This window comes from Lotus japonicus, chromosome 6 (assembly GCF_012489685.1).
Source record: "Lotus japonicus ecotype B-129 chromosome 6, LjGifu_v1.2".
Taxonomy (NCBI): Eukaryota; Viridiplantae; Streptophyta; class Magnoliopsida; order Fabales; family Fabaceae; genus Lotus; species Lotus japonicus.
The window spans coordinates 40581190-40653278 of NC_080046.1; the positions used below are offsets into that span (position 1 = coordinate 40581190).

A 72089-nucleotide genomic window follows, 5' to 3' on the forward strand; every position below is an offset into this window, starting at 1 on the left:
GAAGATTTACTCTTTACCTTCTCTATTTTTGCTTTTGTTATTTGCAATTTTTTTTTCTGAATTTCTGGGTATGTATCCGAATAAACCCAACTGACTAAACCATAATACGTTCAACCCGCAACCCCTCAAAACGGTTGTGGGCCTGAGTTTGAGACATTTTTTCACCCAACGAAACCGACGTTGACGACCCAAAATCGCACGAAATCATCTGATGGGCAACCTGATCTCTTTTCATATGTTTTAAATATGTGGGATTGGGACTCTCTAAATATTTCTTAAGAGAGAGATAGACACAATATCCTACTTGACATTGTCATATCACATGAGAGGATCCAAATCATTCATTTTTTCTCTATATATCTTTTCATATCATATCACATCACATATCATATCTACTATTTTTTTTTCTCTTTCTTTCTCCCTCTACTAATTATGGGTGTCTATATCCAAATGATTGTCTACTTATCATTTTTCAAAGGTCCAACTTATATTATGTTATTTATAGTATATGTGTCTTTGTTTTTCTGGTAAATCACTGGGTCCCATCGTGATGTTTTTTTTTATTGGGCTTGATTGTAATGGATTTGGAACTTTCACATTGCCAAGAATGGTAAAAGAATAGGGAAACCAAAGCTATTAATTGACACAAGTAATTTATTTTAAGATACACACGCGTCACTAACACTTTAAGTTTGTATCGATTTTTTTTTCTTTTCTGAAAATGAAATAGATATATAGATAAGTACTCATGTTGAGAGGGAATATTTAAGGATTGTTTGAGAGGTTTTCTCCATAGGGATTGTGTTTTTTGTCATCGTTTGATTACTCTACCCATGTTTAGAGGGGATATTTCTCAATTTAATTATCTATAAATGTTTGTAAGACCAAGATTTGGCGAGGTGGTACAACTCTATATTTTGATGGTAACAAGTTTATATTTGTGTATGAACAATTAGGGTACTCTAACGTTTGTCTTTTAAGTGTTTGACAAACAGGTTCTGATTCTGATTCAAAGGCTTATCCATCAGAAGTTAAAGACCAAAGAGTAACCAATGTAACGCTTCTTCAATCACTACGTTCTTCTGAACGGTAGTAAATGCTTCAAATGTTGTGAAGATTAAAGATCTGATGTGGGCTCTGAAGATTCAGGTGTTGAAGTTCTGAAGACCAGATGTTCTGAGCGAATGGTCCAAAAGCTAAGACTTGAAGATTCTGAAGTCAAAGAGTATGCTGGCTCTCAAGACTAGAGTGACTCTGATTGTGAAGACCAGATGTTCTGAGTGAACGGTCCAGAAGCAGAAGTTCTGAAGGTCAGAGGATCCAAGCTTCCTTCTGACTCTGATCAATTGCTTCACAAGTTCCGACATGAAGCGTCACCAAGATCAGAAGTCAACTAGGCTAAGGCAATGTCACTGTCAATAGTACAAAAGCAGTGTACTATTCTGACTTCCTTACCTACGAAGTTCAGCCACAACAGGTTCTGAAATTTCCAAAATTTCCGTCCGACTGATAGATTCTTTCAACGAATACATCACCTCACCTTGGAGTATAAAAAGGCTGAAGAGAGAAGAAATTGGCTAAGAAACTATTGTGCAATACAAGTGAAAACCTTCAAGCAAAATACCTTAGCAATATTTCTTCATTGTTCTTATTGTGTTTACTCCTGCTTGTTTAGAAGCAACCCATTGTAAACCTAAACCTTCTACAATCTGTTTGTAGCTCCTTGAGAGACCAGTGATGTCAGATTTCTTGAGAAGACTAAGACTTGTGTGTCTTAGTGTTGCTAGTTCTTAGATTTTTTAGTCACTGAGCAAGGTGTGCTAGTGCAGTTGTAACAATCTTTGAATAGTGGATAACCTTCATTCTACGAAGGAAGAAATCACCTTAACGGGTGGACTGGACTAGCTTGAGGGATTTATCAAGTGAACCAAGATAAAACACTTGTGTGTTTTTCTCATCTCTTTATCTTTTACACTTTGTATTCTTGAAACCGAGAAGATTTGTTTAAATCTTAGAGGGAAAGATTTGTCCTTCACCTGGGTTTGAAGATGCTAAACATCCTAACCATGTCTTCAAAATGAAGAAGTCTCTCTATGAGTTTATAAGCGGTAAAGTAGATACAACTCTCTTTTGCAAATCTTACAAAGATGATATTCTAATTGTGCAAATTTATGTTGATGATATTATATTTGACTCTGCTAATCCCTCTCTTTGCAAGGAATTTTCTAAGTTAATGCAGGCTGAATTTGAAATGAGTATGATGGGAGAACTCAAGTATTTTATGGGTATTCAAGTTGATCAGCAACTAGAAGCAACGTACATTCATCAAAGTAAATATACTAAAGAACTTATGAAGAAGTTCAACATGTCAGAATGTACTCCAGCTAAGACACCAATGCACCCTACATGCATTCTGGAGAAAGAAGATACAAGCTCAAAGGTTTGCCAGAAGCTCTATCGTGGTATGATAGGCTCTCTTCTCTATCTGACTGCATCCAGGCCAGATATTCTGTTTAGTGTGCATTTATGTGCTCGTTTCCAATCAGATCCTAGAGAAACTCACTAAACTGCCGTTAAGAGAATTCTCAAATATCTGAAAGCTTCTACTAACCTAGGCTTGATGTATAAAAAGACATCAGAGTATAAACTTTCAGGTTATTGTGATGCTGATTATGCTGGAGATAGAACTGAAAGGAAAAGTACTTCTGGAAATTGTCAATTTCTTGGAAGTAACTTAGTCTCATGGGCAAGAAAGAGGCAATCTACAATTGCATTATCCACTGAAGAGGCATAATATATCTCAGCTTCTATTTGTAGCACTCAGATGATATGGATAAAACATCAGCTAGAAAATTATCAAATCTTTGAGAGCAATATCCCAATCTATTGTGACAACACTGTTGCTATTTCTCTAAGTAAGAATCATATCTTACATTCAAGGGCCAAGCACATTGAGGTAAAGTATCACTTTATTAGAGATTATGTTCAGAAGGGCGTACTTCTTCTGAAGTTTGTGGATACTGACCATCAATTGGAAGATATCTTCACAAAGCCCTTAGCATAAGATAGATTTAAGTTTATCCCGAAAAATCTGAATATGAATTTTTGTCCAGCATGAAGATTTGTTCAGAACCTCTGACTATGATACTTCTGCTCTTCATCAGAAGTTGTCTAGTTCAGAAGGAAACTTAATCAGAAGATGTGTACCCATTGGTATTCCTTCTGAGATAAGACAACAAACGTGTGTCAGTTTTATTCTAATGCCTCGTTCCTTGTGCTTCTTGGGAATTTCTGTTGTAATGATCGCATCTACTTAAATCTCCACCGCATGTTATTAGTATTAATTGCTTATTATTATCACATTAATTTCTGGTCGTTGATTTTTACATTTTGGCTTTTGGTTTTTCAGCTACTCAACAGTTACCTTTCAATCACTATTTACCCACGTTCACACACACGTTCCCATCACTTCATTCATTATTTTGAATTTCAAAAACCCTAAGTGTTTGCATATTCTCTCCGTTCTCTCTTTGGTTCATCATCCCTCTTCACCCAAAGTCCCATATTTCCTCATCATGTATCAAGACCCCAAAGAACAAGCTGCACTTGAGCATATGGCAGAGTTCATCGCTCAAGAAAGGGCAAAGAAGGCTGCTTCTGAAAGAACCTCCAAGTTTTCTACCATGGTTGTGGGTCTTGCTACCGGGCATTCTGCTCCTAGAGTTCAAGATCAACCAAGAACTCAAGAGCAAAAACAAGAAGAAAAAGACATGCAAGACCAAGAAAAGTGATTCCTATCACTAAAAGGGCAGCAACAGTTCACTGCAACTTCAAGGTTGAAGAACTCACCGTTCTCAAGGAGTTGAGAGTGGATTTCGACAACTTAGCTGGAAATGGGGTAGATATCCAACCTGAGATGATGGCTCAAGGCTGGAAGAGCTACTTTGATAGGCTATCTAGACCGGTTTATGAGAAACTGATTAAGGAATTCTAGAAGCATGCTAAGTGCGATGACTATCATGTCGTCTCACACATTCTAGGTAGGAAAGTCGTCATATTTGAGAAGTCCATCACACTACTTCTGGGAATGAAATTGAAAAAATGGAAGCGTTTTAGAACGTTGATAATCGGATGACTAGAATGAGGACAATAGTCAACAAGGAACTGTTCGTCAACTGGGATAGGAAGAAGACCGAGTACAAGTCGAGTGATCTTCATCCAAATCTAAGGGTATGACACAAGATCATTCTCTCCTGCATCAACCCAAGGACTCTGACAAGCTCCTCAGACTATATCAACGTCACTCAGAAGGTGATGATCTATTTCATCAAGAAGAAGACCCAGCTGTGTCTTCCATTCTTCATCTTCTCCTATCTGAAGGATTGCCTAAGGAAGTCCAGAACTACAGCTTTTGAGAAAAAGGCTGTGATTTATTACATCCTTTTTGGAAAGCTTCTTTCTGACATCTTCGTTGAAAGTGGCTTGGTGCAAAATCTGATTGACGCTGGATGCACAAATCTGACTGCTACTTCCGTAGATGCTCACAATGTGAAGAATCTGAGGAAGATGAAGATTGTGCAGTCCATCAAGGCACCTGCTTCTGATGAGTCTCCAGATGATATCATTCAATGAAGGACTCCTGTTGATGATTATCCCTTGTGGATCAAGCAGGACGATCCTGTTGCTATTCTTCATTATCTGAATATGATGATAGAAGAAGGCTATGAAGTGCATGTGGAGGAATTATTCAGAACACTTCCAGAAGGAATCCCTGATGAAGATGTTCCTTCCCGAAAGCAGAAACGGGATGATTCAGATTCTGAATCTGACAAGAAGCCGAAGAAGAAGACAAAGAAGACCAAGACAGAAACCAAAGTAGTTGGTGCTCAATCAACTCAAAACCGGGCTCCAAGGATCACCAGAGCTTCTGCCAAGGAGTCAAATAAGCTTGTTGTTGTTCCTACTACTTCTGCCTCTTCTATTGTTATTAACGTTGATGCAATTCCAACTTCTACACCCACACAAACACTTCCTCCTTACACTGCACCTCTCGTTCCCATTTACACTCCTTTAACTTCTTCTACCATTTTAACCACTGCTACAACCGTCACAACCACCATAGAACCACCTCGACCTTCATCTCCCACAAACACTCCAGCTTCTGAAGAAGCCTTTCTCAATTTCTTAAGAGAGAGAACTTATGGACCTTCCTCAACCACCTTTCTTCCATATACACAAGCCTCAACTCAAACTACTCCTTTTAACCCAACTCCTCTAAACGTTGTTTTTCCTCCTTTCTCATCTCCTAAAACTTCAAATGTTTCTCTGTCTGGATATTCTCCAGTGAATTCCATAGACTTTGCCTTTTCAAACCCTGATGTCCAAACCTCTGAACCGATTCCTGGTCAGACCACTTCTGATCAGATAATTCTGGATGTTGCCGCAACTTCTAAAGCAGAATCTTCTGCTCAAGCTGTTTCTGAAGCAACAAGTTCCAATCTTGTTGCAGCTACTCAACCCTCACCTCAACCCAACCTTCCACTCATTCCCTATACCTATCCTGAACCAAATAATCTTCAAGAATGCATCAATATTTTTAATGATAGGGCAACAATAAGGTTGAGGAATCTGTATGCCATTACTGATTCTAGTGAGAAGCCCAATCTGGTTGTTGCTCAATGGGATGAATTCTGTGGTTGGATGAGATCCAACATTGAAGACATGTTGGAGTTTTCTGGCCAAGACAGAGGTGAAAGGGTCAGCGCTGCAAAGAAGAAGCAAGAGGATCAGAACAAAAGAAGACAAGCAATTGTTGAACTACAACTTCGTGAAAATCTGAGACAAGCTGCCTTGGAAGCCAGAAACAAGAAAGAAGAAGCTAAGAAAGCAAAAGTTGAAGTTGCAAGGGTTGAAGCTGAGAGGTTAGAAGCTAAAAAACTTGCTAGAGCTGCAGCTGCCAGAATTGAGGCTGCAAGGACTGAACCTGCTAAGTTAGAGGTTGCTCGCTTAGAAGCTTTGGAAAAGGCTGCTAAGTTGGAAGTTGAAGTTGTCGCCTTAAAGGCACAAGCCCTTGCCTCTGCTTCTGATATGGTTACAAGTTCTGCTCCGGGTTCTTCTTATATTCTAGTTGCACCTTCTGCTCCGGTTCAACCTGATCTCTCTAAAATAGCTGCCAAACTCGACATCTTCCAAAGGCACATTGAAGAACAAGCCAAAGTCAATCAAAGTTTTGTCCAGATGATGGACGCGATCATGAAGAGGCTCCCAGATCCAAAACCTTTGTTTCTTTTAGGAAGTCTATCTTTGTTTTTCTTTATTTTCTGAAATTTTAACTTTTACTTCTTTTATCTTATTAATGTTATAAATTTTGCATCTGATCTCTTCTATTTTCTTCTTTTTGCTTTTTTGTTTTTGTTTTGTGAACTTAGTCCTGTTATCTTAATCAGGGGGAGTACCTAGTACTTTAAAGCTAAGTTTTTTACACTCCTTGTTCTTTTTTCTTATGACAAAAAGGGGGGTACAACCTATGTTTTTGATAAGTTTATTTTTTATTTCTTTTGGAGATTATAAGTGATCAATCGTTATAACTATAGATCTTTCATGAGGCAACAACAAGGAATATATTTCACTTCTTCTGAAGTGATTATATGGTATGATAAATTAATAGTTCTGATGCAATTACAATGTTTATCTCATATGTCAAACTATTTTTTATATATTGCTCTGATTGATATCACTCTGATCACTATCTCAATTTAGCTCAGAATCTAGACTATTCTAACGATTTCATTAAGTCTTAGATTCAGGGGGAGCTTAGCTCAGAATCAAGCTCATGACTTGGATTCAGAAGGAGCTAAATAAACTATACATATCAGGATAAGTTTAACTCTGATACTTTAAACTCTAAGTGTATTCAGTTTATTGTTTAAGAATTGTTCATCAAAATACATGGTTTTGTCATCATCAAAAAGGGGGAGATTGTAAGACCAAGATTTGGTCAGGTGGTACAACTCTATGTTTTGATGATAACAAGTTTATATTTGTGTATGAACAATTAGGGTACTCTAACGTTTGTCTTTTAAGTGTTTGACAAACAGGTTCTGATTCTGATTCAAAGGCTTATCCATCAGAAGTTAAAGACCAAAGAGTAACCAATGTAACGCTTCTGCAATCACTACGTTCTTCTGAACGGTAGTAAATGCTTCAGATGTTGTGAAGATTAAAGGTCTGATGTGGGCTCTGAAGATTCAAGTGCTTCTGAAGACCAGATGTTCTGAGCGCCCAGAAGCTGAGACTTGAAGATTCTGAAGTCAAAGAGTAAGCTGGCTCTCAAGACTAGAGTGACTCTGATTCTGAAGACCAGATGTTCTGAGTGAACGGTCCAAAAGCAGAAGTTTTGAAGATCAGAGGATCCAAGCTTCCTTATGACTCTGATCAATTAGTTCACAAGTTCCAACATGAAGCGTCGCTAAGATCAGAAGTCAACTAGGCTAAGGCAATGTCACTGTCAATAGTACAAAAGCAGTGTACTATTCTGACTGCCTTACCTACAAAGTTCAGCCACAACAGGTTTTGGAATTTCTAGAATTGCCCTCCAACGGATAGATTCTTTCAACGAATACATCACCTCACCTTGGAGTGTAAAAAGGCTGAAGAGAGAAAAAATTGGCTAAGAAACTATTGTGCAATACAAGTGAAAACCTTCAAGCAAAATACCTTAGCAATATTTCTTCATTGTTCTTATTGTGTTTACTCCTGCTTGTTTAGAAGCAACCCATTGTAAACCTAAACCTTCTACAATCTGTTTGTAGCTCCTTGAGAGACCAATGAGGTCAGATATCTTGAGAAGACTAAGACTTGTGTGTCTTAGTGTTGCTAGTTCTTAGATTTTTTAGTCACTGAGCAAGGTGTGCTAGTACAATTGTAACAATCTTTGAATAGTGGACCACCTGCATTCTACAAAGGAAGAAATCACCTTAACGGGTGGACTGGACTAGCTTGAAGGATTTATCAAGTAAACCAGGATAAAACACTTGTGTGCTTTTCTCATCTCTTTATCTTTTACACTTTGTGTTCTTGAAACCGAGAAAATTTGTTTAAATCTTAGAGGGAAAGTTTTTAAACGTAAAACCCTATTCAACCCCCCCCCCCTCTTTCTAGTGTTTTTCATACCTTCAATGTTCTCTTTCTTTTAGACTATTTACTATTGTTTAAAATTATTGTGAGATATACCTCAATAATTTGGTTTTACACTAATGTTGTCTTTCTTGTACAATATTGTGTATTGATGTATTGTGATAGAGGTTTATGTGTTGTAAAAAAAAAATCACATAGTAGAATTGACAATGTTCGTGGTTTATCTTTCATTTTATAGAGTTTTCACGTTATATTTTTGTATTGTGTTGTAGTTCCTATTTAATTTGTCTATGGTGTTTTTCTCAACAGTGGTATCAAGAGTCTTAGGTCCAATGAGATATTAATCTTATTGTTCTATTTGGTTGCAATTTATTTGATCTTTCACATCGCAAAAGAAGTGTGATACTGCAAAAGTATTGTTCCAAATAGTTTATGACTATGAACTACTTGATATTTAAGCGTGTCCATTATAAGCTACATCTACCCACTGCACGGTTTACAGTCTGCATACAATTGCAATGTCAAGTTATTCAAGTTCTGTGAAGTTTGACATAGAGAAATTTGAACAAAGAATTAATTTTGGCTTGTAGAAAATAGAACACCACAAGAAAAACATGAATTAATGTTGACTTATGCGTCGACCATAAACTGATGCTTACAAGGAAAATGATGGCGCTATAACTGATTTAGCGCTTGCTTAGTGTTAGCATCGAGGCTGACAATGAACAGCTCAACGCTAACACTTGACGTCGATCTCGACGGCCGATGCCTAGACAACCTCCCTGAGGTTATGTTATGCTTGAGAAAGCTGTCATGGTTGTGGTTATCTCTTCTCCTCCTGGGTTTTAGTTCTTCATCACATTTCTCTTGCATATGTTTCTTTTCTATTTTTGTATTCATATTCTATAGCATGATTCATTGATTGTAGTAAATAGAAATCTTTCATGTATAGTGCTTCTTTCTATGCTTCATAGTTCTAACCAATTAATAACTGATAATCAAAGTGTTAAGTTAAAACACCAGTTATATCGTCTATCAAGTTTTGAATGATAACATTTTTCAAGACTATAAGTGATGTGATTAAATAAAACATGTGAATTGTATTTTGGGAAATCACACTTATTCCCCTCATATCGTGTCGCTCAAGTAAAGAAGAGAAAGGATAGAAGCATCAAAGGAAGATGAGACAAGCGAAAGAAGTCAAGTGTGCTTATCGTCTAAGCAGGAAGAGAAAGAAGAGAATGGTCAAAGCAGGGAGACAAGTTGGACAACCAAAGAAATGCTAAATCTATTGAAGGGTCTGACCAGAAGAAGACAAAGAGTAAAGTCAAAGCATCAAGGTATCATGGACAAGAAAGGAAATGTTATATCTGCCACATCGTCTATGCAAAGGAAGGAAGAAAGAAAAAGCAAAAGCATCAAGCTAATTCAGACAACACAAGACAATCAATTTCTGAAGAAGAAGAAGATTTGGTCAAGCGCTATCAGTCACATTCTGAATGACCAACTGAAGCAAGAAATGAAGCATGTGCTAAGCTAACAAATCTTCTAATTAAGAGAAGAATGGCTAAAGCAAGAAGCATCATCTGCAAGTTTAGAAGAATGATGGAAGTAGAGCTTCAGAATAACAGAAAAAAGAACAAGCTTCATGAACAAGCTTCATAGTCAAATCATATGAAAGAAAGTAGAATGAATGAAGCGAAGACTCGTCGTCTGAAGAATTGAAGAACGATGAAGAAAGATCGTCTGAAGAAGAAGGAAGACGACAGAAGCAGAAGATTATCTGAAGAATCAAGCTCACACTCAAAGAAAGCTACAAAGTCAAATCAAGTACACTTCCCATTGAAGAAGAAGCCAAGAAAGCTTTGTGCAGAAGTTTCAAAGATGAAATCTCAAGTTCTGACACAACGCTATGATGAAGATAAAGGAACGGTGGTGTCAATATCAAATTGTCATATTTGTACACCAACTGATAGAAGTTCAGACCTATGCTACCTGCTAGATGATAGATTACATCTTTACGGCAAAAGGTCTCAATCAAATAGTACCACGCTCTAACGGAAGTACACTTTGTAGCGTTTGATACAACAGCTAGAATCTTCATTAAGAACAAGCTCCAACTGCTCTAATCCATTACACTGAAGATTCATAAGCATAAAGGGGAAGAAGTGAAGACTTGAAGATTAAGCTTTCAGCTCATTAAAGCAAGCTTCTGGGCACACACGTAAAGGAGCCTCTGTGGTTAAGAATACAAATATCATATCTTCAGAAGCCGATGATACTCTTAAATGAATAGACATTAATCATCATATGCTTCGACATGGAGAGTTTTTTTCCTTAAGAGTCAAATCCTCTGTAACTTTCTCATGTATTAGAACATAAAGTATACTCCTAGAGTCAAATCCATACAAAATACTTTATGATTCATGAACATAAATGTATCTACCATCATTCTTTATAGAAGAGACTAGTTGTAGATGAAATGATCTTGAGAAAAATCGTTTGAGGAGAAGTCCTTTAAACTTGATGTAATGGATGAGTCCTGATAATACTTAGTAAGAAGGAGTCCTACGAATACTCGTTTTTCTTGGAGAGGCATGGTTCAAAGAATACTCAACAATTCCTTAAGAGGCAGTGGCCAAAGAATACTCATCTTCCTGAAGAGGCACGAACAAAAAATACTTGTTTTGCATGAAGAGGCTTAGACAAAGAATACTTGTTATGCCTGAAGAGGCAGAGACAAATAATACTTGTTTTGTCTGAAGAGGTAGGGTCCAAATAAAACTTGGATGGAGAAGTCCTTGATACTTGAGCTTAGTAAAATCTTGGTGATGCCAAAGACTGGATGTAGCCCTATCATTTTGGGGGTAAAACATGATAAAATTGCCGGTTTGCATCGGCTACTTCCCTGACAATTCATTTCCGCTGCACTAAACGATTTCAACAAAGAGAATAAATCTTTCAATCGTTTGGAAATTCAAGTTTTTGGATGACACAATTCAACCCCCCCCCCCTCATTTCTCGTGATACTCTGATCAACTTCACAAAGAGCTTTACTTATTTACAGATAAATCGAAAGATTGATATGAGTTGGTGTATGCTTAGCTCAATGAAGGTAGAACACATATGTCTTAGGTCACAACAATATATGTTAAAGTTTTACTTCTTTCACTTCAAGTATCAATGATTCGTGTTAGGTTTCTATGGACTAGCATGAGATCAAGAGACAATTGCGGGTCCGGTTCAAGAGAGAAGTCACTCAATAATCTAATCGTCTTAGGGTGAGAACATCTTGGGTAGGAATAATAATTGATTTCCACATGATGGGTGGGGTTTTGAGTTCTAATTGGACTTTCCCGGGTGACAACGAAGATTCACAAATATGAGATACTTGTCTTAAGTTAGATTGGTCAATGAGAATCTCTTTAAGAGAGAATTGAGTTTTAAATTGTAATGTTCCTTTTGGGGAGTTAGGTCTAGAAATTCCAATTGATAGATTCACCCAGGTTAGAGATAGCTATGTGAATAGCTCTCGACAACATAGATGAAATGAACATTTTCAGAAGTGTTTGAGTTGGAAACAATCAAAGGGATTAAGTGAAAGCATTGATGGATACACTTTCGTCTTTGTTATTCTAGTAAACCTTGTTTTACAACTTTCTTTTATCTAAAAAATCACAAACAATTTATCAAAAATCTTTTGATCCACTCAAATCAATATTTAAAATTTAATTAGTGGAACTAGGGATGCCAAAATTACCCACGTTCGCGGATACCCGCGAATAAAAACTCGCTATGGTCGAAATTACACATGCCCACGGGTATCCACAGTTTATTTAATATATATCACTACAAGAAATTTTCCATATACCAACGGATATTTTTAGTGACACTAAGGCAAACCGTGGGTATAAACATTCTTTACTGACAGAAACATTTGTAACCATGGCTATAGGTATTATATACCTACGAATTGATATTACTGTAACTAAACTCATTAGTCACAAAACATAAACTATAGGTAAAGGCATTATATACCAACAAACATCTTATTTTGTCACTATATCTTTTAGCGACAAATTTAAAAGTTGTGGGTATATATTACCTATACCTACATATGTAGGTTTCGTCACTATATTATATAGTCATGGATATAGAGCATGTGGGTATAGACATTTTTTTACCGACGGAAAAATTTGTAACCGTGGCTATAGGTATTATATACCTACAGATGGATATTACTGTAGTCAAAGCCATTAGTGACGAAACATAAACTATGAGTAAAGACATTATATACCAACGGACAACTTATTTTGTCACTATATCTTTTAGCGACAAATTTAAAAGTCGTGGGTATATATTACCTATACCTACAGATATAGGTTTCGTTACTATATTATATAGTCATAGATATAAAGTATGTGGGTATTGACATTATATACCAATAAAAAGTTGTTTACCGTGGCTATAGGTTTCATATGCTGACAAATTCTTGTGTCGTCGCTAAATCATGGCTGCCAAAATTTTCACAATTTAGAGCCTTTTATTAAGGTTTTATTTTCATTAAAAACTTATAAAATGTACAAAGGAAAAAAACCATTTATTATCTCTATGCTTAAACGCAAAACCTAGTACTTGATTCATCCATCACCAAACCAGGTACATCACCACCAACTAAGCCTCGACCCCCCTTCAACGCATACAATTGAGCATCTTTTATTTTGGCAAAGGCTAATTTTTCATTAAAAAATTATAAAATGCTCAAAGGAAAAAAAATCTTTACTATCTCTTTGCTGAAACGCTGAGCCTAGCACTCGATTGATCCATCACCAAACCAGGTACTCCACCACAAACGACCACCACTAAGCCTAAATCCCCTTTAGCGCAGACAATTCACCGCCTTTTATTTTGGCAAAGGTTAATTTTTCATTAAAAAATTATAAAATGTACAAAGGAAAAAAATACCTTTATTATCTCTCTTCTGAAACGCAAAACCTAGTACTCGATTGATATCCATTACCAAACCAGGTACTTCGCTACCAACGACCACCACTAAGCCTCGACCCCCCCTTCAACGCATACAATTGAGCGCATTTTATCTTGGCAAAGGTTAATTTTCATTAAAAACTTATGAAATGTACGAGGGAAAAAAAAACCCTTTACTATCTCTCTGTTGAAACGCCAAACCTATAGCACTCGATTCATCCATCACCCAACTAGGTACATAATCACCAACGACCACCACTAAGCCTCGATCCCTTTCAGCGCAGACAATTGGCCTTCTTTTTATTTTGGCAAAGGTTAATATTTCATTAAAAAATTATAAAATGTACATAGGAAAAAAAAACCCTTTACTATCTCCCTGACTTGGTACTTCACCACCAACGACCACCACTAAGCCTTGACCCCCGTTCAGCGCAACAACGACCACCGTCCCATACCTCGAAATCCAAACGACACCACCGTGCCTCAAAACTCTCATCTTGACATGAACCACAAAGATCCAGAGACCAAAGCTCGACTGAGCACGAGGCCCCTCCGCGGTGAATCGCACAACCCGACCACTATGAATCCCTCGTTGAGAGCCAAGTTTCGGCGAATCACGGTCAACAACACAAAACCTATTTGAAACACAAAACTTCTTTCCAAAACGCAAAGCTCGATCAATGGTGTAGTCCACACCTTCTCTACCTCGCATGTGTTGTCCCTCGCTCCTCAACCTCGCGCGTGGGTGTCCTTCTTCTCCTCCACTTTGTGTGTGCAGTGTTCCTTCTTCTCAATCTATGTGACCGTGCGACTCCTTCACCTTTGTGCGCGCAACCCTTCTTCTTTGCGACAGCCATCGCCGCTTGTACGATAAAAAGTGTGAGTCTTAATATTGACCGTGACTATAGATATGACATACCGAACTAAAGTATAGATTGACGAAATTGAAACCATGGCTATAAACATTATTTTATACTAACCAATATTTTAATTCGTCACTATTTGTTTTAGGGACAGATTAAATTTGTGGGTATATATTACATATACCTACAAATTATTTATTTCATTAGTATACTATTTTGTGATATATAAACAAAAAGATGGTATAAACTTTGCCCGCCAAAATTTTCACCTCTATGCGCCTTTTTTTCCTGCCAAAATTTTATTTTTCAAAAAACACTTAAAAATAATTATAATTAATAATAACTAATCACAAATCCCCTCTGTCTACCGCCAAAAAAGAAAACCCTTTTTTCTTTGTACCAAAGTAAAACCCTTAATTTACCAAACACGTTCCAATCACCGTTCTTCTAAGCAGCTATGGATTCCTCTCACGGCCCTTCTTGTCTGCACCACAACGAGTAGCGCAGCTTCTCTCTCACCGGCGACCTCTGTGCCGCTTCTCTCTCACCGGCGACCTCTGCAAGGCTTCTCTCTGCTTTCTCTTTACTTTAGGTACACAAATCTTCTCTTCCTTTCCTTCTCTGATCGCAACTTCTCTCTTCCTTTCGTTGCTTCTTTTATTTGAGATTTGAGACTATATTGGACAGATTTCAAAATCAATTGATATACACGAATGTTTCCTCTGTATGCCTTGCTAATTGTGACATCATCACCAGTTATAACATAACTAAGTCCATTACATTCATTGTCCAATTATGGTCAATGCCTTGCTTCACGTGAATCCCACAAAAAACAAACATTAATTTTGTCATTTTCTTGTTGATGGGATACACATGCATATGTCCATTCTCTGTTTTGGATTTTGCTGTTTTAATGCTACTTCTACAGGGAAGAGACACTTTCACTAAACTTTAGTGAACACCTTGTATAGTCATAGAAATTAACCACTCATCAATCGAGACCAAAATTCCATTGCATTTTTCTTTACAATACAAAGAATACCATGATGTGAAAACTCAATGTTCTGCTGAAAATTTGTGAAAGAATCTGAAATAAGGGATGATTAAAAAAAGAGTTTTCTTAATTTCTCTTTTGTATGTTTGTGTGCGGTTCTGTTGTTATTTGAGCAGAGATGATGACACTGTGCAGAAACTTTTATTACATCCTCATTATTTTTTAGAGAACCCATGGGATTTTTTTCTCTAATTGGTAACTTCTTTGCTTCTCTAATGCAAGTTACTTCTGACTGCGAAATCAAGCCAAGGAGAAGAACACCAACACAAAGACAGCACCCAAGCGAGGAGAAGAACACAAACGACTTTAAATCAACCTTTATTCTTCCAGCAGCAGCACAACTATAACGGGTAATGTCTCTACATTGTGGTTATTTTAATGTTCTTTGTTTTGTTTTGCTGGGCTTTTTGTGCAGCATCCATGAGGTTACTTAGAATCCTTTCTAAGTAAATTGTCAATATAAAATGAGACTGCTATGAATTCATTGAATTTGTATATGAATGGTTGTCACTTTTCAAACACTTGAGTGCATGTCCTTCCCCTTTTCTTATAAATTTGATTCAATGTTTTGGATTTTGTGTTTCGTTATTGTCTAATGAGCCTGGATGCCATTATCTTGTACTCTTCAGTTTCTGTTTTGGATTTCATTCCTTTAATCAAATGTATGTATGTTTTTGCTAGACAATGTTGAGAAAACGCTTCTGATTAGTTAATTATGTGGTGATTATGAAATAATTTATAGAATTGCAGATTTTTGTATTAGGTTGGTGATTTTAGAACTGATAGTAGCCAAGCAGTTTTGAACTAGGAAGCAAAATTCAGTATCTTCAATGATTGACATTTTACTTAGAATCCTTTCTAAGTAAAATGTCAATATAAAATTTGACTGCTATGAATTCATTCAATTTGTATTCGTCTAAGAAGTTATTTTTGTCATGGTTAATATTTTTAGATGGAGTCTAGAGAGTGGATTCGTGATCCATCAAAATGAAGTGAAGAATATATTAAAGGGGTTAATGAATTCCTTGAATTTGCTTATCAAAATTCACAAGTCAATGGAAAAATCTTGTGTCCTTGTACAAAATGTGCCAATTTTAACTCACTTTCTCGTACAAGTGTCTATGAACACCTTACTGATCCACGTCGGGGGTTTCTTAGAGGCTACAACCCATGGATATTTCATGGTGAGAAGCTTGTAGCTTCAAGTAGCACAAGTGAAGAACCTACTGAAATGGAGCATGATATCGGTGGATTAATTCATGATGTTTTTGCATCACATGCAATAGAAGAACCATTATTTGAAGAGGGTGAAAGGAACCCACAAGTAGAAGAAAATGCTAACAAGTTTTATCGATTGGTAAAGGACAATGAGCAAGTTCTCTATCCCAACTGCAAGAAGTATAGCAAGTTATCCTTTATGATACACTTGTATCATTTGAAGTGTCTTCATGGGTGGAGTGATAAGTCATTCTCTATGTTACTAGATTTGTTAAGAGATGCTTTCCCAGAAGGAAATGTTTTGCCAAAGACATACTATGAAACAAAGAAAATGATTTCAGAGTTAGGCTTAGGATATGAGAAGATCCATGCCTGTCCTAATGATTGCATCCTGTATTGGGAAAAATATACCAAAGATGAAGTATGTCCAAAATGTGGTGCGTCAAGATGGAAAACAATAACTGAAGAGGTACAAACTAATGGAGTCAAGACTTCTGATAAACAAAAGAGCATACCTTTACCAAAGAGCATACCATTACCGGGAACTCCAGCAAAGATACTTCGATGGTTTCCTTTAAAACCAAGGCTGCAACGTTTATTCATGTCTCCCAAAATTGCTGAATCGATGAGATGGCACCATGATGGTAGATTGGATGATGGTTCACTTAGACATCCAGCTGACTCACTTGCTTGGAAGAAATTTGACTCCAAGTATGAAACTTTTGCTTTAGATCCTCGTAATGTTCGATTAGGATTGGCTTCTGATGGGTTCAATCCTTTCAGAACTATGAGTATCACTCATAGCACGTGGCCTATCCTGCTAGTTCCTTTCAACCTTCCTCCTTGGATGTGCATGAAACAATCATTCTTCATGTTATCACTACTCATTCCAGGTCCTAAAGGTCCCGGAAATAACATTGATACTTATCTTCAACCATTGGTTAAAGAGCTCCAGTAGTTGTGGGAGAATGGGCTTGAAACCTTTGATGCATACAAGAAAGAGTCATTCCAACTTCATGCTGCGTTAATGTGGACTATTAATGACTTTCCATCATATGCTAACCTATCAGGATGGAGTACTAAAGGAAAATATGCTTGTCCATGTTGTGGTTTTGAAACTGCCTCACAATGGTTACGTCATGGTAGAAAATTTTGCTACATGAGCCATCGTAGATGGTTACCAACTAATCACGAATGGAGGTTGAAAGATGAGGATTTTGATGGAACACAAGAGTTTAGGGATGCTCCTATTAGACTTGATGGGACTGCACATTTAAGGCAACTAGAAGAGATTGAAGATGGAGGTTTAGAAGATGCGGCACAACGTTGGAAAAAGAAGAGTATTTTGTTTACTTTGCCTTATTGGCAATATAATGAATTGCGTCACAATCTTGATGTGATGCACATTGAAAAGAATGTGTGTGATAATATCATTGGTACATTGTTAAACCAAGAAGGAAAATCAAAAGATAATTATAAGGCACGAGCTGACCTTGTAGATATGGGTATAAGAAGTATGCTTCATCCTCAACCAAGCCCCAACAGTAATACAATGCTTTTGCCTAGAGCATGTTATCAAATGACTGTGAAAGAAAAAGATGCTTTTCTAAGGGTTCTTAAGAACGCAAAAGCTCCGGATGAATGCTCATCAAACATCTCACGGTGTGTGCAGCTACAACAGCGCAAGATATTTGGCTTAAAAAGTTATGATTGTCATGTTTTGATGCAAGAGCTTCTTCCAATAGCATTGAGGGGCTCATTACCAGATAATGTCACCTCAGTTATAATTGAGTTTTGCAACTTCTTCAAACAAATATGTTCTAAAGTGCTTAATGTGAAGTTTATAGAACAATTGGAGTCTCAAATAGCTACAATATTGTGTCAGCTAGAAACAATATTTCCTCCATCCTTTTTTACTATAATGGTGCATTTGGTAGTTCATTTGGCTCATGAGGCAAAGGTTGCAGGACCTGTGCAATACCAATGGATGTATCCCATTGAAAGGTACTAATTGTGTGCTTTTATATTAATTTATTTTGATGATAGAATCATATAGATCTAATTTTGTTTTTTTTAGGTTCCTTCTCACCCTTAAGTCATTTGTACGTAACAAAGCACATCTAGAAGGTTCAATTGCAGAAAGTTATTTGGCAAATGAATGTCTGACCTTTTGTTCACAATATTTATCTGGGGTTGAAACAAGGTTCAATAGACCCACTAGAAATGACGATGAATTTGATTCTACATTGGATAATGGAACTTTTTTACATCCTATGGGGAGGCCACTAGGACGGAAGGGGCCACAAAAGTTTCAACTAAAGAAGCGAAAGAGAGTGAGTAGAACTAAGCTTGATGCAAAAGAGTTACAACAAGCTCATAGATATGTGCTTCTAAACTATGACCCAGTCACTCCATTTATAGAGTAAGACATCAATCGTGTTATTTTTTAGTTAAGTTAGGAAATTTTATAACTTATTACATCCTCATTATTTTTAGAGAACACATAGGATTTCTTAAGAGACAGTCTCGACCACGACGATTGACACAACCTGAAGTTGAAAAACAGCACATTAAAACGTTTAGTGAGTGGTTTCAACAGAGGGTGAGCATGACAAAATTAATTTATTTCAATTTAGCGAATTTTTTTATTATGTCAACTCACATTTGCTCTTAAAATATTTTAGATTCAGCGGTTGGATGAACAAGGAAGTGCTAGAGTTACTGATCAACTTAAATGGGTAGCTCGTGGACCATATCCAGTAGCAAGAAGATATACCGGTTATGTCATTAATGGATTTAGGTTTCACACTAAGAAAAGAGAGCGATTCTTGAAAACGCAAAACAGCGGAGTAGTTGTCATGACTAAGACCTTAGATGATGAAGTTAACTATTATGGGGCATTAACTGATATAATCCAATTGGATTATTCTGGAAAATACAAGGCTGTGTTATTCAAATGTGATTGGGTTGATATCAAGAAAGGTGTAAAGAAAGACAAGTTTGGGATGACTCTTGTGAATTTTAAATTCTTGAACCATACCGGGATAAATACTTATGATGACCCATTTATTTTTGCATCACAAGCTAAAAAGGTGTTTTATGTATATGATGGGAAAAACAAGGATTGGCATGTTGTTGTGAATGCAAAGGTTAGGGATATATATGACATAGGTGATGAGTTGTCTGATGAAATTGAAGAAAATCAAGATCCACCAATGCATGATACGAGTGAAATTTCTCAGAATGAGAATGAGTTGGTTAGGGAAGCAGTTGATGATGATTCTGATTTCATTGAAGTTGTTGTTGATCTTGATAAGGAAACTCCCCATGATGAAATAGAGGAGGAGGAAGAGGAAGAGCAGGAGCCTATGTTTTAATTTTTTTTTTATATATTTTATATTTTGTTAACTTTCAAAGTCTTCTATTAATATATGATTTGAGTCCTTTATATATTCTGAGTTGTGTTCTTTTTTTCTGATTTTTTATGGTTATTTTTTGTTAATAGTGTTATATTATGATATTATGTTGGAATTTTATAAATAATAGTTGTGTTATATTGTATTATTCACTTGCTTTTTTGAAAGTATTTAGCATCATGACTGCAATGACAAGGAAGAGAAGATTAAATATTGGACATCGAGGACCAGAAAAGTCAAATCAACATGCTGAATCAAATAATAATGAAGGGATAGAATCTTCTTCTACAGATGCAACATCAACCCATGTGTCAGTAACTAATGCTGAAGAAATTCAGTCTAGTCCAAGACATAGAGAAGAGGTCATACATGAATCTGTGGAGTCTCATGCCAATTCTTCTGAAATTGAAGCTGAGCAAGTACAAGCTGAAAAAGGTATAAATGATTTCATTTATATGTTGTATTTACTTTAAAATAATAAACTAATGTCTTGGATCGATGTGTTTGCCTTTGTTTACATGTGAATGCATAGAGCCGAAACGAACAAGAGGCCCAACAAGAATGTTAGATGTTTGGGAAATGGAAGTTGGTGATGTTATAATAGTTAATTTAGATAAACATGGTCGACCAGTTGGTGAAGAAGCAACGACTCTTACTCGTTTCATAGGAAGTATGGTTAGAAGACATCAATATGCTCCCATCAACTACTATTCTTGGAAAAAGTTTCCGAAGGACAATAAAAAGGAGATGCTGGATATAATAGAGGTATCATGATTTTTATCTTGAATTACTCTTACGTAATGAAAATTGTATTATGACTCATTTTGTACAATGTATTTATGTTAACTTTTTTTAGAGTAAATTTGAGTTTGATCCTCCAATAAATGACACAATAAGAGAAATGTTGAAATCTGAGATGAATGAAAAGTGGAGGCAATGGAAGAGTGATATAAAGTCAATTGCATATCATCCCTGTAAAACAGAAGAAGAAGTTGCATCCAAATTACCTGATGATAGAGTTGAACCAAGTCAATATCGTGATTTAGTCCATCATTGGTATTCAGAATCAGCGCAGGTAAGTCTGAAAGCAAATAGCTTCTTATGCACAATGATATTAACATTTTATGTTAATTTATTTTTTTACAATATTGTTGTGTTATATGCAGAAAACAAGTGAAATTAACCGAAGGAATCGTGCCAAGTTTGAAGACGTTCATTGTATGGGCACAAAAAGTCTACCCAAACTGATTGACCAAATGGTTTGCTTTTATTAGTTCTTGTCATTGAGTAAATTACCTATAACATGTTTTTATGAATTTAAATAAAATTACTAATAACTTGTTTATACAAATTTAGAAAAAAAAGGGCAAAGGAGTGGCGCCTACACGCAAAGAGATATACATTCATACTCGAACTCGTAAAGATGGGACAATTGTTAATGAAAAGGCTGCAGGAGTAGTTGTAAGATTTACTTTCTTTGTTTCTGTTTTGTTTTAACTTTTTTGCATAGTTGACTTAAATTGTTTTTTGACATATCTATGATATACATTCATGCACAATAGTAACTGTTTTTTCTTGTTTGTTGGCATATCTATGGTTTTCAGCAAGAGTTAAACAAACACACTGATGCTGAAACATCTCAATCAACTCAAAACATGTAAGACCCAAGTTTTTAAGCTTAGAATAAGTGGAAGAGATTTCCATTTACGATTAGGCTTGATATACGTATGATGTCGAGGGCGTATAGTTCCGTAGCGGAATCGTTGAGGATGTGAGGTCAGGATATTTGTGACTATTGGATGATAGGAACTCATTGACTGTTCCAGTGGGTTTTTCTAAATTTCACCTTCGATGTATTAGGCTTGATCAACTTAATATTGAGGGGGTGATATTCGGAATCAGAGCTGGCTATGGACTTTGATAGAAGGATTGGTAAGATTAACTTGATTGGATCGAGGATTAGTCGATCTGGGAGGAAAAAGTTCGCATTAAGTATAAGTTCTCTTGCGAAGGAGATATAGTTTGAAGAAATGGATATTCATTTAGGAAGCATTGAAGAATTAACGGACATTAGAGGTCCAAACTTGGTGAAGGTTCAGGTTTTAAGTCTATGAATTGTTGTCTTAAGTTTCTAGGACTCGAAGTTGGTTAGAATTTGATAGAGAGATTAAGAAGTTGATTGACGAGATGGTGATCAAGTTACAGAAAAGGGAAGTGTTAGTATTAAGATGAACACTTGAGGTTGTCATATTTGGACAAGTTGCTTAAAGTCTAAGAGTGAATGAAACTTGTTATGGATTTCGGTGATACAAGCTAGAGATTAGCGAGTGAATTTTGCTAAGTGGAATGAGAATCTTAGGGTAAAGATTGACTTCAGAAGCTGGAGATCATATTCGAGTAAGAGTTTTAGTGGTGTTATCATTGATGATTGTAGTTAAACCTCGGCAAGTTGAAAGATGATATGTCTGTTGAGACGCTGTTGGTCAACATTGGGACTAGAAGAGTGAAACAATCGAAGGGAAAGCAGAGTGCTTTAGTAAGAGTTATTTGGAACAAAGACACAGACGATGCCATATGGGAGTTAGAGGAAAAGATCAAGAACAATAGTCAGAGCTTTTACTGAACCCTAAGTTTCGAGGACGAAACTTTCTTTTTGGAGGGTAGTAATGTAAGACCCAAGTTTTTAAGCTTAGAATAAGTGGAAGAGATTTCCATTTACGATTAGGCTTGATGTATCGTGAAAGGAAACCTGAACAAGAGTTTACCAAATGAAATAAATTTATGAAGGAGAAAGTTCAGGAAAAGTCAAAGGATCGTATCGAAGTCGATAAAAGTTATAGCACGATCGTTTTACGCTTAAACCTAGGTCAGAAACCCTAGTATATAGCTAATTTTCACTTTTAGGCACGACGGAAGTTAATTCCAAAAATCTTCAAAGAAATGTTAGAACTTCTCTTTTTCCATATATCACAATCGTTTCGAGGCGAAACTCTAGGATCTACGAACGTCCGATTCCAATCATCGGAAGTTTGCCGAAACCGAATCCCTGGTATTTCAAAACCCTAGAATTTCTCGACGATGAAAACTTTTTCTATTCAGAGCTTCAAATGAATATTCTACACGCGTACACCCATTTCTCTTGATGATTTCAATCTTTCTTCCGAAGGAAGTTTTCCATTCCGACATTCGATGCAAAAAGCAACTTATCGGGTAAAATAGTTTTATACCGACTATGCTTTAGTTGCCAAAAATACAAAGAGACCTCATTTTAGTTTTGGAATTCTTTCGCCAAAACATATCTATTAATTCACGGAGTATGACGCCGGAAAAATTAGATTCGCGAAACTTTCATTTTCCCGCGAATTTCCAACCTTTATATATAGCAAAGAAAGGAAGAAAAACTCAAATTTTCCTCCATTTTCTTCATCAAGGCCGCGAGTTCTACAAGGGAGGGAGAAGAGAAGATTTTCTTCATCGTTTGCTTGATCATCGATCAATCAGTTGCTACTTCAAGGCTTCGAGGTATAGTCGCTAATCCTTACCTCTGATCGCTTTTTCCATAGCTTTTCTGTAGAGTTTTCTGAGCGGATAGTTTATGGGTTTTTGCAAAACTATCCTGAATCTTTCATTTCTGATTCTAAACCTCTTCTATATGTGCCCAAGATCACTTCTGCCGGATTAGATTTTCCGTTATGTCGCCGGAATCAATTTTAGCCTCAAATACCCATTTTTGGAGTTTTTGAGGTAAAGCTTCAACCTTTAGGCTAAAAACTATCGCCTTAGCTTAGTGTTAGTAGGATTAGTTGTCATAAACGTCGTTAGTAACGTCCCTGCAAAATTTGGTTTTTGGGATTTCAGTTTTGAAATTTCTAAGTTAAAAATCATGACCAAAATACCCCTGCGACAGTTTTTGATCCGATAATTTTTTCGAGTTCAGAATACCCTTAGTTACGGCTAATGAAAGCATAGGAACCAAGTTTGATCGAAGAAAAATCGAGCCCCACAATTGTGAAAAGTGGTCGAGCCCTATAGAGGAGGAGGGGGAAAATTTCTTTTCCGAAAACTTGTCCTTTCGCGCTAGATTATCGTACCTCGGAGTATGAACTACTTCGTGTAACCTTAGTGAGCATTGATAGCTTAGTTTCCGATAGATTTTGATAGAATTCTGTGGTTTTACTTTAAAGGTTCTTTTGAAGAATTTCCTGAAGATCAAGGAGCTCATTGTGAAGGAACGTTTGAGGAGAACGCTGGAATAACTAGAGGTAAGGGCAACTTACCTTACTAGCTAATGCTTTAGGTGTCGACGCATTCGACTTGATTTACAGTTTATGCCTTCGGGTACAGTTTATGCCTTCGGGTACAGTTTATGCCTTCGGGTACAGTTTATACCTTCGGGTAATTCGGACATCGACGGGGGATATGATCGACCGTGAGGTTAGGATCGACCTGTTGATTGTCGGGCATAGGGGAGGGAAAAGTCGACCCGCAGGGTTAGGACTGATCCGGCTATGTCAAGGTTGTAAGTGACACTCGGGGGTTATGGTCGACACAATGCCAGTGTTAGGACCGACTCAAACGTGCCCAGCCTACTCTTTCCGGAATCGTCGAGATTGACGTTGCATTGACATATCATGCACTCTAATTATATTCGTTGGGGATTTGGATGAGTAGATGTTGATAAATATCGTATGTGCTTTGATGATTGAATTGTACTAGAGATTTGATAACATGCTATGTTTAAACCTTAGGGTAGACAATGCAGAACTTATATGTATATAGACAACATATATATATATATACCCCTTATACTTTATCTGGTGTCTTGTATTCTCTATCCTATATTCCGTAAGTTGACCCTTGCACGTGCTACCTGTGTTTGGGGGGCTATGTATGCCCTTTTTGTCAGATGTCGTTGGTGGATTCTTCCGTGATTCCTCGTCGTTCGGGGAAGACCCGGAGCGAAATGACTACTATTGAGCCTTCGACGTGGACCCGGACTTCATGCATGACCAGATGGGAGTCGATGATGGAAGTATGGAGGATGGGTGATTAGAGTCTATTAAGGTTGGGTGTTAGTGTCCTAGCTCTGACTTATTCTTATTTTTGAGGGCTTGTGTTGCTGACACTTGACCTAACATTTTGGGATTGTACATTTTGCCTACGGGCGTTACACTTTTCTACTTTCCGTCATTGGAGGTTACTCGTGACGAGGTCGCTATTTACAGCGGGGGATGTTATATATATTGTATATTAGTTCTGTTGCCTTTCGCATTTGGGCTTTATTTAATTCAGTCTTGTCTTAGTTATTATCAAAAAAAAATATTTACGTTTTTCCGCATTAAGTTTACTTTTGGTTACTAAAGTGACGCCACCGAAATCGGGGTGTTACAAAACACACAAAGGCATACATCTTGGAAGGATGACATATTCTCTAAAGTTCAAGGACTTGAGAAAAGAGGGCGTGTTCGCTGCATGGGCAAGATGCCAAAATGTAAAAAATCAAAAGTTTCTTTATCTAAACATGAAGAGCTAAGTCATCGAGTGAATTATTTGGAAAACTTGTTGACAAGTTTTGTGTCCGCGGTTCAAAATCGTTTACCTGGAGAAGAGTTTAATGATATTGCAAGACAGGTGACTTTTCTCACTTCAATGCTCTTTTTTCTACACTAATAATATGTTTACAAAATAAATTTAGATACATACAAAGTGACAACCCCCATCCATGTTAACGCTCTGAATGTTTGTATTTTACAAGTTAGGGTAGCTGAATGCATCTGTAATTGGAGGTTTGCTTCATGAGTTTATTGCTGCCACATGAGTTTCTGTTTCCTATAATTGATATGATTGTAGCTAAAGTTAGAATGGTAAAACTAACTGAAAGTTTGTATGTCTTAGCTATAACATGTTATCTCCATGTTCTTGCACTTGATATGGGTCCACGATGTGCTAATGTACAAAAGAGGCAGATGCATCTTTGAAGTACATCTTTTCATATTTGCTTTGATATTGAACACGCCTCTCTAGCATGATATTTTAATACATGATGGGCCTTGGTTATTTTCTTTGAAGCTAAGTACTTTGTTCTCATGTTCTCATAAGGTGTTTAGATCTTCTTCTTTAGTTTACACAGATTACAATCCGTAAGTTGTATTCTTTTACTTTTAATAGGTTGCAGATACTTCGCGTGCTCGTGACCATTTGAATTCTCCAAGTTCAAGCTCCAATGAAGATAGTGAATGTGGTATATATCTTCTTAGCATGTACTAACTTGTTACTAATTTAAATCAACATCTTCTGCTATTCTTTGTTGTAATAGGAGCTTTGAAATTGTTATTATGTTTTTCTTGTTCTGATTTTATCCTTGCATTGGGTTGGAGCACATTTTATTGATCAAGTTTTCACATACATTTAGTTATTTGGCAGTTTACTTTTGTTGGTGCTTATTTTTTATGTGATCATTTTATATTTTAATGTAAAGCTTTGTGTTTATATTTTAGAAAAAAAGTTATATTTTGTTAATGATATGTTCTTTTTTATACTTGCAGATGAAGATTATTAGGAAGCGGCTACTTTGTCCTTGGAGATTAAACATGCATATGATTTTGTGGAGCCTGTAGGATTTATAATTAAGTTGAGATTTCGTCTTCTGAATTGTTTTGATTGAAAAGCTACTTATGTGCGTACTTTATATTACTATGGTACTTTTTGGTGGTGATGATCCATTATGTTGTATTGTGATGTTTCCAAGACAATGATAATTTTTATGTGATATGGTTGTGTATAGAACAACCATTTTAATGTCTCACTTCATATTATGATCTTCCAATTTTTAATGTGAGATGCAATTGTATTGGTGTTTTTATCTTCTGAAAACAACAGGGCCACTGAATCCCATAATAATAAAGCTATAATTGTGATTATTGCAATTTAAAATGAGTTATTAAATATATAAAAAAAACCGTGGGTATAGAAAAATTATGTATATGTAGTATACTTTATACTGACAGTTAGTTTCCGTTGGTATATCTTAATTTCAAAACTGTTACTAAACTCTGTAGTAACGACACTGAAACCGTGGGTGTAGAAAAATTATGTATTTCTAGTATACCTTATACTGACAGTTAGTGTCCGTTGGTATATCTTAAAGTTCTATTGTAATGAAAATAGAACCGTCACTAAAGCCTATAACATTAGCAGTTAAACCGTTGGTATTGAGAATTTGTGGGTCCCTGCTAATACTTATACCGATGGTAAAAAAAGCGTAGGTATATCTTAAAGTATGTACCTACAGATGCTTAACCGTAGCTAAAAGATATACCAACGGAATTTTACCCGTAGGTATAGCGACTCAAAGTCTACGGAATGAATTGGCCGTTGGTAAAAGTTTTTGGGTCTATACCTACGGTTTTTAACTCTTTAGTGACAGTTTGCTGCCGTTGGTATATGGCAAATTTCTTGTAGTGTATTTTTACTATCCATTTATTAATGGAGCGGCTACAGATATTGATGTCTCCATACCCATGGATACCCACCCGCTATATATATATAATCTAGAATAGATGTATATTAATTCTAATCTCTAATTATTTTGTTTTTGGGTTGTAGTTCTCCTTCAAATAAACTTGCAAAATAGTAATGGTAAAAAAGAAGTCATTAGACCCAAAAAAGGGGAAGAAAAGAAGTATTCGTCTTCACGCATGGACTGTGAACTAATGTTGAATTTAATTTTTAATATTATTTTCATTTGAACAAATATATGTGGATCCATATATGTTCATGGGGGTTGTCTATGGATATCCACAGATATTTTATAATCCGTTAAAAATATTAATGTGAGTATGAAGCAGCTACTAGTATGATTTTTTTACCTGTGGAGCAGGTGGTGGATATATTTACTATCCATGCCCACCGATTGACACCCCTAAGTAGAACTAATGTTCACATTTTATTTTCATTGACGGATGTCGTCATCCGTTCGGGATATAGTTACATTTTTCTCCTAACAACTGTCTTTCCCGGATTTCAAACTCGCACACTCGCACTTTCATCTTTATAGGGTTTAGCTTGGTAATTACCACTAGATCAACAAATGTCTTACCTGAATTTTAAATTTGTCCTCTCATCCTTATAGGGTTTAGCTTGCTAATTACCACTTACATTTCTCGAATTAATCAAATCCCAAAATATATCATAAATAGTAAATACTGAATTTTTCACACCAAAAAAAGAATTCTTACATAGCATGATCGCATAAAAGTCCCAACTTTTTATCCTTTTATTTGTGTCAGAGAATGCCAAGGACAACGTTTCAAATCCAAGGCCTTCTAAGTTTTGGACTTAGTATCTTTCTTTTCACACACTCTAACATTGAAGCCAAGCATTTAACGTAAGTCTGTTCATATTTTTGAAGGCTCATCATTCAACAAATTCACCAGAGCCTTCTTTCAATTCCACTTCCATAACCTTAATCACAAACTTCAGTTTCTAACTCTCAAATCTCACTACTCCAGGTAATTTTTGTCCCTTAAGTCTCTTCAGCTCTCTTTCTTTTCTTTGCTCAACTTCTCCATTTCCTTTTAATGCTGATCATGTTTCTTGATTATAAACTCCATAATTTAAAGCACTGCATATACAATTCCAAGTTAATTCTATGCAATTTGTGCATGCTACCCACCATTGTTTTTTACTTTGTTATTGGATATCATAAGACTTGAACTTTTTCTACAATTTGTTTCTTCTTCTGCAGAGAAAATAAGCATACATATGATATAGTTCTATATATCCAATTTCCTTGGTTATCAAAGCAAGATGCCACAGGAGAGCTGCCAAAACTCATTTTTCACATCTCCTTCAAAGAGAGGATTGAAGGGCCTGGTCTCTATCAACAAGGAGCCTTCATTCACTACTACGGAGGAGAGTTTCAATGATCATGAATTGGCTCAGAGGAAAGCAGAGGAAGCAGGTATGCACTTTTCAAACTAAAATATAAACTGTTGTAAAATGCAGTAAAATTGTAACCAGTAATTAAAATTTTTTTTTTTTATCTTTTGAAAATTAGAGTATAAGAACATTTAAGATGGACATGGGTGGTATGTTGAACAATATATAATTTCATTCACTTTAATTTGTATATATATATATATATATATATATATAAATAATATGAGAATTCATCCAAAATAGAGATAACGCATATATATTTTCTGATCTTGAAAAAACTTATTTGGAATTTGGAAGTTGGATTAATAGACCACAAAGTGCAAATTTATGATGTGGAAATTGATATCTTAATTAAGTAAAAAAAATAGTTGCTCTATTCTTTTTTATGGCGTAGTACTGTAGTTCCTCCTCTAGAAAAGTAAAAAGAAGATATAGTTGTCAAAAGTGAATATTGATTTAAGATGCTTGAGTTGAGGCACATTTCTTGGTGTCATGTTTGCTTCTAATGACCCGGGAGAAAAGAAAAGGAAACAAATTTCGTTTGTTTCTTTTAACGTAATTTCTTTGTTTGTTGCTTCTTTTTCTTTTGGTCAATCAAATTATTACATAGACCCCTTTAGTTAACAAAAGCAGAAAAAGTAAGGTAAAAAAACAAAAAAGGAAAATAATTTGATTTTACTTGTTGAACAAACAGTGGATAGAAAAGAAAAAGATTGAGATGCATCAAATTAATGATTGTTTGGCAAAGCATGATGAAGAGTATTGAGTGGGGGAATGTGGTAGTGTGCAAAAATGGGATAGCACCCCACCACTCAATAGAAGTTTAGGACTATGGCCTTGTCTCCAAGGGATGGGTCCAAATTTTATGATATCAAGTGTTTTATATAGCCGAAAGAATTAGTACTATACTAATTTTGGAGCTTAAACTTTGACATTATCGATTAAGACCTTGCATCCAACCAAGAAGCATCATAATTTTGGTAACATTCAAATGTCACTTTGTCTCAACTAATTATTTGCGTGTCTACTTTAACTTTAATATTGTTGTTACTTGTTAGTGTATTTTGTGATTGAATTTAAAGCATCTGAACTAGGTCAAAGAGATACTAGTAGACCCCCCCCCCCCCCTTCACTGATCTCAAGAGGGGATAAAATTAGGATAAAGACACTAAATATATTTTTTAGGAATTAGGAAGCTTATGTTATTGTTTTTCAAAATTTCATTTAAAATTGCTAGTAGAGACTCTAAATTAACTTTTTTAAGATAATGTTAGTGTTTTTTAAAATTTCATTTAAAATTACTAGTTTTTTTATCTCGATGCGGGCAACCCACCCCAAGTCAACCTACTTAAAAGCGGGCTAGTTTGGCGGGTTGACCCGCACGTAGGGAATGCGGGTTGAGAAATGAACTTACTTCGCATTGCAGTGGATTAATTATTAAGTGAAAAATATAAATAAAATGGTGTAAAAGCAAGAAGCACTTTTATGATGATTAACCTGCAAATTGGCTCGCCAAAACCCACCCAAAACATTTCATAAAAAAAGGTGGCTTTTGGGTTGACTCGCCTTGCAGCAAGCTGACTCGCGTGTGCTGGTGGGTTATGTAAGGCGGGGATGACGAGTTGACCCACGAGTTTGAGTGTGCTTTAACACCCCAAATATAATATATTTTATATTTTTTATGGATGTCGCCATCCTTTCACAAAAGAGTTATATATCCTTCGCAACAAAATTTGTTACAAATTAAATTAAGATTCCTCAACAAATGGCAAATGTAAAGAAATGCACTTTGAAAAAATGAATTTTTTAGTTAAGGAAGATTAGACAAAATATTTTTTTGAAAAAAAAAAGTTTCTATTCAAACTTCAACTATTCAAGTAACATTTCTAAAATAAATAGAATTAATTGGATTTCAATCTCTTTATTGGTTAGTGTGTTGTTTCGTTCTCTTAATAGATCTTTGGTCTTACACATTCGGATCGAAAATAATTGTTTGAAAGATGACAGTATGACACTGTTGTTAAACCAAAAATAATTTTTTTGAGCTAATTTAATCCCACAAAAATTAATTATATATATTAAAACTAAATCACTTATTCATTTTTTTTATTTTTTTTTTTACATCGGAAAAATAAATTACACCATCTATGGATCAATCCTTGGACCTCCCCCACCTAACCCTTATGTTTTACCACTTGAGTCTTGAGCTATTATTCGGTGACACTTTTCTTTTATTTAAAACTCTTATTCTCATTTTCTATTTAAAATATTCATAAATAAATTGAATTTGTAAATATATTTTTACACTCAAAACTCATTAATTAAAACATTAAATTTCACTCCAAAACAAAAGTTCAATACCAAACGGTGTCGTAAGCCTTCAGAATCATATCAATGCTTTGCCGCCATGACCATGATTATCTTTCTTCTTCCCTCATCCTTCATGTTCATGTTCACATTTCAATGGTGTAAGGTTGGAGAAGATACCAAGCATCACAATGGCTTCATCAAATGGACAACGTTTCATCAGCATCACTCCCTCCACAACCTTCAGAAGAAGAGTTTTGCCTGACCCTCCGCAACGGCCTCATTCTCTGCAACGTCCTCAACAAAATCAACCCCGGTGCTGTTCTAAAGGTTCCACCACCTTTTCCCATTTTTCAATTCTGGGTATCGCGTTTTTCCTCCATTTTTGCATTTCTAAGTGATTGTTTTTCTTCTGGACTTGTGGGGTGTTGTTGGATTGGGAATTTTTTTGGGATAGGTTGTGGAGAATCCTGGCCTTGCTGTTCAGTCTGCAGAGGGAGCTGCACACTCTGCTATTCAGTATTTTGAGAACATGAGGAACTTTCTGGATGCTGTTAAGGCCATGCAGCTTTTGACTTTTGAAGCTTCAGATTTGGAGAAGGTTGGAAATTGGATTTGGGTTTTATTTTTCTTTTATTCTGTCTGTGTTTGTGATGATTAAAATATGAAATTAATTTCAGAAAAATGCTAGCAAAACTCACTTTAAACTCTCCGGATTTCTAATTGATCAGTTGAAATTTATGTAGAGTTCACTAATAATGTGGGCCCCATGTCCAATTTCGTGGGGCGCACGTAAATTTCAACTAATCGACAAGTGATTGTTGAAAATAAAGTGTTTCAGTGAGTGTTGCTAGCAATTTCTTAATTTGTTGTTTCCTAATACATTTTGAGATTGAAGTGTGTCACTTTCAGTGAATAGGACTTAACTTGTTTGTTTGTCCTTTAGCTAGTTTTGAGTTTTAGTTATGGGGGTCTTATGTTTTGAACTTTGAAATGCAGGGTGGTTCATCGAATAAAGTTGTGGACTGCATTCTATGTCTGAAGGGGTTCTATGAGTGGAAGCTATCTGGTGGAGTTGGTGTGTGGAAGTATGGGGGAACCGTGAGGATTACTTCTTTCCCAAAGAAGTCTCCTTCTTCCGTAATTGGCAGTGAAAGTGCGGATGAATCATTAGACGAGTCAGAGTCGTCCCAGTATGAGCAGCTGCTAGAGTTTCTTAACCTATCTGAAGAGTTCTTGATTGAAGAAACCAGAACTGCAAGTGCTTTGGCTTTCCTTTTTGATAACTTTGGACTTAGACTTCTTCAGGCTTACCTTAGAGAGACAGAAGGGATTGAAGATCTGCCTCTCAATGCAATGGTCGGTAAGATCCTTACCGGTTTGGACAAATGTCGTAGGTTCTATTCTAGATTGTACAAGAATTGTTTCATGACTTATATGATTAGTAGATGACTAAGTCAGTTGAAGTCCATTACTCACTGAACATTAAAAGGTCTTTATAGGAAGTTAAGATAGAGATATTGTGAATTGCACTGCTATTGAATATTTAAGAATGACACATAAGATAGTTGTTTTAGCATTTTTTTTAATGACATCTACATATCAATTCCTTTGCTTCATGCAGTCTTATTTGTGATTTGGTTAACAATTTGTAGGTGATTGATACCTTACTCCGCAAGGTAGTCAAGGATTTCTCATCTCTGCTTGTTTCTCAAGGAACTCAGGTACACCTGGTTTAATTCTATATATTTGTACTTACATTTGTTTCCCGATTTCACTGTTTTCACTAATTTATCATTTTTCTTTTCCTTACTGTGAAAATATATTTTAAAATTTACTTCCCAACAATTTTCTGCAGCTTGGACTTCTCCTGAACAAAATATTGAACGGTGATATGGGATGTCTCTCGAAGAGAGAGTTTATTGAAGCTATCTCGCTATATCTCAATCAAAGAAGTAGTTTGGCATCAAATGATTTCTCCAAGTTCTGCATTTGTGGTGGCAAGCCTGATAAAATTCGACAAAATGTCAATTATTCTGCTCATTATTCTGAAGTAATCAACACGCAACAGAAACAACTTGAGGTATAAATTGGATAACTGGACTTACTGATATGGTTTCTCTGCCATGTGAGCTCAGATTAGTAGTTTAGCACCATATTGTAAGGCTTTTTCTCATGCTACAGGGGATGAAATACTTTTTCCAAGAGACAAAAATGGAGGTTAAACATATTCAATCTGAGTGGGAACAAGAACTGATTAGGCTAGGTAACATGCTAAGATTTGGTTTCCCTGAAAAATATGTTCCTTGTATGTTGAAGTTTGTATTATAATATTCTTAAGATTGACTTGAGTGCTATGCCCTATTCAGAGAATCATATCAAGAGCCTTGAAGTGGCCTCCTCATCCTACCACAAAGTTTTGGAGGAGAACCGTGTTCTTTACAATCAAGTACAAGATCTCAAAGGTGCATAAGAATTCAGGCTTCCTAACAATACATTTGATGGATCTACTTATTGTAATAAATTTACATTTAACAAATTTGCTGTCTTATAGGAGCCATTAGGGTCTATTGTAGAGTGAGGCCCTTTTTACCAGGACAATCGAAGTCACTGACTACTGTAGACTATATTGGAGAAAATGGAGACATGATGATTGTAAATCCCCTTAAGCAAGGAAAAGAGGCAAGAAGGGTATTTTCATTCGATAAGGTGTTTGGAACAAGTGCAACACAAGGTATTTTAATCTTGTCTTATTACTAACTTAAAAGGCCTATGCCGGCATATACTTTGTCTTTGTCTTACATTGATCTTAAGATATAGCTATCTAATTGAAGGCTTGTCAATTGAAACTTTAGTAGTAAAGGGTTGACAACAGGATTTGCATTTTCTTTTAAGATGAGAAGTGTGGCTATGAAAACAGTAAAATTGAGAATATCAGATTTGTCTACCAAGTTCTAGTATTTTATGAATTGGTCATGGTATCATATATGATTTTCTTATTAATAAATGGATTTTTGAAGCTTTTCTTGACATTTCTTTTGTCATCTGCAGAACAAATTTATGTTGACACTCAACCCTTGATCAGGTCTGTTCTAGATGGTTACAATGCATGCATCTTCGCATATGGACAGACTGGCTCAGGGAAGACTTACACCATGGTATTGTTACATTACATGCATAAAATTTCTAGTATGTTTCACATAATGTCGATGCATTTAATGAAATTAGGGTACTGCCTTTGATCTTAAATTGCTTGGTTGTTATTGCATGCATCATCACAACTCACACAAGAGAACAGGGTGTTTGTGATTTTTAAAAACATCAATGCCTTCCTTTTAATCCAAATATCAATTACAACCCATATGCGTTTCCTTCCATTTTATTTTTCTTGTGCATGTTTTTGCTGGATTGAATATTTGAATCTATCATATAATTTGTTGGGGTAAACCACAAACTCTATTTACTAGTTAGTACCTTGGTTTGGAGCCATTTCCTTAAAAGTTTGAAAAGGAGCCACATCTAAAATTTTACCTAACATGTATTTATTTATATAATTGAACATTACTACCAATTTATAAATTTGAATTTAGTATTATGTTTTCTTCAAAACAAAATCGAATTGATGTCCATTTTAGAGACCTTAAATCCTTGGCTACATAAAAAAACACCACTTATGTTTAAAATGTTCATTTAGGATACTTATTATTGTTTCATCAATTTTCTTATACATGTATAGTAATGTGATTAATTGCTTGTATAGAGTGGTCCTGATCTGACATCTGAAGAGACATGGGGTGTAAACTATAGGGCTTTGCGTGACTTATTTCATATCTCAAAGGATAGGGCAGATTCCATAAAGTATGAAGTCTTCGTCCAGATGATTGAAATATACAATGAACAAGTGAGGGATTTATTAGTCAGTAATGGCTCTAACAGAAGATATCCTTTAACCGGTGCTTTAATTTTTGTATGGATATTATTATTATAGATTTTCTTTTGTAGTTTTTTCAGTTCCTTAACAAGATATATACATTAGATATACGAAACAATTCTCAACTGAATGGCCTCAATGTTCCTGATGCATATTTAGTCCCGGTTACTTGTACTCAAGATGTTCTATATTTAATGGAAGTTGGTCAGAAGAACCGTGCTGTGGGTGCTACGGCTCTCAACGAGAGAAGCAGTCGTTCTCATAGGTGAAATGCCATCTTCAGGATTATAGATATATAAACAATAACCCTCAAATATATGTAATAAAGTTCTTTACAATCCTATTGCAGTGTTTTGACTGTTCACGTTCGAGGCAGGGAGTTAGTTTCTGGCTCTATTCTCAGGGGTTGTCTTCATCTTGTGGATTTGGCTGGAAGTGAGAGGGTTGAAAAATCTGAGGCTGTTGGTGAGAGATTGAAGGAGGCTCAACATATAAATAGATCACTTTCAGCACTTGGGGATGTTATATCTGCTCTGGCACAGAAAAGTCCACATATCCCTTATAGAAATAGCAAGCTCACACAAGTGTTACAAGATTCTTTAGGTAATAGACTTCTATTTATTTGTTCCCATTAACACAAACTACTCATAATAATTGAATACGGAAGCATTAAGACTTGGGATTGTTTTTCATTTCTCATCTGACAACAGTGTCCTACTTCATATTTTAGCATTATGTGTATTAGTTTACAATCTTTCTTTTGGGGTTAGGATGTTAGAATGAGCTAGTAAATAATTTGAAATTTGAAGTGACATTAAAATGCATTTGATTATTAGAGAAAGTAAAATTAGTGTGTAGATATAAGAATGTTACGATGTATGGATGGATACACAAGAAAAGATAGGATAAGCATACAATGGAGAAAAAATTGAGTAGCTTTCATTGTAGAAAAGATGGTAGAGTCTCACGCTAGGTGGTTCAAACATGTAACGAGAAGACCCTTCAATACACCGGTTAGGAGGGTTGAGCAGACACAGGGAACAGTCTTATAACTAGAGGTAGAGGGAGACTAAGAAAAGCCATAAGCCAAATCATTAAGAGATTTAGAGCTCGACAATATATCTTTTTAAACTTAATACATGACAGAGCTTTATGTCGACCCCCGTGTAGTGGGAAAAGGCTTGTTGTTGTTATTGTTGTTATTAGAATGTATACGATTATTGCCATAGTTATAATGTTATATGCTTGACTGGATTTCTGTAGAAATATCTTGATTTAATTTCCTTCTTTGTTGTTTTATCAATAGGAGGGCATGCAAAAACTTTGATGTTTGTTCATATAAATCCTGAACTTAATGCTATTGGGGAGACTATTAGCACACTCAAGTTTGCTGAGAGGGTTTCATCCATTGAACTTGGGGCTGCTCAATCTAACAAAGAAACTGGCGAAATCTTAGAACTAAAGGAAGAGGTTTTGAATTTGATCATAAGCTGTGGAATATTTATCTAACTTGCACAACAATTTTAGACAATTTGTTCTTGTTTTAGATATCAAGTCTGAAACTGGCATTGGAGAGGAAGGAAGCAGAACTGGAACAGTGGAAGACGGCAGGTAATGCTCGAAATACCATAGAGTCTCAGAAACCAAGAGCTGTTTCACCTTATCATTTTCCCAAACATGGTCCAAGTGGCATCATGAAGCCTGACACTAGTCCACGTCTCACGGATGAAAGAAGCTTTGAGGTTATTGCATAAATATATAGACAGTTATGAGAAATCTATGTAAGACTACATTTGGAAATTGTGCCATATTGAAGCCTAATTTGTATGCGAAATTCTATTTTCAGTCTAGAAGTTGTTCTTCTGGTAAGCAAAGAAGGTCAAGGTTTCCCTCGGCATTTATGGACAAGGACACCATGCCAAAAATGTCACTTCTGACTGAAGACAAAGTAGTGAGCTCAGGGAAAGGAAGATCACCATCACCTCCAGTCCGAAGATCATCATCCACTGATAGAGGGTCTGTTATTAAGAGTAGGGTAAAAAATGACACAGAACACAACCAACCAATATTAAAGCATCCATTTCCAGCTAGAGTACCTTCTAACAAATCCCTTGTGACAATGCCAATGGCTGCATCCCTTCACAACAATGCGAGGGAGCACGCGAATTCGCGAGAGCCAGTAAAGCAGGAAAGCATTTCTGAAACACTCTTCAACCTCCAGAAGGCTAACTCCAGGAAAGTTCCTCAAGAACTTGAAGAAGAACAGTTCAAGCAAGCACTTAGTGTAGTAAGACAAGGTGGTATTAGAAAAAGCAAACTTGAAAGTAAGGTTAAGGCCAAGCATCATCAATTATCACCCTATAAGATTCAATTTACAGGTGAAATGACTGTGGATCCATCTCCAAAGAGTGACTACTCTGAGCATGAAAATGAACTTAGATTAGTCGAGTCTGCTGTCCATAGTGCTATAAATATCAAAAAGATACATCAGAACTTGCCAAAGAATTTTCAGAACCTTGAATCAAGGTATGACCAATACTAGCATTAAGAAACTTTGCTTGTTTAGTTCACTAGTTGTTTCTTTTTAATAAAGATTATGTCATAGCATCATTGGTAATTGGTAATGATAATAGAGCTTTTTTGGCATATGCAGAGGAATAGTGCAAACTGGAGAGCCTATTTTGGCAACCAAAGTTGAAAACAAACTTTTTAATGGTTCAGGTAGCAATATTAAAGAAGGAACCAATGCATCCATGCCTGAATTTAGAAGAAGCCGTTCTACTCCACGTGGAAAGTTTTTGGGTTTATCTTAAGGATTTTATGCCAAAACAATTTTTCTTAAAAAATTACTTATTTTTGTATAGGAACTAGATGTTGGAGTTCCGGCTCATATAATTTATACAAACTTTTGAAGATTGAGGTTACTATACTATATGTTCGATTTGTCTCCTGTATTTGAGCATGCTTTGTAATTTAAACTTGGTATATGAATACACATTACTAAGTTATTGAGTTTTCTAGTGTTCACACTTTTTTATTGATAATGCACTTACAATATTTAAAGAATTCATAGTATATACAACCTCCGGTCATATTTATAAAAACTAAATGAACGATTAACTTTGATCATTTTTATAAGAACCAACTCAGATTTTGTGGTGCGTTAATTACTTTTTGACAAGAATACTCTTATTTAATGAAACTTTCTCTCTTTTCACTCTCCTAAGCATTAATGATGCATAGAAATTTAGGGTCCGTTTGGTGGACAGGATAAGCAGACAGGATAGGATAGCAGTAATCCTATCATCATCATCAATAATACTTTTAAAAGAGCAAGGGTTATAAGAACTCAATGCTGATGTGTCGCACTCTGGTGCATTCTCTTCTGTCATTCAATCTTACCATAGTGGAATTCCACGTGTCCATTCCACAGTTCTCCATTGTTAATTCTGCACACGTGTCCTCACCAGGTTTTTCCCCCTATTTTTTAATTCTTCTTCCACTATTAACTACCAATTCTCTCTCCCACTGTCAAATGCTAATTAATGCCATAATATGAATAACCATTAATGCAAATTATTAATTTTCATTCATCTCCCTTCTATCTAAGCGGCACACATTGAACCCCACCCCATGTGCTCTAACCGAAAAGCACTTTAATTACTCCTTTTGAATTTTCAACTTTTAATTTAAATTAAAAGTAACAACTTCTCAGCCAAATATTAATTATCTTTTTTGGTGTTCTCCTTTATCTGTTTTTATATCCTACTTTTTCTCCTTCCACTATGTTTGATAAGCGTGTGGTCAAATGCCATTTAATGGAGCCGGAAAAAACTTGGGTTTTCCCATTCTTTCTATGTGCAGCCGCCCAAAGTAACCCTACTTTTTCCCCTTTCAATTGCTTTCAGCCATAACTCTCACACTCTCTACCAGAGATGGGTTATTGGGACCATCAACCATCATTAATGGAGATGACTCCTTAATTCAATTTAGAGATGGAGCCATTACCCGTCTCTTTTCTCCTATTTAAGGTCCATTAGGTATGTAGCTTGCTGTATCAACTCTTGCTTCGTTATTTCCGTATCCTCCTTGCCTTCCACATTGCCTCCTTTCTGCCATGGCTATCAATAGCTTCTTTAATTTATTGTATCTGTCTTTTGTACAATATTGGAATTTGAATTGAACTATGTTGGTCTTATGAACTACATTTAAAAATTTATTTTTGCAGATCAAATTTGCTGATAATGTTTTCACATGAAGCATTCTTTGAGCTAGCTACAGATTTTTATCCCAGCGCATGTGTTCCATCCAGCTGGTTGATGTCTTCGTTTCCTTTCTCACTCTCATGTTTCTTTCAATTTTTTTTGACTGAATTTTGGTCGTTTTTTTTATCAAGTGAAGCATTTTACCACCTGAAATTTGCAGCCTAACATATTGCATAATTGCTTCATTCATATGAAAATTCTATCGTACAGAGTCACACACTATGCAAGAATTATCCTGTAATGGGAGCCTAGCACATCATATTTTGGTCCATTAAGTATTTTTCTAAGGATTAAAGTATGTTAACAGTTATTTCACCGGCATCCCAATGAAAAAGATAGGTAAAGAAAAGTTAGAGGTATAATTGCTACTGGAATTAATATTCTTTTTTTTTCATGGATATGCATGTTTGATATTTTTGCTTTTTGAAGAGAATTGATGTGACTACATAATAATGATAATTGTGATGATTTATGATACATGTCCAAACCTAAATCACACCTGATAGGTTATAGATTGCAGTAAATGCATCATTGACCTTACTTTTCCAATCATTTTCTTTGGTTTAGTGATTGGAAATTTTGAATGATAAAACTATAAGAGCTGATTCTAAGGGCACTCATCCTCCAAGTATTGAAGAAGTGGTTATTAAAATAGGCTAGGGAATCTGAAAAATAGGAAATATTTTATAGAGCATTTCAATAGCACAAGCAAAAGTCATGTTCATGTAGTGGAGATTGATTGGTGTCTGTTTTTTGTTAGCTTTAGATATAACATGATTATAATTTTAGATTGGTGACTGTTTAAATATGAGTTCAACCATGAAGCCTGAGAGAGGCCTTATTTTTGTCACTTATTATTTTTTAACTCAGTTTATGGTCACGACTTAGGAGTCGTGACCTTTATAATGTTGCAATAAGTAATCAATGAGTAGGAAGTTTGGGATGATCGAAAAATAGAAACTCTATCATAATGTATCAGCTGTATTTTCTATTAATGAGAATTTTTTCTAAAGATCTGTTTAGTTTAGTTGAGGTTTAAGTGGTTTATCCTATGAATGTGGTTCTTTTCTGTAAATCAGTATATTTTAGTTGAAGCTAAAAGCTAATTGTAAACTGAAGGAGTTCTCGGTGCACGAGGTTTTATAGTGCTATGGTTCTTATTTTTTGTATGACAGAGATTGTTTACCAGGAATAGGCATTATGTTTTTTTCTCTATGTCAGTGTTACTTTTACTCTTTGTTTTTATTCTTTGACTGATACTAATATTTTTCTATTAAATATTGTTTTCTTCAGGTGTTAAATAACAGACGATGGTAGATTAAGTGATGGAAATTGGGGGCTATTTGCCTGTGTTAGTTGTATAACATAAACTGGACATGTTAAACCAGTTATTTGAATTTGTATTCATTATTTGTCTTCTTTTAGGTTGTGTACTTGCTGTGGTTACTGATTTGGACGGATCAATTTTTCAAACATCTCTTGCTTTCAGAGATGAGCTTTAATCTCTATGCTGGGAGTTACAGTGTTAAAATAAATTTTGATGTGTTAAGGAAAGATATGGTGTCAAAGGAAGAAGTAGATTGTTAAAAACCAAAGATTCGGTAATTGCATAGAAGGTGCTCTTTTCTTTAGGCATTTTTTAGCATTAGAGCTTATGAAATATATGTATTTTTCAGTTGGAGGTATAGGGTTAATGTGTATGTGCGGAGTACTATCCAATAATAATTTTGCTATCATGGCTATTCGATTTATAATTAAGTTTTCAGTTTTCAACATATAGTCGTTTATCCATTTAATGCTATTGATCCCCATTTGTAAAATCAATGGTACAAGACTTCTTTTTCAAATGATTCAATTGCCCAAGACTTATTTTTTCAGTTTAACGTACATGTTTAATTTATTAAGTTTCTGGACATTTGTTTGAGGAAGGAATGTTTATTATAACAAAAATAATAAATTACTATTTTCTAAATAAGATAATGTTTGAAATGTTATTCAAAACAAATTAATTTAAATCAATGATAATAAATAAATTAAGAAATACTAAATGTAATCTCATCTATAGATTAATATTATAATAGGTTCGTTAAAAGTAGTATTTTAAAAACGATATTTTTGTAAATGGTTGATTTGATTGAGGGCAATCTACATAAAGTTGTGCTAGCACACAAGTGGAAAATAACTAACTACTAGAAATTAAACCCGTGCGTTGCACGGGTTCGTTTTTAATTTGTATTTTTTAATTGTAATATTTAAATTTACAGAAAGGTAAGAAAGCTATTATTTAGAAGAATATTTAGAATATATGTATAATTAAATATAATTGAGTTATGATATTCTCACACTTTCTTTCTCTAATAAGGGAAAAAAAGATCAAACAAGTAAATTTCTTTTTTTTTTTTGCTTCATCGGAAGAAAAAATAGGTAGATTTCTATTGAGATTGAAATGAGAGTAGTTTTTTTTTGATATAAAAGAAATTTAATTACTTAATTAGATTAGTATTGAAATGAACGTGGTAATCTACTATTTTTTTTTCTAATATTGATTTAGTCGTTGCAATGATGTTATCAGTTGTGCTAAATTTTTTTTATCAAGATTGATGTGGTTGTTTACCATTGTTGGTGGCATAGAAGTTCTTTTAAAATCACTTTCACGAACATAAAAATAGATTCTATCTAACTGCAAGATGGACGTCATTTGTTCCCTTTGAATGATTAAGTTGCTATTTTTTTCCATAATATGACAATATTGAGGAGTGAAAGATTCATATTTCTTATCAAGAATATAGTGAGTACTACATTTTACACTTATCTTTCTAGTGCAGTATATAAATTTATGTGGCTCACACTTTGTTACCGATTTGTGTCATATAAATATATAAATGATGATATATTTGTATGATTTCAATTGCATGAGAAGAATTGTTTAGTAAATTACCATATATGTGAAACTCACAGTTTTATTTTCCAATCATCTGCAACGGGGATATATCACTAAGTAATGTGTGTTTCTTGTTGTTGTTGATGATCTTTCTCCTGCAATAAAGAAATAAGAATGAGTAATTTAAAAAAGCAATTTTGAAATTAACTAAAATAATTAAAAATGACATACTTGTTGAAGTAGTTAGAGACAATTGTCATTTTTTTCTCACCAGCAGCTGAAGTCTAAGAAATATGAATAATTTGAGTTTGTGAGTGATTTCACTGGTTTGTTTATATAGAGATATAATAGATGCATGGTTCAATATAATACATTTCATTTTTTATTTATTTAATGTAGATAGTTGAATAGCCTGCTGACATTAACAATTTTATTCAGTTTTTGACACTGGTATTGCCATCATGCTACTATTTTTAATTTAATGTTAGTTTTTCTTCGAAGTTACTATGTTAAGGAATTCTAAGAGTTTGTGAGTTTAAGAAAAATAGACATATATTCGTGTAGAAAATTGGATAGCAAACTAAGACCATTGCATATCAAGATTAATTTTGGCGGAAGTATGCTTTATTGTTAATAGTTTTTTTTTCTTGGACTAAATTGATATTAGTTTAAAATTAACATTAAATTTGATTTTAATTTAAAGTACTGCGCTAAAACCATTTGCAGATATAACTTTGTGGTCTGTTACACTTTTGGCATGGATGCTACTCTTTTGCTTATACATTTGATATTACATTTGATATTTATTAAGTTTAAAACTGAAATCATTAGTGCACAAGTTTCCACTACCCGTTCATTTACTCACTAAGCTATCTCATTAAAACACCAATTTTTTTACTAATGAATGTAGGTTCTCACGTGTATTTGTACTTAATACTTAGCTCAAGTGAGCTTTACTAATATATATAGATAGATTTTTTTTTTTGGAAAAACCAAATATATATATATATATAAATAATTACTTTGGGAAATAAGAGCCTCAGGTACAATATAGATAGATATATATTGATAGAATTTTTTTTATTTTAAAAGTATTTTATCTAAATCATTTATTAATAAATATTATTTTGTTTTTTATTTTGATTTTTAAAATTTGTCAAATGCAAAGCTCAAGTCAATTTTAAGTCTATGAATGTTGTTATTTAATATAAGTAGTTGAATAGGTTTTTATAATACAATTTTTTTCAGTTTTTAGTTTATTAAATTTTTTATTTTTTAATGTATTTAATATAAAGGTATGTGAGCTTTTATGGTTTAATACATATGTGTATTTATACTTAATACTTAGCTCAAGTGAGCTTTACTAATATATATAGATTTTTAATTAATGAACATCTTACATTCGAGATTTTTATTCTTAGAAGATATATAATAGTTGTTTCCACACTCATAGAATTGATCTATTTGACATGTTTATGTTGATTTATTTTGGTTTTTTAAGATTATGATTGAGTTTATCAGTGTTAAACTTCAAATATTTTCTTTAATTGCGTAAATCTAAGTTTTTATTTAAGTAATTATTTGCCTCATATTTTGATCTCTTTAAGATTGAGTTCTCAGTTTTAAACCTTAAATATTTGCTTCAGTGAAATAAATCTTAATTTTTTAAAGCCATAAATTACTTATTATGATTTCGCCGTGCAACGCACGGGCAAAACTTCTAGTACTGTAATATGTTGTTTGTTGCGCCAGCAGGATAGGATAACACTATCATGTCCCTTATTCTATCATGTCTATCATGTGTAAAAGTTATCCTGACGGAGGAGTTAGGATAGAAATTATCCTCACAGGATAGGATATCAATTTATGATTATGAATTTTTTATTTCAAAGAAAAATTTGATACATTTTTCATTGTTTTTACCATATCCTATCAATATTCTGTTCACCTCAAACGCAGGATAGGATAAGAGTCTATCATGTTTTTATCATATCATGTCATTATCCAATCATTTATCATATTCTGCTCTTATTCGATCCTGACCACCAAACGTGCCCTAAGTATGGTGGGTTTAAGGAAATTTTGGAACTTCAATGTTAATTGAGAACATACTTGATGCACTTAACTACTTTAACAAAATTTCTTAAACCGTGTGAATTAGTGTTTTTTTTTCTTATAAATACCTGATGTAGTTTAACAAAAGGAGTTACTCCTAATTATACAACCTTGGATGTGGAATCAACCTCTTTTAAAATGCAAAGGTGCATTAGATCCACAAAATAGATTTTGCCCCTCCCTAAACCTCGCTTGGGGGGGGGGGGGGGGGCTTCGGGAGCTTTATACTTACTTGTTGTATCTTTGTAATTTTCAGTCCTTCTCCTACGCTTCCTAATAAAGCCAGAAACGTTGCTTTTCCAAAGATACTATTAGTCTCAGAGCACTGTTTAGTACAGTGAACATTATGGAACCTTGCAGATGATGGAAAACTCCCTTGATACGTGGCTGCAAGCCTCAGCAGTTGTTCGTGCGTGGCTGGTAATTGGTAAGCAAGGCAAGTGCATCTCACAAGCAACAAAAACACCATCATAGTTAGTGTCCAATTTTCATTACCCTGAGCATTTTTGGATGGAGTTAATATAAAATAGAAAAATAATGCAACGCAAATAATGCAACACAGAATTAAATGGCCAGAATTGGGACAATTTACAATGCATGGAAATATTATCATTAACATGAGTGTTGATATCATTTGTATCATGGCCAGAAACTGTTATTTAAAAGTTGTTTTATTTGTTTACATGGAGATGAGATGTTGATGTTGGTTTAAGAGCAGTTACTGGCTATTTACATTGTTATTAAAGTTATCTTTCACTCTTCCATTATAATGGTCCTGCACATACATGTGGTCCTATTAGGATACACCCTTACAATGTCAAGCTCCAGGCTTATTTTATACACACTCATGTTAATAAAAATTTGAGAGGTGATAATAACTAATCTCAATCATTCAATCTTAGATAGATGAACAAGGTTAGATTCAAGAATTTAATTAATAACTATAGACATCCAATCATATTTCATCTTCTTATATTTTCAAAATTTTGATTTATTTATAATGTTATAAGAGGGTATATGTCATATGACAATCTTAAAAATCCATATAAGATTGAATGGTTAAAATTACCCCACAGCACCCTCTCAAGTCTCACCTACTCTACTCTATCCTCTGCTGCATATTTTCATGGAGGAGTTCTCTCTCTCTCTCTGACAGCACATGAACATGTGCTACTGAACAAGGGACCATGTGGGAACTGCTTGAAAGGCTGGCTTGGATGTGTCTGTATGAGAGGATGAGAGAAAGAGAGCGAGAGAGAGAAATAGGGAGAGAAATGGAATGAGTCAAGGAATATAGTTCACTATCAAGAAATTCCAAATACAAATATCCAAAAATGCCAATCATTGTTTTAGCTTCCTCAAGCCATGAGGCCCCTCGACAGTTAAGCCTTCACTCTTATCTAGAAATTCTCCAGCTGGCAGTAGCACTAAAGAGCTTCAAAGTTAAACACTTTGCAACCCAGGAAATTGTTGTTAATTTGCTTAGGTATTAAGTAACTCAACACTTGCAGTTAAAATAGAATGTTGAAAGGTAAACCTATGAAATGATATTTATTTATGTATTCAATATAAGAACTCTTGAAATCTGCACTCTCTATATGAAATTACATTAAAAGATGAAGAAAAAATAGTCACACTACTCACTAGATTACCACAATCTCACTAATTAATAATTCAAGCCAGCTCTAATTGCCATTGCATTAGACTATGAGCCCGTTTAGATATGGACTTATAGGAGCTTATGAAGCTTATCTACTAGAAAATGCACTAAATAAGCTCTAATAAGTGCTTTTTGATTTGCATCCAAACGGGTACTATGTACAATTACAATGAAGCACAGCTTCTCCATGATGAGATGCATACTTGCTCCTCAACTGACTGAATCATCTGAGAAATTATAGGAACATGAAGAAGATCCATGTGAAACCACATTCTTAGGTGGTGGTGGGGAACTATGAGCTGTGAAACCTCCTTTCAATTTATCATTTTCTCCCCTTGAGGTTTCAACAGGTTTAATTTCCTTGAGCATTGCAACAATGTCCTTCATTGTTGGCCTGTCACCAGCTCTGGTGCTCACACAGAGAAATGACACTGCTAGAGTTTGTAGCATCTCATGCATGGATGGGTCAGCCCTCCCTCTCAGATTTGAGTCAAGAATGTCAGATGGATCTCCTTTGCTAGCCAAATGGTTCCTCACCCATTGAACCAAGCTTGCACCCCCTGGTATAGTTGGATCCAAAGGGTGCCTTCCTGTAAGAACCTCAAGCAGAACAATACCAAAACTGTAGACATCACTTTTCTCAGTGATAGGCTGCATTGATGCATGTTCTGTGTATAAACCAAAAAACAACAGAAAATTAATAATATTCAGAGGTTAATAAGTACTGAAAATCATTCAAATAGTTCAATTTAATTACCTGGAGCCATGTATCCATAAGAACCAGCAAGGTAGTGTCTTTGGACTGGCTTGGATTCACTATTGTCACTGTTTTCAGTTGCAATTCTAGCTAGGCCAAAGTCAGCAAGATAAGGTTGATATCCAGGACCTAATAACACATTCATGGCTTTGACATCTCCATGCATTATAGCTGGCAAACAATCATGGTGCAGATATGAAAGTGCGTGAGCCACACCTAACACAACATCAAATCTTATCTCCCATTCTGCTTTTCCCTTTCCTGAACCATGAATTAATGAGCTCAAGCTTCCATTTGGGAGGTAGTCATAAAAGAGAAGCTTAAGGTTCTTATTGGAAGCCCATCCCAGAAGCCTGATTATATTCTTGTGCCTGATTGACCCCAAGGTTTGAATTTCAGAATTGAATGCTCCAAACTCGTCTGACGACCACATTTTTTTAACTGCTAGAGTTTCTCCATGTGGAATTGCCACCTTGTACACAACCCCAGAACTTCCAGTACCAATCACATTGGCTGATGTCAAGTTCAAGACAATGTCATCAATGGAGAAATCTAGCTTCTGATACAAAGTCATCTCCCAATTCTCATTTTCCATGAGTACCCTGTTGGCAATGTGAGTTTTAACCAAGACATAGACTGTGAGCAGCACTAGTACTGCACTGGTGCTTAAAAGAATGGTCATGGTAAACTTCATAGCTGATTTGGCATGGCCTTTGGTTTCCATTCTGTCAGATGAAGATACAACACCCCCAGCAATGTAGAGGCCTTCATTTTCAGCAAGATCACTGGGAGGGAGTTTGTGGAAAAATGGGGTGTTAGGCAACTCACCAGTGAAGCCATTGAAGGAAACATTTAAGGAAACAAGATTCTGAAGATCAGAGAGAGCACCTAAATGCCCTGAAAGCTTGTTGTGTGAGAGATCAAGCTCTGCTAGTTTGCTAAGACTAGAGAACTGAGATGGGATTTCACCAGAAAGCTGGTTGCAGCTAAGATTGAGAGAGATTTCTAGTGAAGGAATTAGAGCCACTTCCTTGGGTATTTCTCCAGTGAAACTATTGCTTCCTAAGTCTAGAAGCTGTAGCTTAGTGCAAGATAAGATCTCTGCTGGGATTCTTCCACTTAGTTGATTCTTTCCCAGGTTGAGTTTGGTTAACTCGGTTAACAAACCAATGGTGTGAGTCAAAGCACCTGTTAGCCTGTTTTCAGAAAAATCAATCAATTGTAGGCTTTTGGGGAGAGAATCTGGAACAGAACCTGTGAGACTATTGGAATGAAGGTCCAGAAACTCAAGATTCTGGCATCCAGATAGTGTTGGAGGAATCTCCCCTACAAGATGATTGCTGCTCATATCCACAAAATTCAAACTCTTCAAGTTGCCAATCTCAGGTGGAATGTTACCTGCCAGTCTATTGTGATTCAATCTAAGCCTGTAGAGGCTTGTGCAGTTTCCAATATCAGGTGGAACAAAGCCTGATAAATCATTGGAAAGAAGCAGCAATTTGGTGAGATTCCTCAACCCAAACAATTGTTTCGGTATTGGACCAATCAAGTTGTTGTAGGAAAGATCAATTGCCTGAAGGTCTTGGCACTGTGAAAGACTATCTGGAATTTTTCCTGTCAGCTTGTTCTGCCAGGCAAAGAATAGATTCAAGCTCCTCAAGTTGCCAATATGATCAGGAATCTCTCCAGAGAGAGCATTGTTGTCAACTTCCAATTGAGTCAGAGAAGTGCAATCTGAAATCTCAGGAGGTATTATGCCTGAGAGGTGATTGACACTCAGTTGAAGACCTTGGAGATTTGAAAGCTGACCAAAACTCTTTGGTATGCTACCTGTGAGAAGATTTTCTGATAAGTCTATGACTTCCATCTCTGTGCATCTTCCAATCTCTTCTGGGATTGTACCTACTATGTTGTTCTGCCATAAAAGTAGACTCTTGAGCTTACTGAGCTCTCCAATTTGGCTTGGGATAGAACCTGAAATAGAATTCTGATACAAGTACAAGTTCTGCAACTCACTGCAATTGCCAATCTCTTCAGGAATGGAGCCTGACAATAGAGTTGTGTAAATGGCTATGGTCTTGATTCTTTTCAGCAATTGGATTGAAGAAGGAAGGCTCCCAGAAATGCTGGTTTCTGCAAGGCCTAACATGACCAAGCTGGTGCAGTTTCCAATCTCCCATGGGATCTCACCCTTGAGGTTCTTATTGCCACCTGCTCTGAACACTTGGAGATTTCTTAAGGATCCAATACTTTTTGGAATTTCACCACTCAAGTGATTGTCAAAGAGTGTCAAGTTGACCAGACTTGATAGATTTCCAATGTTGGATGGAATGTTGCCTTCAAGGAAGTTTGTATGCAGAGATAAACTCTGCAGATTGCTTAGACTGCAAATCTCTTCTGGGATTTCACCCAAGAGAGAATTGCCACTGAGATCAACTAAGGTGAGTTCTTGATAGTCTCCAATCTCTTTTGGAATCCTGCCTGTGATGTTGGTTGATGAGAGAACAAGAATCTTCAAGGACCTGAGAGATTGAAAATTTGAAGGAAATGAGCCTTGCAAGTTCACTGATCTCAGGTTTATCTCAATCACTTCTCCTTGTGAGTTGCAATACACCCCAAACCAGTTGCATGGGGTTGGAGCTGAATCTGAAGAACTCCATGATGCTAATGAATCTAAAGTGCTGTTTAAACTGCTCTTCCATGCTAAAAGAGCTTGGCCTTGTTCATTAAGGGAGTAACAAAATGGAAAGAGAAGAAGTGAGTTTAATGAGAGAAGCAAGGTGAAGGAGAAGATTGTGGGAGAAAGTGAGAGATTCCTTAAGGTTCCAGGCATTGCTGAGAGAAGAGGACGGTTGATCTGTTTTGGGATTGTAGAGGGGGAAAACCCATGTTTTGTTTATAGAGGAAGAAGAGTAGAAGTTCTGGGTCCAAGAGCCAGGTTCTCTATTCTTTTATTATTGTAATTGGTTTTGTTGTTTAATAATGAAGATATATGGTCATGCTTCATGCTCATAAACCATGAGGCTTTTTTTCATTCAGGTAAACTTTTGTTTTTTTATATTGGTTCTTCATGTTTAACCTCTCAAGTAATAGGTTGAAATCTTATGGATTTCACATTCTGAATGAACTCCAACTTGACTCATTGTTAGCTAGTGTTTTACTAATAGTAAACTGTCAGAGATGAAAATGGTGGACCTGAAAAACGTGTAAAGAAGATTTCCAAGTTTTTGCTCCCCACGTGGACACTTGTATTTTCTTGTTTGTTAGTTTGTTTTCTGCATTATATGGTCATTACTTCCATCATCTTCATATAGTAGTACTGCACTATGAAAATTTGGATAGAAAACAGCTTTAGCACATAAGGAGTTTTAAAGTTGATTACCTAATTGTGATAGTTTGATCATAAGGTGTTTTGGTAAACAATTTAATTGAGTATTTATGGCAATAAACAATTATGACATAAGCGTTTGTTCATCAGCTAATTTTTTTGTCATTAACCTAAATGTCTCCATTCATTCGTGAAACTGTAGGTGTCCCTCCCAAAAACTGATTTTTCTAGGGATGAAACTTGTATCCCACCCTTTACGGGGGTCTAGCTTGCTTTCCTGCAGACCAACCCTTTGTAGTTACTCATTAGCTAAGTTGAGAAGTTTACTAAAATAACCCGAAAATAGCGTTTATGTAATTTTACAAGCGCTTATTTGTAACCTAATCTGAGTTAGTATGAGAATAAGGTCAAAACAGCTTACACGACCTTAATTAGTTAGTAACATCAACTTCTTCCTTTACTTATCTAGGTCAGTTTTGTGGTCCACCTCTTTTATGTTTTTTTAATAAGCTCCACCTATTTTATGTGGTTGAAGTTGATGACCGTTCATATAGTTGCTCCTTTCTGTGTTTCCAAACTGTAACTGAGTTTCCTCTGTCAAAATGTAAAACTGAGTATCCATATTAACTGTCAAATAAATATATACTCAAGTTCATTGTACTAACATGGTAAATGACATTTTTAGGTATTAAAAAGGAATTAAGTAGGATGAATTAAATTGGTTTGTTTATATATAGATGGAGTAAGTGGGGTGAGGAATCTGATGGAGAAGTGAAGTGCACATGGAGGAGAGGAATATGATGTAATGAAAAGGATTTATTTAATAGTTATGTGCAAGATCTGGTCACAGTGTGTGGCGGTCTTTGCCATAAAAGAATGAATTGAAAACAATGAAAGGTGTGCTGGCCTTGAGTGGGAGGGACAGCATTGCAGCCTCTTCAAGTATTCAATTCATAAATTCACAAATCAAATCCAGATCACTTGCAGAAATTACAAAAGTTCAATTATCTCCATAAATATTCTACTTCGTCACCTTCTTTGTACCTTAGTGACCATTATGAATTCACGGGTTAAAACTAGGGAGAAAAAAAAAAGAGATTAAACCACATGGATCCTTCACCGAAACAATCGTGTCTAAGCTGCATGTGTAGGATCTTTATAGACAGCAAAACTCTACATTCACATGACTTGAATTCGAGAGGTCGAGATATTTGTTTAAGTTAAAACAATCTTTTACCGATTGATATCTATGTGTTTGGTGGTATATATCATAACTATGTGGAGCTAATATAGTGAGTAGATTGTAATTGATATTGATTTTTCATAAAATAGCTAAATATATAATCAGATTTTCTAAACTCAATTTTGTTTATCCACCTTACCCTTCTTTCTAGCTCTCTCTCCCATCATATTATATATCACTTTCTATAACTTATTCTCTATTTTCTGTCGTACTCTTTTGTAAGAACCATAATTCAATATTTAGTAACAAAAAAGACTAATCACAGAAAGAAAGAAAAAATTACTAGAGAATATGTGTGGTGTACGCTTCCTTTTGATTCAGAGCCACTCTGATCATGCTTTTCAGATTACTAAAAGATGTCTTCCAAAGTAAAAGATTTTAGGTTTGTGATTTATGCTTAGGTTAGATTTCAAAAGCACTTAGAAGAATGTAAAAGCTATTTTCTGAGTTTTTTTAGTGAAGGGTGTAGTTTATAGCAATGTTTTGAAAATTATATGATTTGTCCTTGAATTGGTGAAGATACTAATTCACGGTTTAATGGTCAAATTGTGATGGAATTGTTAATAATTAAATAATTTTTAATATTATATTATTTTTAAAAATAATTTATTAATAAAATTCAGTTTCGAAAAAGAATTATTAATATAAATATTAATTTATGCACTTCATGAAAATATTGTGATCTCTCTTAATTTAAGTTCCATTTCTATTTTTTGTTCTCAAATCACCACATGAGCAACTGTAATTTATTAATAAAATATTAATTAAATGATGAAAATTATTTCACAGCTAATAAATTGAGTTTTGCAACATTTTCAAACTCCACATTTGTATTACCTTAGTATCATTTAATTGATGTTTGGAGATCTCTAAATTGGTAGGTAATGTGCAGGAGCAATACCTTTCATAACAATACGATATATGGGTGCTGTTCTCGCACAATATATAGCTTCCAACTCAGAAAGAATGGGTTTCGGTAGAAATGAAAGGGAGTGACGAAGGGGTGGTGGGGAAAGGAGAGGAAAGAGAGGAAGATGGAGGTTGAAAAAGTCGCAAGCCGTTGTCGGAGGTAGTGTTAGGGTTTTGGGGAGAGAAAGATTAAGCGGAAGATAAGGGACCAAAACTGAAGGAAAAAATTGTAATGACCAAAACTAATGTAGAAAGTCTATGTAGAGACAACATTCATCTAACTAATATTATATTACACATGGGTTGGTGATTGGGTAAAAATTTGAGTCATGTAAACATTATGTTGTCATAAAAAATTTATTTCAAGTAAAAAAATTGAGGAACCAAAAGTTATGAGAAAAATTTATAGAGAAAAAGTTTGATGCACCGACGGTGTAAAGTTTTTTTACACCGTCAACCAATCAGATTTCAAGGATGTGAGAAAATCTCTCTTTTCATTTAATTTCTTTAACTGACATGTCACATCCTTGAAATTTGATTGGTTGACGGTGTAAAAAAACTTTACACCGTCAGTGCATCAAAATTAAACTCATATTTATATAACCAATTTAGGTTTAAATATTTATGAAGGAAAAGATAAGGAATGTGCAAAAAATAATTCCCTATTTCATGACGAAGGAGAAGATTATTTTTAGTACAGCAGAAATATTGATGAAGGAGAAGAGGAATGGGCCCGAATAGGCTAAAATGCTAAATAAAAAGGGACATCAATAACATTAAAAAAAGTGACGAAATACATTTCTTTAAAAAAAATAGAAATAAATTAACAAAGAGACAAAAGGCACAAGTTATATTTGGATGGGAAATATTGTATAGTTTGAAATGGTCCCTACTTCAACCCTATCATCTTATTATTGAGTTTAATTCATTGTAAAAAGGTTGCTCTTGAAGTTCTCCCCATGCGGTATGATAATAAGTTATTAACCCATCAAGCTCTACTAGCACACGAATGGTATGATATCATTCTTCACCTAGTGGCAATGGAAAACAAGAGGACCCTTTTGCATCATCACTTGGTAATTCCCAGACAATAAAAAGGACAAAAGAAGATAATTAGACAAGAACAACAAAGCAAGAAATAATGAAACACTAATTTTCTAGTGGTACATGTTGATTCACTTCTCTTAAGCATTGTAGGTTCGAATTTTGTGAATGTAAAAATAAAAAAGTATATTATAAGAGCTAGCTCAAATATAATATGAATTTTCTCCGCTCGAATTGAATTATCTTCGATGAACGATACATGTGTTACTTAGACCATGCAAGAAGAAGAGAAGAAGAAAAAGTATGGCGGGCATGGTGATTCCCATCCATTCTAATTTCTTCATCCTAAACAGAGATGATTATCAGCTCCACTTGAACTATAATTAATCAAACATCTACAAAAACAAAATCAAGTTGTTTCCTTTCGGTCTTGACTCTTGACTATCACATTAACACATTTTACAATGTCTCTTTTCCGCAGATCTATTAAATCCGAGAGCTATATTAAAAAAAAAATTGTTACTTTTTTTCTTCTTTTACTTTTCTTTTGTCTTTTATTTATTTATTTATTTATTTTTTCCCTTATGCTTTCCTTACCTACAAGTATTTGCACTTAGAAATAAATTATGAATCACATTATGAAGGTTATTATGACGAGTACGTACGTGGGAATTTTAATTTGTATTATTGGATCTAAGTCACATTCTTTTTTCCCCTTATGCTTTTCTTACTCATTAGTATTTGAACTCTCACCAATAAAAAGAAATTATTAATCACCGCATGAAGGTGTATGACAAGCATATATGCGAATTCTGATTGGTATGATTGGATCTAAGCCATATCCAATGCAGAAACATTGAATATTAAAACATGAAAAACAGGGCATTAGCTTATCAATGCCAAAGACATGACATGAAACACTACTGTTGGATTTTCTTATGGCATCACATATTAATAAAAAAACACTATTCAAACTTATATGGTGCTGAGCCTGCTTAAATCAAAAACCTTATGTTTGAACTGATCAAAGTTTTGTCAATCAACAATATGGTATTCCATTCTTGCATGATTAATAAATGGTAGCTGCGAGACTGCATCTATGTATAAATAATAAAGTTCAAGATGTTCTTAGTTTGTAGAATATTAAATATATATACAAGCATTAAGCATTAGTACTTCCAATTGGCGGATTGGACTAAATAAAATAATGTTCCACAGATGCATTACTAATAGTAATCACAATATAAAAATTTCACAAAGGCAAAATTATCCTCAACTTCATCACTTCATTGTCTTCTTCACGTGCCAAACAACTACCAAGCACGACGATAGACGACTGTGATCCAAAGCGGCCAACAGCAATGAGGTTGTCGTCTCAACGCCACATTCATCCTTCACATTGACAAGAAATTCTTCCTTGCTGCCCTCGTTTTCTACCTCGCCATTCTCACACTACAACCTTTTTTTCTTTTCACAATCGTTCAAAAGTGTAGTCATAGACGCAGGAAATGTTTCCTAAACTTTACGCATCCGTTTCCCACGGTTTCAAGTTCCATAAATATCTATTCTCTTTGTTAACAGTTTCTCATACTCTACAAAAACATTATGACATATTATGTGGAAAACGCAACAATTATCACTATAAGCATCTATATAGTTGCCACTTTAGGCAAAAGTCGATGATTAGTTCAAGTGATACATGTTTTATTTTTCTTTTATTAAGGACTCAATAAGTCCTGACGCTTGAACATGATTATCTGGCATGAAAAATACTTATATTAGATTAAAAAAACAGATATATTAGTTGCAATTTTATCATGACTATGAAAATATCAAATTAATAAATAAAATCATATTATATGAGTTTATAATTATGTGATTACAGTGTTAAATATTCTATACATAATTCACTATTTTATATAAAATCCTATTTATTTTATATAATGCTAATATAGTATAATGTTTATACTATACGAAATGATGATAATTATTTTTTATTCTCAAGTGTTCATCGATACAGACACCCAGAAAAACACAAACAAATTTATAAATCCGGATATGGGAAGTACTACCCGCTCCTAAATGGAAGAAAGGTGGCCTTGGTTGGAGCCAGCAGCTCATGTTCATGATAGGCCCATATGTATCAGAAAAAAGATGAAAGGAAATAAATACCACAATAAAACATAATATAGATGAAAGGAAATTTCAGATTTGCCCTAGCTACAAAGATAGAATAGTGCCAACAATGGCCAAACATCAATTGGGGGTAGGGCATTAATCTTGCACAAGAAGTACCTATCACCCCACTCCATTTGATAACAATAATGAGTCTCAACTCTCAAATTATATTGTTGTTCCTTTTTGTGTCGGTAAAGCTCTATCAATCAAGGAGTTAATAGTACTATTTGTAGGAATTTTTTAAGATTTGCGACTATAGAATGCTATTTGAAACATAACATAACATGCAACTCCTATATAAGGGATAGTGCACCATTGATATTGATAAAATAAAAGAGTAAATGAAAAGAAAAAAAGAATTAATTATGTGATATGAAAATAAGCAATATATAATTGAAACTTTTTTTTGAGGGTAAACAAGTTTATTCTCAATCAATAGCACCAGAGCTTGCATTAGAGGGAACGACATTTTCAAGTTCTATCAGAAATCCTCGATCATAACAAAACACCTAGTAGAGAAGGAACAACGTTTTCAAGTTCTATCTCCAGCTAATTGCAAGCTTAATAGTGTTATTAGTAGACGGATAAATTAAGGTAGTGAATTGTCATAATTCAACAATTGGACCATTGTTGGCACTATATAAGAGTTTTTGACCGTTATGGTTCGTTACTATGGTCAATCATATTTATGGTTGAGATCGTCGTTAGCCAGATAAAATTAACACTTCATCAACCAAGCTTGATGGCACAATTCCCTCCCTGGTCCATGCCATTAAGGGTCAGTCGGATTGACCTTGCAACCTTCTCATCACCATAGCAAAGGAAGATTTTGATTGCTCCATTACCATTTATGCTATTATGTAATTCCCTCTCTTTCATTGATTCTAACTAAAGAGCTCCAATATTTATATAAGGGACACTCTAGTTAGGGATTATATATATTGTTGGGGTTGATTGTCAAATCTCACATTGCCAAGTTTCTAAAATAAAGAAGGAGATTAAAAATTAGCTATTGGAGAAGTCTCATATTACTTAGTGTGGTGAAGCAAGGGAGAGACCAAGGCTATGTATTGGATCTAGGTTCTTTGTTTTTAGATGTACCGTTCATTAGCACTTTAAACTTATATCTGACTTAGTTTAAATATTTGCTTGGGGTATTGGGGTGAGAGTGAGAGAAGTCTATGTGTTGTAACAATTTTCACATAGTCTGATTGTCGGTTTAGGCAACGATCGTTTTTTTTCTCGGTTTAGGCAACGATCGTGGTTTTTTCTCCAGTTTTAGAGTTTCCACATTATTTTCTTGTGTTGTAATTATATTTCAATTGTTCTTCAATTGTGTTGTTTCCCAACATATATATACTTTGGGGTTTGGAAAACAGAGTAATTAAAGTGTCCAACTCCCTGAGCTTTAAACCTTGGAGTATTTTGTACGAGAGTAAACAAACAAGCAGGTGTATAGTGTGCAAATGTTTTTCCTCCCTCAGTCCCTCTATTTATATAGAATTGTCTGAATGATCTTGTTTGTGCTAAATCACCCTAATGTGTACCAACGATATATAAGATATGTGGAATTTTTAGCTCACTTATCTTAAATATCATGGGTCCACCTAGGATTAGGGTGATTTAACAGAAGTTTTTTAGGCTCATTTACACAACTCTATTTTTATTTATAAAGTTTACATGAAGGATAGCTTAAGTAGTAAGAGTTATGGGACATATGAATTGAGGAGAGGAAAGTCTGAGGATCAATCCCCGGAGGTAATTTATCTTTATGATGTACCAAAAAATAAAACTCATTTTAAAATATCTATAATCCATTAAATAATTTATTTATAAATTTACTCTTTCATATTTAATACTCCAATTTAATTATCTATTACTCACCAATAAATCCTTTTTTTTGAAATATAAATCCTTTTAATATAAAAAAGTAAACATGAATCTTAATAAATTCAATGCTAATCACAAACTTTAAATACTTTTTTAAACGTGTGAATTAGTTTTATGACAATTTTTTTTAGTATTTACTCAAAATGAATGAGTTTCATATTTCTTTCTTTTGATTTGCCATCATTTTTTTAACAATTTTTTAAAATTTACCACTTTTTCTTTTATAATCTAAATAATGAATTGAATGGTATTAAACTCTATCATTTTCATGGGTGCAGAAGTAATGCCCCTAGTTAAAATGGATTTATGAATAGGAATCATGGAATTGAGTGACTACCCTGCCCCAGATTATAAAATCATGAGAGGTAAAGCAAGAGGCTGGGAGATTTTGTGGATTGAGTTGAGGGTGGACCCTTTGGTATGGTGTACTATGGTACCATCATATCAAAACTTTTGTCCTTGATAAATGGCACACGTGCAGTGAATTCACCAATTGGAAAATTGGGGGCAAATAAAGTGGACAATTAAATCCCTTATAGTTAAAAAAATAAAAGAATATAGCAAGACTCACTTTCACATATTTTTTCCAACACTCTTTAATTGTTTACCCAATGAATTTGTAAAATTTACAAAAAAAAATGAACTTTAAATTCAAAATTGACTCACATGAATTTCAACTAATTAATATATGGTTGAAAATAGAAGGATAAAGTGTGTCTTGTATCACTCTCCCCACGGTAATAGAGATTGATAAATCCAAAACAAGGTTTGTAATTGACATAGTAAAATCCTATCACTATGCAATAATTTATACACGTATGTAGGGGCTTAATTATCCAGTGATCAATTATCAGCATGACAAATCCTTTGTCTGGTAAACACGGTTGGAGTCTTTTGTTTCTTTCTAATTATTGCCCATTTGCCTCTAATATGTGGTTGTGTCCCCAAAATCATAGAGATAAGACTAGCTGAGTAGACATCTTTTCTAGAAACTCCTAGTTTGTGTTGGATAAAAATTACTGTCATTTCATATAGGTAACACGCAAAGCAAGCATTTGAGCTTTGTCATTTACCTCTAACTCTAATTACTCTAATTGATAACTTAACCTAGGGCCGTCTAACATCAAAGCCACCCAAATAAGGGTGTTAGACCCCCAAAAAACAAATTTATTAAGTAAAAAAGACACCAATCTTTTTTATTAAGTCAAAAAGACCTTAAAAACTAAGTATTAATACTAAGTCAATTTTTTTTTATCAAATAAAAAATGTCTCATTTTAAAATTTGTTTTAAGTCTCATTTATTGTTTGGCCAGCCCTAACTTAACCTCCCACCATATAGCAGTATTTGATATTTTGACAAAAAAAAATTATAAGGATTCAGAGCATTGCCTCCATCTTAATGATCAAAAGCTTTACAACATTGATAACATGTTTGTATCAGTTTTGTTTCCTCAGAATTATTTTTGAAGTTCATAAACTACTCCACGATTAGTTTTGGCTTTATAATCAGCTATAGAAGGATTTTCAATATGCAGTGATTCATTTCATGAATTTGATTCTTAGTTTGTTTTTTCTCCTTAACCTTTCTTTCGTTTTTCTTTGTTTTTTTCTTGGATTAAATCTCATCTTTGATTTTTAGAACCGTTCAAAGTGCTCCACTGAGTTCAGCTTTGTTTTCTCTCGATGAAGATGACCTGTGCCTTTCAATAATTCCATTGTCAAAAGATCATACCGTGTAGAAAAACCTCCTGGTCATGCATAATCTTCATATTATAAGGCCAAATCACTATCTCATCATTATTATTGCTGTCCAATTTCCAAATCCATCCTTTAAATCAGGGTTTATGTTCCCTAAAAACTTTCCAAAGGCTATAAATTAGTACCAATGGATACAAGGTGATCCTTTTAAAAAAATCATCCTTTTACCAAACCACAACACTACGAGTACGTGGAACATGTCCAATCCACTCCACGAGTCAATATCGGTAGGCCAAGTCCTTTTGCTTTAATTTGTCGTACTTTGGAAATATAAAAAAGTTCACTGGATTTGTAAGCTAAAGTTGTTATGAAATTTCACTATCAATTATTTTTTCATTGCAAAATTTAGAATTTGTGACTTCATCAAATAATTGGTTTTGGAATAGTACAAGGAAAGATTTAAACATCAAAGAGAAAATCAATTCTACTTGTAATACATACTCTACCGTTTGGATGTTATGGAGCTCAATCAATCAAAAAAATCGCTCATGTTTTTGTGATTTTGTTTGAAATGACTCAAGCATGGTTAGGAATGACATTAAAACATGATTGTTTGTATTAAGGACGATTAGCGCAAAAAGATGTGAAGTTCACATAGGATTGACCACGAACTTACTCTCCTCAAATCTCGTTGAAGTCATCTCCCGTCGTAAATAGCTGACTGCTCACCTTAAATAAAGAAGGAATTAATCAGGCTCCTTGAATCAAGTCCATGATACTTGCAACAATATCTCAAGAGGAAATAGTTATTAGCTTAGTCTTTACATAAACATATGTAAGTGTGAAACCTCTTATGTAAAAGGACACACTGAAATACACAACTAGCTGGTTAGAAAGGTCTGACCGGCCGACCTAGCTCTCCATATATTTTATGTGCACACATACAAATATGGAACCAAGCATACCTGGTGCGGCTTTTTTTCTCATTTTACATGAACCTTTTTTTTTTCTTTTTTAGTTGCACCAGGTATTTTCACAGCCGGCAGTCATCAGATTAATTCTCTTGAAACTTTGAAATCATATTAAGTAGACAGGTCTCTTATAACAAATTCATTTCCATACACATTGCTCGAAGATCGAACTCTCAATTAAATGTTCAAGACACGGATAGCTCCTTAAATTAATAACTAAAATAGCTCTTTAACCCTGTTTAACAATTACTGCATTTTGTATTTTTACACTTTGACATCATTCTATAAACATTTGCATCTGTTGAGAAAATCCCCTGGAGCAGAAGCAGGTCAAAAGTTAAATTCCATGGAACATGCATGATCCTTTAAAGCCGGAAAAAAGGCTACGTTCCTTTATAGTATCCATTCTATCATGTCTAAAAGAGAGGGAGCACAAAAGTACGAGGGAGGGGGGGCCGCAGTTTCAAGAAGATTTCTGCATATTGTTTTGAAAGGAAATAAATGATGAAGATTTCATCCAGTGATTCAACTTTATGCACTGATGGTGCCACCCAACCATAAGAGTCCAATGAGGATCTAATGGCAAAATCATCATGTCTGGGAGTTTCTAATTTTTTTCATGAGCATGATTCAGGTCAACAGAAATACTTTGATTAGCATTAGCATTGGAAATTCAACCAGCGCTCCTCTGTGATCTGTTCATCATTGCACAAAGGATTGTTCTTGTTTCGCAGCTTCTATAATTGATTCTAAAGTCATAATCAATTTTAAAGAGAAACTTATGTGATTAGTTTGTTGCTGCCAAAATTGATTCAGGAAAGAGAATCTCATCCAATCATGCTAAGATACATCTTGAAGAAACCAGAAAAGTCCATGCAAACCATGTGGCACTCCGCATCAGTAGGCAGACATTGAATTAAAGAACGTAGAGTACTAGTTTGCTTTCCTTCATCTTCTCTACCAATATTCAGTTAATCATTTAGGGTGTCATATACTACTAGCCTTTATTTAGTATATGACACCCTGCATGTATGACGCAATGCAGTTTTCAGATTGCTGTCCATAGACTAATGCACACCAGTGAATTTTATAAGTCTTTCCGCACCTATAATTTTTACTGGCTAGTGGCTAGATAATACGGATATGTTATATTTTTCTAATAATAAAAGGAAAAATATTACTTATTGCAAATAGGGTCTTGTGTGGTGTGGTGTGGCTCTGTCAATGTCGAGTGGAAGAGAGAGTGAGCCAGCGAAATTGAGAGTGAAAAGAGAGAAAAATCAGTGCATGTGCTCCTCCTCACCTGAAAGGAAATTTTGAAGTAGGTGTGAGAAGTTTTTGAGAAAGCAAAAGGGGCTTTAAAGGAACTCGAAGAAGCAGCGGCATGAAACTATGCTTTGGCTTATAGGAGGAGGAAGAAGCTGTTGGTAGGGAGAAGGGTTGATGGCCGCATGTTTTGCTATGGAAAGTTTGGTAAGGGAAGGAAGAGAAGGGAGCGGACAACATAAGAGGTACAACCGTGAATGGACTTCAAAGTGAGTCCAATGAGGAAAATTCCAATGCATGTGAATCAGGGTTAGGGTTTCGAGGGTTTGAATGAGAGCATTGACAAGCTCATAGAAGAGGTAGGGGTCAGATTTTTTGCCCACGGAAGTTGTAAGAGTTGAAGTCGAGGAAGGAACAGCTTTGACAACGCCGAGGAAGTTGTAGCGAGAGTCCAAGTAAAGGAATCGACAGACATGCAAAAATGGCAAGCTTATTTCAAGACCAAAACTACAAATAGTAAACCACAGTACAAACTCCATTTTGATTATTTTGTTACAGATTTGCATTTGAATAGATCTCATATGACATCTGGGTTTTCTTTCGAAGAATCAATGCGTTCATGGTGGTTCTATGAAGTTATTATACTGAAGATGAACACTGAAACAGAAAACGATAATGACATAGAAATGTCATTCACAGCGTCTTAGGTTACATCTGATTGACTAAATTGTGAAACAATGTATTTGACTAGTGTTGATCAACGGCATGTTCATTAGTGTTGTATCCAAAACAGTGTTCATTAGTGTTGTTTCCAAACACCACTGCCTGAAGGTTTTGCTGTTGAACTTGTGTGATTGGTGCGACATAGTTGTCTTCTATGCCATATGCTGCCATTAATGTGTAGGGGATTATGGTGGAAGCAGATTGCAGAAGGTTTTGGTTCTCCAATGGAAGCTGAAGAAAGTGGTCACAGGGAAAATGGTGTGGGAAACCACCACTGCAGGCATGATCCAGGGAGGGAGAGGGATGGCGGGGCTGCCGCAAAATCTCCACCCTCATCCTCCCACTCTTTCATCAGTGTTTATTGCTCTGAACCAAAACAAGGGAGGGGTTGTTTTGTAAATCTAAAAATACTAACACCTAAAAACTAAAGTAAAATAATTGTTCAATAATAAATAATAAACACTAACTACATCAAACAGACCACGTTAATGTGCATTTAGAAACTTAACTATAAGAGGCAATTCAATTTTTTCATTCAGATGTGGCATTTGGCAACGAAGCATTGAACTGTAACAAAGTGCTACATGATGCTCCAACTCGGAAAAATTCGTAGGTCAGGTTAACGCTTCAGCTGATAGATCTCAGGAGACAAAATTTACAAGTCAACTACAATATGGACAAAGATCTGACCTCAACAGGTCACCTCCCAAAACATCTCATTATTGAGGAGGTAAGAGCAGAAGTCAGAAATTTCATCCCAGCAGATCCACCAGGAAAGTATGATATAGCATAGTACCCAAGTGAGAGAACCTGCAAGTACAGACATAATTTCAATTGTAGTGCCAGATGGATAGTTTTAGAAGGAAACAAGACTAATAACTTATCGAAATTTTTTTGTAAGGAATACATATTTTCATATCCCTAAATCATAATTGCAGCAACTATGTTAAACGTGCACGATACACCCATCTGTTAGGATCCCAAATATGAAAACTTGCAGAAAAAGAGAATAAGACTGATAAAGAGAAAGAGATTAGCATGAAAGGGAGTCTCCTATAAGATTTCCCCTTACAAACAATTATTTTTAAAACTCTGAAGGAATCCGATTAAACAGCTGATTCCCCTATATAACTGACTAACTTAGCTTCCTATTAACCTTCCAAGCCTCTACCTTAATCTATGAAACAGACACTTCTCATCCCATCAGGTGTCCCATTAAAAAAATAATTTTTAGTAAGGTCAGTGTTGAAAGTAATCTGAAGGTAAAAATGCAAACGACATCATACCACAGGTTTGACAGTTTAAGTACATGGGATCTATTATACAAAATAATGGGGAAATTGACAAAGATTACATGCAGAACTCAAGTTGGATGATTAAAGTGGAGAAAAGCATCATGAGTTATATGTGACCGGTACCGCAAAGTACCTACCAAACAGCTATAAGAGTTGGAGAAGTCTAAATGAGAATGTTATGATGGATGTTTGGCCACTCTAGAAAGGATAGGATACACAATAATCGCATAAGAGGAGATATTGGGGTGGCGCCTATCAAAGAGAAGCTGATGGAAAATTGGCAGCAACCATATGGGGAGTCATTGGCTGAGGGGGAGAGGAGTCTTTTGGAGTCTTGTCAGGGTAGTGAGGAGAGATGAAATCAGGGTCTTAAACACACTGTGAACCATTGTTTTCTTTCCTAATCCTGTCCACTAGATATTGTAAGCATTAAATAAGATCATTCTTTTCTTTCTGTTGTACATCAAATCACTTCATTTCTCTTCCAACCAGCTGAAAGTCTTATAACATATTTGAAAGACAAAAACGTTGAGCATACATTAAATCAACAGCAAATGCAAACATATGGGGAACGGTGAAGCTACAAAGAAGCATTATAGGATACATGAGATGGATACCTGTACCACAGAGAATACCACAGAGAGAATATAGCTGTGAACCACCATGGATACATATATTGTACCAATCATACTGCCTAGAAAAACCAATGTGAAAGGAAGCCTCTGAAATATAATCACAAAGAGAGACAATTAGAAAAGAGTAGCAAACACGTGCAATCAAATCAAAGGAACTATATTTTTCAAAAGCCCAAAGAAACTCACGGAAGCAATATATAGTGACCAGTGAAATTTTTTGTCACCATGCAAGAAACAGGAATGAAAATCTAGCAAGTTACCTCCTTTGACAACATGTGAGCAAGCTGATATTTTGGACCCTTGAGAGCAAAGAACGATCCAATAATAAATCCACATCCAAGAGTGAAGCATATAGCAAATTTTTGGGGCATAACCACCATGACAGGCAGGAACAATGTAAACGCTATGAAAACAAAGAAGACCCCACTTCCTAAAAGCAAACCAAAATACGCGAGTGCCTTGCCAGAAGGAACACTACTAGTGGCAGACTGGAAGTTGCCTGGTAGATCTCTCACACCTTTAGAAACCCTGAACAATAAGAGATAGATTTCTTAAGTAGAGGAAAGTTAAGACAAAACTATTCAGTATAAAATGCTTTCCTGTCAGCATGTTCTTTTGCAATTTCAGGAAATGCATTTGAAAAATTTTGGAGGAAATTGCAATACCCATTTACTGTTGTTTTTGCTGCAACTTTATACCATTAAGAAGAGACACTGAAGAACAATAACAATGTCCCTCTGTCACATTAAGATAAGGCAGACAGAATAGACAACTTTTCCCACATACAATTGCATCAGAAACTAGTGACCGGTCTGTCCAGGTGATAGATTTATAGGCTAGTCACTAGTCCAGTTACAGAAATTGTTTTATTAGCTTCTGTTTGTGCCTGTCAGCTGTTAGTCGGATAGAGTTGTATGTAACTGATTCTAACTGTTGTGACAGTTTCAATATATGATCTCAGAGTGAAGTATTTGACACAAGACAGAGGTGAAAAAGTTAATGCACATGTATATGTCCCAATTTCTTTGATATTAGGAAACATATTGTTCTCGCCAAGAAGAAAACATTGAAGTTAGAGTAATATCATCCAAGATACCACCGACTGAACTTACTGCTTGTCATACTTTAAGGTCCTATCCTGTAATCCATACGGATTCCTAGCAAGTGCTAATCTTTTAAATCAGCACCATCCAAGCTCCCATAGTCACCTTCATCTTTTCCTAACTCATTCACATAATCCCTCTTCCTCTTTATCAAATCAAATCCAGCATATGCATTATAAATAGATACATTATAATGCATTATAAATATATAAGAAATTAAGGTATTATATAAGAGAAAAGCTGCGGAATGAACATTTGCAAGATACAGTCATATGAGTGGCAAAATGATCCATGAATCCATTAGAAATTCAGACAAGCAATAAATAAATCAAATTCAATTCAAATGGTATTAATTATATTGGATGGGTTTACTAAATTCAATTCACTTATTAGATATAGTTAATGGACCGCCCAATAACATGTCAATTACGATCCAATAAACACCCATTCACAAACTATTGTCAAAGCCTAAATATAGCCACTACTGTCCAGCTCTGAACACTTTTCTCTCTTTGCTGTTGATGAAGCTTATAGGGACTTGTGCTAGCTGTGTGGACAATTACTGATGTGGAGAAAGAATGAGAGTGAAGAAGAAAAGAATCTGTTATTTTCATCATGCTGAGAGTTGAGATGCAAGGGAGAGAATTCCCTCACGAGGGTGACTCCTTTACTACTGAAAGACTCAGATTCTCTAACAAGCACTGCCTAACTGAATTTATTAACTTCATCCCAACAAACTACTGCTATTATTTTGAATGGATGGGTTGGATATCAGTCCATAAAAATGTTACCGGCTGGTTTGGATATGTATCCATTAAGCTCATAGATAGATCGGATTGTTTTAAAGGGTCTTAAATGGATTAATGTTAAATTTTTACCCATCATTTAATACAATCCAAAGTCTATCCCATCTATCCATTTGATACACACACATGCACTCACACCATAACTAGCACTTTTCAGATCAAACTAATGAATACATGGGGAGGGGGGAATGAAACTAGAAAGCTAGGACCATGTAATTTTTTTTTTCTCATAAAAAACAATGCAAATTGGACTTCTTAACGTTTTAATCCTGATTCTATTCTAAACTCCATAGCTTTTTAATGAAAATCATCTTTTCTTTTTTATTTTGATGAAAGCACAACTAGCGCCTTTCACCTTTTAACCTTACAGTTCTCAGAAGTTAACATGTTAAAGTTTATATCATTTTATATCATCACGGCAAATATTTAGAAAAGGCGGGACAAAGGGATGTTAGTGTAACTTTTGCATGCTAATATGAGTAAATTCAACATTTCAGCATCATGAATGTCTCTCTCAGAAAACTTTGTGATTTCCCAATGCATCACCTCCAAGTTACCAGACTTATTTCATCTCCTAGCACAACAAATTTTAGACACCATCTTGTCAATCTCTCTTACTTATCCAAAAGACAAGTAAATTCCAAATGCTATCTATCAGTGTCTCCTCATTTTCAATTCACTCACTCAATCTCACCAATCAGCAAAGCATGATCCAAATGGAAAAAGACAAAAACTTGAAACAACCAGCACATACCCATTAGTCTCTATACGCATGTTCACCCATTTGAAGGGGAAAATAACCATTTTTAATTCAAAAACAACACTTTTGACCCATTGGGTTGATCATCAAATTGTGAAAACGAAACAACAGCAATTCATCTATACTTGAAACAAAAGCAATGTAGAGATTGAAGTGAAGGTGGTAAGGAGTGTGGAGTGGGCTTACACGCTGAAAGTGCCGGAAACGGTGTCGTTTGCAGACCGAACTGCGGATTCGAGATCGAAGGAAAGGGCCGAATCGGCGGGCTCCTGGGAGGATGCGTAGGAGTTCCAATCGGCCAGCAAAGACGACGACGCCTTCTGATCGTCGTCGGTGGTGCCGCCGGAGAACCAATTCTGCATCTTCTCCGCTGTCAAACGACCCTGATTTCTTTCTTTGGAGAGTGACTAGGGAAATGGGATCGGAGTGTGTGAGAGAGAAAGAGAGTCGGTGAGTGAGTTAGCAGTAGTTAGGTGCTGGTGGGCGCCTATGAATGAAAACTGGTGTAATTTTCTAATATTTCATCTAGTGTTGTCCAAGAAGGCTCGGCCCGATTTGAAACCGAAAAAAAAAGGTGATTTGTTTGTGCAGTCGGGCGAGATGGGTTCGGTGGATGATTAAAGCCGATTTGATGTGATTTGGCGCGGTCGGTCTCAGTTTGAGCTCCTCCTTAACCGAATAGTGATAGGAAAACAAAACGCTTGGGCCAGGCCTATTTCCTAGGACTATAACTGTGCGGGGCTAGCCTAAAACCTTCTAAAAAAGTTATAAAAAAAACTAGCATTTGCTCTTCTTTTGCATTCACCTGCAAACCCTTAGAGTCGCATCTTCTTTTATATTTCTCTTTCCTCTCACTTCACTTCCCAACAAACCCTAGAGTCGTCGCACCAGTCCATGTCTCTTATCCCATTCCCAGTCATTGCAATCCCTAGTCGCAGTGCTCTCATAAGAACTCGCAACATAACGAACCATGTATACGACACACCGTCAACATTCCAATGAAGCTCGGCCTTACTCCGCTACACTATAGTCTTACCCAGGAATGATATTCCTAACGATCAGACTCCCAGGAATATTATTCCCGGGAATGTATTTTCCAACATTCTACCAAACGCCCCCTTATTCCCGGGAATGATTTATACCTAGGATTAATCATAGTTTCTAATCTTGTAATAAATGCAGGAATGTTCATTTCCAACATTCATATTCCCGAGAATCTATTTCCAAATCTTGAAACAAACGCCTCCTATGGATTCACCTCTGGGTGGGATTTGAGGTATGCAAGAAGATGGTTTCTGCAGAGCCCTCCCTTGCTTTTGGGATTTAAGGTTATTTGATTGGGATGGATCTGTTCTTGACTTCTTCTTTGTTGGCATATTGTTATGATTTTTCTGTGTTGTGATGAACGGATTTGTTTCTTTCATCTTCTTTTTCTGTTTTTTTTTTTTTTTTGCGATTAATTTTTAGGTTGACAACCCGTGTGAACCCATATGGCAAAACCGTCACCCGACAAAATCGAAACCGAACAACTATTAGTCACTGAAATTCTAGTTCCCTTAGGACGAATGTCCTATGCGATGTCGGGACAATCGATTAGAACAACAGATTACTTAACAACAGTATAAACTCAAACATAAAAGAAACAAGACACAAGAATTGGTAACCCAGTTCAGTGAATAACTTTCACCTACGTCTGGAGGGCTTCGCCCAAAGAAAGGAAATCCACTATCTCAAGATTCAGGAACTACAGACACTCATGAACACAACAAGTTCATTGTTCTCTTCCTAATCTACCCAGTGTATTTCTACTTAGTATCCCAACCTAAGTATGAGAGCCCCTCTCACTTTCTCTCAATCACTGCCTCAGTGATTGGTGACAACAAATAACAAGAACGTTTGAACAACCAAACTCAACACATAACACAACCTTGCCTTATAGAATCAATGAGCAAGACCAGTTCATAATTAACAAGAACAAAGTACAACTCACAATCCTAACACTCGATCTTCAATCTTAGCTTCGGTGTCTTTTTCGTTTTAGGTCTTTGTTCTTTATATATATACTTCAGCAGAGGCGGCACTAGGGTTAGCTGGGCTGAAGAACATGATTGATCCACACAAATTCAAACGCAATCCTCCAAGATATGATTTGCGTAACAACCAAGTAAAAGATAGGAACAAATCTTCAATCATAGATTTGTTCCAACAATAAACAACCCGCAAACAACTCACTTCAATCAGTTACTTGAACCTCAAGTAACAACAAAACAAATCTTTAAACAGATAACAAAGGGACCCACTTTGCACGCTTGCCAGTGAATGGATGTCCTGGCTTCACAGAATCAGATGTCACGACATCTGCTTCGACATCAGGTTGTTTTTAACAAAATGCAAGCCAACAAAGGAACAACAGTCACTAAACGGACAATGTCGGACTTGGTGCTTTGGTGTTTTTCAACCGACAAAATTGGTGATCTTGGTCTGAAAGACTGAAACTGGCCAAAATCGTCTGGTGTTCAGCCCTAATCTCAAGTGTTATCCTACATTAAGAAATAAGGTTCTCTTTATTTGAAATGACTTATTTGAGCTTATTTTATAGCATAAACGTTTATACAAGTGTTTGTCAGAATTTATGTAAGTTGAAAATGCCTATAAGTTGTTTCGAACTTATTTTCATAAGTTGTTTAAATTAGTTTAAGGATAAGAGTTTATGTTTACGTATAACATATTTTCAACTTATTTCAATAAGTTTCTCAAATTAGTGAACAAAAAATTATGCGATAAAACATTGAATCAAGTTGTCTTATCAAACGCATCCTAAAAATATAATAATAAAATGCAACCGTAATTTCATGTGTTAATAAAATGTACTATACACATGACTTCTTCGTAATAGAACTATAAGCAAACAATAATACAAATACAAATAATGTTTGCATTTTTAGTCTCTCATATATCGTGAAAAATATATCGTGATTGTATGATAAGGTCTCTATTGACGAATTTTGTTGATCTGCTCTTTTCATGAATATTTTTTTTATCAATATGGTTATTATATAAGCATCATGGTCACCTTCTTCAACCTAACAAAACCCAAGTCTCCACAACCGAAATCCAATTTGATGATAGGTTGCGGGTATGAATGGCTTTTTGGAGTTTGGGTAGTGGAGACTAGGGTTTTGATAGGTTGAAGAAGAAGGGTGTTTACATGGTAACAATATTGATAAATTATTCATGACGATGACACATGAACAAAATTTTCTTTCTTGCACTTTTTTAAGCTATAAACTGCATACATTTTTTTAATCACACAGTGCAACTATTCCTTTTTTTAATCACTCTAATTTTTAATTCGCAATCACTTTCCATTCTATTTGTTTTTCAACAATGGTGAAAGAAACCAGTTCGACCAAAATGACAACTCATTCTAAGAGACAATAGCAAACAATACAAATGAAATCAGGGATTTAGGTTTACCAAAAAAAGGCATAAATAGTATTTGGCTTAAATAGACACTTCAAAGATGACCATAAATAAACAATACAAGCTTGACAGAACAAAAGAAAACATGACAGAAAGCTTGATTATTTGAACTCTCTATATTTAACATGAGTGATATATTCATATTACTGTCTGAGCATTTCTTCCTATTATGCAATTGCATTGTCTAGTACATTAAGGCCCAAAATAGGAACAAAAAATAAAAAAATATTCTTTACATATGCAATTCTTCCTTTTCCTACCACTTTTCCATCCTGTGAAACACATTATGTTCATTCTTCTCCCACTAAGGTCTTAAGAGATCATGATTCTGCAGCTTAACATAAAACAATGAAATGCAGGTTGATGCAAGAAATAAAAAACTTAGTTTAATATTGATGGTGGTTGTGGAAGACTCAAGATTTTCAAAAGTTGAACTTCGAACACCAAAGGTTCTTGTGCATGAGCAAATAGACTGCGCCGAGGGCCAAACTGCAGATAACAATAATAACATTGTCAATCTACTATGTTTGAAGAACATTATTGACAAATTTTCTATAGTAATTCAAAACTCGTTTGGATGCAAGTAGCCCAAAGGGCTCTCAGTACATATCTAACCTCTTCAGGTATTGGTTGCAAGTTCTCGTTTACATATCCTGCTGAAGGTGGGATCAGTGCTCTTCTCTTTCCTACAAGCGAAACCAGCAAGAGTAACCACAATGACATTAATAGGTACAGTGTCCACAGAAACAGCCATGACTACAGAACTGACATATTTGGAGAAAAATAATTGAGCGTATTGTTAAATATTTCCTTAGCCCCTTCTTATTGTAAAAGATGCAGAGCAGATATCTAGAATCAGAGATGATTTTATGCCAAAATCTTGGACTAATTAACATATATAAGAAACTCCTGAGGCAATACTGCTGGTTAGTCAAGAAAATAATGAGAATATCTTTGAACATACCACCAACTCTCATGCCAGTCAAGACCTCCTTTAATCCTATTATCATCTGTTTGAAAATGCAACTTTCATAATGAGAAGACATTTTCAGTATTAAGAATTTATAACAGACAAATAAACTGTTGAAAGTCAGATTATCAAGAAATTCTCTGTGTCTTGTATTAATAGGAAAAGTTCTAAAAGGACAAGTGCAGAAAATAATGAGGCAGAACAAAAAGGGGACAACTAAAGAATATCAGGAATAATAGAGTCAAATTTTGTGGTTAACTGAATCCTCAACTTTGAAGAATATAAGAAAGAAAGCAACAATGATTCAAGTGAGATGGCAATTAAATGACTCCACAATCAACTAAATTGCCTTGCCCATATTTTACATATTTCTTTGTTTCTTTTCTTTCACAAGCATGAACATATTTTGTATTCTAGATATGCAACTGCAACTCTGGAAGAATATGGCAAGGTCAAAGAAGGATCTTTATATATGTTAAGTCACACTAAGAGCCCCCTTCTCACCCTGACATATATCTACAGTTAGCATGATAAGGCCAGTGTCTAGAATGACAGATACTTGCTAAATGTTGCATATTCACATGAGTCATGAAATGGCAGTAATTGTTGAACAATATAATTCAAAAGAAAAAAGAGAAAAAGAAAGAGAGAAAGCAAAGAAAATCATGAACTTTTGTTCACTTACTTGAGTCTATTCTTTTCATTTGTCACTTTCTCATTGAATTAAGGAACTCTATTTAACTATGTTATAAAAATAAAAGGAACTCTATTTAACTATACCCATGTCCAAAATATGACAATATATAAGTGAACTCATCTGAAATGAATGATAAACACATTTCAGAGTTTACAGGACCCTACAAGTTGAAAGAAAGAAATTGACCTGGTTCTCATCCAAAGCAAGTGTAACAGGACTGCTTTCTCCTCTGAATTGGTCCACTGTACTATTGTGAATAAGAGTATGAAACCAAGAAAAAGGGGGAAATTTTAAAACAAGAAATGAAAGGACTAAGGAGAGTATCTGAAAATCTCATTGTGATTAGAGTCATAAGAATCAGTATAGTATCAAGATTTTCTATAGGAATTGAAAACAGAAAATCCTCACAGGAAGCAATTACCTGAAAACAAAGTATCCATTTGCACGCCGGCATACATAATTGAATTCTACCAAATCTCCACCACGCGCTTCTGGTCCTTCCCCTTCAACAATATCTAATTCGAAAACACATAATTACCTATTTATGGACATACACTTTTA

At 35.2% G+C, this 72089-nt stretch overlaps 4 protein-coding genes and 1 long non-coding RNA gene across 5 annotated transcripts in view; 2 read left to right on the forward strand and 3 right to left on the reverse strand.

Annotated features, from left to right (window-relative positions):
• The first annotated feature begins 27960 nt into the window (after window positions 1-27960).
• Window positions 27961-37878, forward strand: LOC130723368 (kinesin-like protein KIN-14F). Its single transcript, XM_057574377.1, has 18 exons — window positions 27961-28183; window positions 28420-28635; window positions 31087-31250; window positions 31378-31521; window positions 31920-32279; window positions 32576-32644; window positions 32779-33003; window positions 33105-33186; window positions 33290-33385; window positions 33475-33654; window positions 33972-34078; window positions 34681-34859; window positions 34952-35116; window positions 35201-35454; window positions 36158-36321; window positions 36399-36593; window positions 36698-37377; window positions 37505-37878. Exons 2-18 carry the CDS (start codon window positions 28482-28484, stop codon window positions 37662-37664), a joined length of 3378 nt encoding a protein of 1125 aa, XP_057430360.1. The 5' UTR covers window positions 27961-28183; window positions 28420-28481; the 3' UTR covers window positions 37665-37878.
• Window positions 37879-38503: 625 nt separating this feature from the next.
• LOC130726990 (uncharacterized) lies at window positions 38504-40670 on the forward strand. Its single transcript, XR_009015073.1, has 2 exons — window positions 38504-38891; window positions 39080-40670. It is a non-coding gene; the product is annotated as an uncharacterized LOC130726990 (long non-coding RNA).
• Window positions 40671-45636: 4966 nt separating this feature from the next.
• On the reverse strand, window positions 45637-49502 carry LOC130722354 (LRR receptor-like serine/threonine-protein kinase RGI3). The gene is made up of 2 exons (XM_057573049.1): window positions 46530-49502; window positions 45637-46440 (listed from the first exon to the last, which is right to left on the reverse strand). Exons 1-2 carry the CDS (start codon window positions 49360-49362, stop codon window positions 45983-45985), a joined length of 3291 nt encoding a protein of 1096 aa, XP_057429032.1. The 5' UTR covers window positions 49363-49502; the 3' UTR covers window positions 45637-45982.
• Window positions 49503-62204: 12702 nt separating this feature from the next.
• On the reverse strand, window positions 62205-66879 carry LOC130723327 (protein transport protein SFT2). The gene is made up of 4 exons (XM_057574327.1): window positions 66565-66879; window positions 63970-64237; window positions 63692-63796; window positions 62205-62589 (listed from the first exon to the last, which is right to left on the reverse strand). Exons 1-4 carry the CDS (start codon window positions 66738-66740, stop codon window positions 62479-62481), a joined length of 660 nt encoding a protein of 219 aa, XP_057430310.1. The 5' UTR covers window positions 66741-66879; the 3' UTR covers window positions 62205-62478.
• Window positions 66880-69940: 3061 nt separating this feature from the next.
• Window positions 69941-72089, reverse strand: part of LOC130726049 (peptidyl-prolyl cis-trans isomerase FKBP16-1, chloroplastic) — a 3349-nt gene continuing 1200 nt past the window's right edge. The window contains exons 4-8 of the mRNA XM_057577264.1: window positions 71950-72043; window positions 71715-71775; window positions 70826-70871; window positions 70477-70547; window positions 69941-70350 (exon numbers count right to left, since the gene is read on the reverse strand). Of these exons, the coding sequence (XP_057433247.1) occupies window positions 70243-70350; window positions 70477-70547; window positions 70826-70871; window positions 71715-71775; window positions 71950-72043 (380 nt within the window). The 3' untranslated portion in view covers window positions 69941-70242. The remainder of the gene's footprint in view (window positions 70351-70476; window positions 70548-70825; window positions 70872-71714; window positions 71776-71949; window positions 72044-72089) is intronic.

Excerpts from the sequence above, each read along its gene's own strand:
- LOC130723368 (XM_057574377.1), top strand. The coding sequence starts at position 28,482 with ATGCCACAGGAGAGCTGCCAAAACTCATTTTTCACATCTCCTTCAAAG. Across the intron at positions 32,645-32,778 it reads TTGTTTCTCAAGGAACTCAG|CTTGGACTTCTCCTGAACAA; the intron begins GTACACCTGGTT and ends AATTTTCTGCAG. Across the intron at positions 35,117-35,200 it reads AGAAGCAGTCGTTCTCATAG|TGTTTTGACTGTTCACGTTC; the intron begins GTGAAATGCCAT and ends ATCCTATTGCAG.
- LOC130722354 (XM_057573049.1), bottom strand. The coding sequence starts at position 49,362 with ATGCCTGGAACCTTAAGGAATCTCTCACTTTCTCCCACAATCTTCTCC. Across the intron at positions 46,441-46,529 it reads TTATGGATACATGGCTCCAG|AACATGCATCAATGCAGCCT; the intron begins GTAATTAAATTG and ends GTTTATACACAG.
- LOC130723327 (XM_057574327.1), bottom strand. The coding sequence starts at position 66,740 with ATGCAGAATTGGTTCTCCGGCGGCACCACCGACGACGATCAGAAGGCG. Across the intron at positions 64,238-66,564 it reads GTTTCCGGCACTTTCAGCGT|GGTTTCTAAAGGTGTGAGAG; the intron begins GTAAGCCCACTC and ends CTTATTGTTCAG. Across the intron at positions 63,797-63,969 it reads CTCACATGTTGTCAAAGGAG|AGGCTTCCTTTCACATTGGT; the intron begins GTAACTTGCTAG and ends ATTATATTTCAG.